The 69805-nt window shown below is 52.6% G+C and overlaps 2 protein-coding genes and 1 long non-coding RNA gene across 11 annotated transcripts in view; 1 reads left to right on the plus strand and 2 right to left on the minus strand.

The window, feature by feature from the left end:
• The first annotated feature begins 428 nt into the window (after nt 1–428).
• Nucleotides 429–49993, plus strand: HCN4 (hyperpolarization activated cyclic nucleotide gated potassium channel 4). Its single transcript, XM_031668500.1, has 8 exons — nt 429–2198; nt 26246–26669; nt 37664–37825; nt 40191–40409; nt 44431–44577; nt 44680–44920; nt 45623–45787; nt 45928–49993. Exons 1-8 carry the CDS (start codon nt 1414–1416, stop codon nt 47394–47396), a joined length of 3612 nt encoding a protein of 1203 aa, XP_031524360.1. The 5' UTR covers nt 429–1413; the 3' UTR covers nt 47397–49993.
• Nucleotides 21991–34681, minus strand: LOC103885926. 2 transcript variants are annotated; one of them, XR_001904456.3, is made up of 5 exons: nt 34544–34681; nt 32068–32127; nt 29170–29281; nt 27563–27663; nt 21991–22796 (listed from the first exon to the last, which is right to left on the minus strand). It is a non-coding gene; the product is annotated as an uncharacterized LOC103885926 (long non-coding RNA). The 2 variants fall into 2 exon arrangements; XR_004185109.1 differs by lacking the exon at nt 29170–29281 and having other exon boundaries at nt 27563–27745.
• A 14824-nt stretch (nt 49994–64817) lies between the features above and the next one.
• The window catches only part of NEO1 (neogenin 1), a 266759-nt gene continuing 261771 nt past the window's right edge, over nt 64818–69805 (minus strand). For 4 of the 8 annotated variants that reach the window (XM_021940692.2, XM_021940691.2, XM_021940696.2 and 1 more), the window contains 2 exons: nt 68586–68722; nt 64818–67407 (listed from right to left, as the gene is read on the minus strand). In XM_021940692.2, the coding sequence (XP_021796384.1) occupies nt 67324–67407; nt 68586–68722 (221 nt within the window). In that variant the 3' untranslated portion in view covers nt 64818–67323. The remainder of the gene's footprint in view (nt 67408–68585; nt 68723–69805) is intronic. The other 4 variants (XM_021940695.2, XM_021940697.2, XM_021940693.2 and 1 more) reach the window with 3 other exon arrangements.

The following is a 69805-nucleotide window of genomic DNA, read 5'->3' on the forward strand; positions in this document are numbered from 1 at the left end:
GCCAGTTCCAGAGTGCCGGGGCATCCGAGGAGCCGGCCCAACCGCTCCCCGCTGCAGCCGGCTTGTCCCTCTCTCGGAACTACCGAGGGAGAGGCGCCTGCGGAGGTCGGCGTTCGATCTCGCATCCGTGACTGTTGCCGGCGCATTTCCTCGAAGTCTTACCTCGAAGGGCTGGGTCCCACCCGCGCGCCCTGTGAGTGTCTCCCTGTTTCCCCACGCCCTCCTTGCCTGGCTGCTGCGAGGCTTTGCAGGGGAAAGACTGGCGCGGGGTTCGCCCCCTGCCCATGTCACAGGAAAACCCTGGGAGCCTCCCCGACGCGGCGCATTTCCGGAAACCCCTCCCCAAGCGGGTTGCGGGAAGGCCGGGACTCTGCATCCAGAAAACCCGGTCGCCTCCCAAAAGGAGAGTCGGAGACCCAGCTGAGGGGCAAACATGCCAGGGAAAGGCGAGCCCAGAGCTTGGTGATGGAGAATTTGGGAAGCTACCCCGCCCCCTTCAATCTTGGGATGGGGAATTCGCAACTGAAGCCGGAGCTCTAGACTTGGGGCGCGCTTCCAGCTTGGCCCAAGAAAGAGATTTAAGGGCGCAGCAGTATGGACACCTCTCACCCCGGCTCCGAAGGTCTAGCGAGGGTCTAACCCCGGCCCCTAGCCAGGCCCGCCCCCCGCCCCCTCCCAGCCCCCGGCCCGTGCGCAGCTGCCCCTTTAAGAAGCCCAGGTAGGCAGGCCCGGCTGCTGGAGCCGCTCCTATGGCAACCCGCGAGCTGCGGCGGCTTCATGAATATTCCGGGGCGCGGGAGCCCGAGCGCGGCCGGAGGGCGCTCCGGGGGAGGCGGCCGCTGATGTAAGCCCGGCGGGTCGCTGGGCTCCGCTTGGCTGCGGCGGGAGCCCCGGGACGGGCCAGAGGGGCCGGGCCAGAGGAGGCGAGACGAGGTCGCGGGTGGCCAGCCACAAAGTCCGGGGCGAGACAGACGGACAGCCAGCCCTCCCGCGGGACGCACGCCCGGGACCCGCGCGGGCCGTGCGCTCTGCGCTCCGGAGCGGTTCCCCGAGCGCCGCGGCCGCAGAGCCTCTCCAGCCGGCGCCCATTGTTCCCCGCGGGGGCGGGGCGCCTGGAGCCCGGCCGCGCGCCGCGCCCCTGAACGCCAGAGGGAGGGAGGGAGGCAAGGAGGGAGCGCGGGGTCCGAGCGCCCAGCCCGGCCCGGGAGGAGGCGCAGCGCGGCGAGCCCGGGGACTCGGAGCGCAACTGGGAGCCTCCCAGCGGCGCGCAGCCTGCCCGAGTATGGGCGCCTGAGGCGGCCCCACGCCGGCGGCGAAGGACGAGTCCCCACGGGCGGACTGACCGGCGGGCGGACCTGGAGCCCGTCCGCGGCGCCGCGCCCCTACTCCCGGCTCGGTCCGGCCCCTGGCGCCATGGACAAGCTGCCACCGTCCATGCGCAAGCGGCTCTACAGCCTCCCGCAGCAGGTGGGGGCCAAGGCGTGGATCATGGACGAGGAAGAGGACGCCGAGGAGGAGGGGGCCGGGGGCCGCCAAGACCCCAGCCGCAGGAGCATCCGGCTGCGGCCACTGCCCTCGCCCTCGCCCTCGGCGGCCGCGGGTGGCACGGAGTCCCGGAGCTCGGCCCTCGGGGCAGCGGACAGCGAAGGGTCGGCCCGCGGCGCGGGCAAGTCCAGCACGAACGGCGACTGCAGGCGCTTCCGCGGGAGCCTGGCCTCGCTGGGCAGCCGGGGCGGCGGCGGCGGCGGCACGGGGAGCGGCAGCAGTCACGGACACCTGCATGACTCCGCGGAGGAGCGGCGGCTCATCGCCGAGGGCGACGCGTCCCCCGGCGAGGACAGGACGCCCCCAGGCCTGGCGGCCGAGCCCGAGCGCCCCGGCGCCTCGGCGCAGCCCGCAGCCTCGCCGCCGCCGCCCCAGCAGCCACCGCAGCCGGCCTCCTCCTCCTGCGAGCAGCCCTCGGCGGACACCGCTATCAAAGTGGAGGGAGGCGCGGCCACCGGTGACCAGATCCTTCCGGAGGCCGAGGTGCGCTTGGGCCAGTCCGGCTTCATGCAGCGCCAGTTCGGGGCCATGCTCCAACCCGGGGTCAACAAATTCTCCCTAAGGATGTTCGGCAGCCAGAAAGCCGTGGAACGCGAGCAGGAGAGGGTCAAGTCGGCCGGATTTTGGATTATCCACCCCTACAGTGACTTCAGGTAAGGGGCCACAGCGATGATCCTGTGGGTGCCCTGCACGGTGCAGGCATGCCTCCTCCTGACCCTGCCTCCCAGCTGGAGTTAACTTTCCTTCCTTGCGCTGGGAGCTCCAAGAGAAGCAGGGCGCCTCTAGGCTCCGAGACACCCCCAGGCCCCCTCCTGCACCGCGCTGAGGGAACTTTCCTGTGTTCTGTCACCGGTCTTCTCGGGTCTGGGCTGCATTGGAGACAGAATAAAAAGGTGTTCTGAGCCTGGCCTACCCCTGCCGGCAGCCAGGATAGGGCTCTGCCACCTTAAGCCACACATTCCTCCTCCCCCTTCAAGGCTGCAGAGTCAGGATGGCCATCCTAGAGGCAGCTCCGGGTCATTCAGCCAGCAGAGCAGGGCCATGAAGAGAGACAGACCTCTTAGCAACGGGCCAGCTCCTCGGGTACTGACAGCAGGCATTATTATCTGCTTTCTGGTGCCCTGCAAGCTGCGGCTGGGTCCCTGGAGGACCGAGGTCACTGGGGCCTCAGGCCGGGATGAAAACCCCCTGCATCCACCGTAACCCTGAGCTCAGCTCCTCATGCTGAGTGGTGGGCCAGGAGCAGGCACCCTGGGCAGCTGGCATCCGGAGCGGCAGGGCAGAATGACCTTGCTCATAGTGATGGATGAAGATGCCTGGTGTTCTGATTGATGAGCCGCTGTCCTGTACCCCATGCTTGTCCAGTGGCCCATCCGTAACCCGGAGTCCCAAGCTCCAGCATCTGCTTGGTCTCTCATGGGCCACTCGTGGGTCCCCAAACAAGAAATGACCGCCAGTCAGGGAGAGGGACCCTGCCCCCTTCCACATCACCTGAGTCAGATGCCATTAAACAGCAGATACCACTGGGAGCTTGTGGACATATTTGTGCAGAAAGAGGGATTGTTGGTTGTCTCTAGGGTTGGGATAAGGGATGCCTTTACCTAAGTCAAGGTCCTGAGGTTCCCTAGTGCCCCTCTGGGCTTTCCTGATACATGAGATTGTGATGAAGGTCTGGGAAACACTTTTCAAGCTGGGTTTAATTCTCTCGTTCTCTTTCTCTGGGCCCTGCCCCCTACTTATCTCCCTTCCTTGCCTACCTTGCTTGCCTGCCTATAAAAATGAGCATTTTGCCAACCCAGAGCCCTCTTTGCAAACTCCAGGGAAGCTGGGTTTGTAATGAGAGCAAAGCCATTTTCCATCCAATGAGAGAGATTTCTCGCACTGGGAATGACCAGTCAGACAACACTCGGTGGCTTAAAATAGGTAGTGAACAGAGCCCCTCCCCCCTTTTTTCCTTTGAGAGACTGCTCTTCCTAACCCTAATATCTCCAGGGTTCCCATTCCCAGAGGACTGGGGAGACCAGAGGGCAGGGTAAACAGACAGCCATAGTCATCAAATTGTATGAGTAAATGTGGGACCCTCCCATCATGAATGGTGGCTAGGTTCCCTGTGCCAGGTTCCTAAAGAGTAGACTTGCCTCTGGCCAGTACTGGACCCTGAGGATCCCGGGCTGAGCTAGAGGAGTGAGCAGGAGCTAAAAAACGGGTGTCCTGCGTTTTTTCTCCTGTCTCTCAACTCTTCAGTGGTGGTGATAGGCAGTTCCAGTACCAACCACTTGAGATTGGTGAGGGGTCCTCCCCTCCCTGGCCCAGGGCCCTGCTGTCTTTGTTGTCAGAAAGCATCTGTTCAGGGTTCTCATCACCAAGCCCTTTGCCTGGGGAGCCTACGAGAGGTCAACCCCAGGCATGCCCATCCTCCCTCAGCAGCAAACATTGGCTGGGGACCTTCTGGATGCTGGGCCTGGTCCTTCCTGTTTCCCTTACCTTGGATGGTGAAGAGTGAGGACTGGGTCGATTTCATCAGATAGGATCCTTTTCCCCTTCCTGGTCTTACCCCATTCTTGTGTGTCTGTCTGTAGTCCCCCTGCTGCAGAGTCTCCCACTAACTGCAGGCTGCCTGGGACATGGCTGCAGGAGAGGGTGTGGGGATAGGGAAGCAGGGATACAGCAGAATTGTTAAATGGGCAACAGGAAAAGGGTCAGAGTGGGCTTTGAATTTGGGTTTGTGCAACAAGCAACAGGGACTGGTAGCTGCAAGTGGCACGACCCCTTTGCACAACCTTGTAGCTATCTGGAGCTGGGTGGGGTGTAAGGAAAGAAATCCAAGAAAGACCATCTGAGTGTGTCTGGAGGAGTGGTGGCCATGCCTTTCCTGCTTCTAGGCCAAAACAGCTAGTCTTATTCTCAGAAGGTCAAAGAGGCAAGAGCCTAGCTAAGTCTTCTAAGCTTAGAAAACCCACCACTCGGCCGGGCGCGGTGGCTCACGCCTGTAATCCCGGCACTTTGGGAGGCCGAGGTGGGCGGATCACGAGGTCAGGAGATCGAGACCACAGTGAAACCCCGTCTCTACTAAAAATACAAAAAATTAGCCGGGCGCGGTGGCGGGCGCCTGTAGTCCCAGCTACTCGGGAGGCTGAGGCAGGAGAATGGCGTGAACCCGGGAGGTGGTGCTTGCAGTGAGCAGAGATCGCGCCACTGCACTCCAGCCTGGGCGACAGAGCGAGACTCCGTCTCAAAAAAAAAAAAAAAGAAAACCCACCACTCAACCCCACCTAACCTACCCTACACTGACCAGCACCCCCAGCCTCAGTCTCTAGAGTTTTAGCCACTGGCCTTGGGCCTCTGTGTAGCCAGTTGCCATTGCCCACCTTAGGCTTCACAAGAGCTTCTGCAAGCATTGCTCAGGCTAGTCAAGGATTTATTCATCATTTTGACGGGCAGGAAGCATTGATCCAGCAGAATTGGTTTAATAAAGAATTGCCAGCAAACCATGATAGATTGAGTTTGCGGTTTGGAGTTCAGGGCTGGCTGTGATGGACTGCTTCCGGCATCTCCCCTTGCTGGGGAAGGAAGGCTGGGTGCCTTTCCCAGGAGAAGGGTGGGCTGTGCTTTGAGGGACCAGCATAACCTGGGCCATGGCTAATAATAGGCTTTTCTGGGCTGCCTCTGCTTCTCATTACTCTACCTGCCCCTGATCCCACCCCCCAATAGAAAAGAGACCATGCCCTGGCTACCCCCATGGCTCCTCCAGGCTCCCTGGGCTTTTCTGGCTTCCCCTCCCCTCCAACTCCCCATCTGCCTTTTGAAACTTGTATTTGTGGTGTGTTAAGAGAAGAGGCCAGGATGCTGCAGACCCTCAGGACATGGCTCCCCGGGCTCCTCCCCCAGGCTGGCTGTGCTCTTAGGTCCTGGATGGGTCCTTCCTTCCACACAAGCTGTGTCCTGGAGAACCTGGAACAACAACAACAACAACAAAAACAGTATCTGGATAATCTTGTTTTTCTAAGAGGAGAGAAAAGAAATGGAACCCCAAGTGCAGATGTAGCTGGTTGTGTTCCCGGAAGCTGGTCAGGCTCAGGGAGTCAGCCTGGGTGTGTGTATCTAGGTGTCTGTCTGAGCGGGTGTCTGGGGGCTGTGTGGGTGGATGTGGAAGCTGGTGGGGAAGTCCCTATGTGGAATGTCAGTTCCGGAATTGCTGCTGCACCCCCAAAGCTGGCTCAGCGTTAATAATGGAGGCAGGCAGAAGCTTGGCCTTTCTCATCCCCCTGTCCCTACCCTCTCCTAGACTGAGCCTCCTGAAGCCATGAGGAAGGGAAGGCGAGGGTGCTTAAAGTGTCCTTTCCTTGGGGCAGAAAGAGCTGGGCTCCGAAATCTTGGAAACTGGGCCAGTGGCCTAGCAGGTCCCAGGGGTGTCCTGAGCTGACTTCCTTCTGCCTGCTGGTCACTGGCACCCCGTCACTGCCATTACTCACCTCCTGTCACCTCCCCAACCCTGACTGCTATAGAGCCCTGCATGGGTTATGAGCCTTCTTTGAGCCCCAGTTTGCCCATTTAGAAAATGGGAATCTTGTTGCCTGTTGCCATGTCAAGCACAAATTGTACAACTATGGTCGCCCTGCCGACAGCTCTGCAGTGAGCTGAGAGAGGAGCAGTGATGCTGTTGTGAACCACACCTCCTCTGCCCTCACAACTTCCTTTCCTTGGCTTTGGGAAGATCACATGGACCTCTGTTCTTGGCTCAAGCAGGGGTTCTGAACCTTCTTGGGGTCAGAGATTTCACTCCATCCAGAAGGATACCCAGGTACCCAGACACATAGAGTGTGGCACTTGATTTCTGGTGTCTGTGGCCTCCTAGGTTGAGGACCATCTGGAGGCTCAAGGTTGTGAACCCCTCTCTAGGCCGTCCCAGAAGAGAGCCTGGGCCTGGTGAGAGGCAGGCACCCACCTTCTCTGGAGCCTGGCAATGGGGGTCTCTTTGCAGTCTGGGGCTTGGGCCTCCCATTGCCAGCAGGATGGAAACAAAAACAGGGCTCAGAGTTGGATGCCTGAGGGAGGAAAGGGGTTCTGCCTGGGCACTGGTTTCTTTTCTGTTTCCTCAGTCTTACCGCCTCCCACCTCTCTCCCTTTGAGTCCTGGGAAGGACTGTTCCGGCAGGAGGTGGAAAGGAGGAAGAGGCAGCAGCCTGATTCTGGGTCTGGGGGTTCTGAGGCCCCTTCTTTCCTGGGCTTTCCTGGGGCCATTTCCCAGGAATGTTGTTAAGACTCTTAGTGTGCAAAGCCAGGCGGAAAGGAGCCGCAGGCTGTGCTAGAGGGGGAAGGGTGCCTAGTTGCAGAGGGGAATTCCAAGGTGAGCTGCCTGGGCTGTGCTTTCAGCTGGCACAGTGGGCAGCATGGCTGTCTCTGGGGATGAGATGTGTCCCACCTGACAAGGCAGGGGCTGCTGGAGCTCAGGACCGAGGTGCTCCTAGGATGCTGGGTGCACAGAAACCCGATAGAGGCAGAGAGCCAGGACCCCCATACTGCCTGGCTAGAGAGACCTTGGCTCCAGGTTCTCCCTGCTGCAAGGCTCAAGCTCCTGGTCTGGTGGCTACATGATAAGGCTGGGGGTTACCTTCGCCCCTGCTTGGCCCTGCCACACCAGTTCCCTTAGCTGCTGTGAGCTTTGAGGCTTTTTGGCTGCCAGGTAGCCGCCTGCCTCACACAGGGAGCTTCCAACTGTGCTGACCTTTCTCACTGTCCATCCACCCTCCTCTCCCATGCTTTAGGGCCCACTGTCCCCAGGGCCTTGTGGGATGCCCTCTCAGGCCACCCTGGCTGCCATCCATCTCTCCCTGGCTGACCACCCTGTGGCATTTGGACGGAGCTCTATGTTTGTTACAATGCAGCTTCTCCTGCTGTAATGTCATCCGACTCACCTGGAGATCTTGTTCAATACAGATTCTGAATCAGTAGGTCTGGATGGGGTCTGAGATGCTGCATTTCTCATAAGCGCCCAAAGAATGCTAATGTGGCTGGTGCCCAGACCAGGACCATGCTTGGAGTATTGAGGTTACTGTTCATGCGCTTGTTCCATGCTTAGTCCAAGCTCCCGAACTGAGCTCCCTGAGGGCAGAGCTCCGTTTTATCTCTTTGGCCTCAGAGCCTGTGGCCTCTGTCCTCAAGCTCAGCGTGGCAGGATAAAGTCTATGAACTGGGCTGAGCCAAGCCACAGAGGTCTGCCTGCCAGTGTGGGGATGTGGGATTCACAGCTTGCTCTTCCTCCTTTCCTGCACTGCTGCTTGGACCCTGCTGGTCCTGCATGCTGGCTTTTGGGATGGGTGTAAACAGGAAGAAGCTGGGTGACCAGAGGACCCTCATTAATCCATCCTGTCCCACCACTTTTGCAGCTTTTCTCCCATCCAAAGGGCCAGAGGGGTGGGCCTGGCTGGGGAGAAGGGGCAGGGAGTACTGTGACTGCTGCGTTGCACTGAGATTTCTGGAAAGGAGCAGATGTCGGTATGAGCACAGAGGTGACTGAGCAGGGGAGCCAGTGACTCTGACAGGGGCCAGCTGAGAGGAGGACAGAGGCATCCAGGCCTTCTTCCCAATCTTATGTCCTCCTTCCCTGCCCCAGGCTATGCCCAGAAGCCTCCCCTGAGGGCTGGGCTTGCCTGTCACTTCTCCGTGCCCCCTCCTACCCTGAAAAGCATTAGCTTCCGTACAAATGGTGGGGCTGAGAAGTGTCATAGCAGCCTGAGTGGCCCTTGTGCCTGCCACAACACTGGCCACCATGGGGGAATTCACTCAGAGCAAAAGGTCCAGCCCCAGTCCCCTGGGGGCTTGTCATAGAACTGAGGAGGCAGCCGGCTCCTGCACACGCTCACTTGGCTCAAGGGCCCTTACAAAGCTGCGACTGCCAGTTGCTAATTAATAGAAGGGCTACCGAGGCTGACCAGACAGTCTTGCTTTCGCCCAGGGGATGCTGAAGAATTCACATTTCCCAGACAGAGGGCCATGGGCCGGCAGGGGCATTGTGTTGGCTTTGGAGAGGATGTTCTCTGCCAGCTAGGCTTCTTTACTGAGGAAGCATTGCCAGGGCCCTAGAAGTCTGCAGTGCCACGGGCTGGGAAGTCACTTGGAGACACTGTACCATCAGCACCCACTCGGGTCTGAGGCGGAAGGCAGCACAGAGAGGTGGTGAGCTCCCCGTCACCGTGGGCGCTCAAGATAAGACTGAGCAGTACTTCGATCAGAGGTTGCCAAGCAGCATCCCTTGCACCAAATACAGCACCCAGATGTGCTCTGTTTGGCCAGCATAGTGTGTCATAACAAATCTGAGCCAATGTTTTTAAATGGAAAGATATAACCTGAAAATATGGCTCTTGGGCTTCTCTTGAAAAACTGGAAACTCTGGCAGCCCTGGCCGCACATTCCCACTCCATAGCAGGGAGCTGAAGGAGACACTAGAGGCTGCCTCCTTTACATCGGCTTTTGCTCTGCAGTTGCACAGGTCCCCAGCTGTCGCTAAGGCCACTGTCTTACACCCAGCCACGTCATTCATGCCATTTAGCTGCCTGACCCCTGTAGGCTTCAGAGTTTACAGCCCTAGACTCAAATCAACAGAGACTAAAAGCCAGGTGGGTTCACAGATCAGTAACCACCATTTACAAAGCATCTACCATGTGCCAGGCTGTGCTGGGAGCTCTATATCTCCCGTTTCATTTATTCTTCACGATGGCCCCCAAATAGTTTTATATCCCCAGTTTACAGATAAGGCTCTGACGAGGAAAGGAAAGAGAGAGAGAGAGAGAGAGATCCCCCAATCATGCAGTCATGAATATCAGAACTGGAATTTGACACTCCTCCTTCTTTTATGTTAGTGTTTAAAAAATTTAATTACACGAGTAGTTCAAGAAAACATTCTCCTGAGAATTAAAACATTGAGGAGGGGCTCAGAAAGGGATAGTCAGCAGGCACAGGAAATTGATCAGGTGTCGGAATATCAGATCTGGAGAGGCCTTAGCAAGCCCCTGGCCTGGAGCCTTTGTTTCATAGATGGGGAGCAGAGGAGCCAAGAAGGGGAGCACCTGGCTCAAGGTCACAGAGTATGCCAGAAGCGAAACCAGAGACCAAGTGGGTGGTGTCATGTCTGTCTGCAAAGGTCTTCAAGCTTAAGTCCACCCCCAGCTTCCCAGCCAGAGGGTCCGCAGAGAAGGCTTTCCTGAATGGTCCTGTCAGTTGGAGCTTTTTCTTGTCACTCTAGCTTCATACGTGTCTTTCTGGGATGATAGGTATTCTCAGGATCCCATCATAATTTAGGCTGCTCCCATGAGAAGGTAGTCTTCCCCTTTCTGAAGGTGCAGAGTCTGGTGACTGAGACATGCTGTCCTGACCCCAGATCTGGGGTTGCTGTTTCTGAGGATGCTGGGCTGGGAGGCTGGCTCACCTCCTCTTCCTGGGAAGGTCCTGACTGCTAGAGACCTTTGGGGTTTGGGGACCATGTCCGGGTGCCATTAATGCCCCTGTTCCTGGATGGGGGTGATTGGGGTTCAGAGGAGAAGGGGTAAGTGGCCAGTGGTATCTTTCTCTGATCCACTAGAGAAATGGCCACGTGATCTATTCATTATATACTTCAGAAAAGTCAGGATTTGGAGTTGATCTGTGGTTTAGGATTCAGTATGTGACCAGAATCAGGGCTCATTCTGTGACCATGGCTAGAACTCAGTCTCTGACAAAGGTTGGGGCTCAGTGTGTAACCAGGATTGGGGTTCAGTCCATGGCTGGGTTCAAGGCTAAGTCTGTGGCCAAGGGAAGGGTTTGGTCTAGGGTCGGGAACTGGCATCCTTGTGCAAAACCTTTGAGCCAATTTCGGTGCCCTTCCTGAGGTACCAAGGTTTGGGGCTCTACCTTTGTGCCCTGCCCCTCTTTAGGAAGCTTTCCCTAAGTTTCCTGAGCTCCTACACCTCTTAGTATCTGAGCCAGCTGCCTCTGGTCCTCTCTGGGAGGTAAAGTACAAATTATAAATAAACAACCGTGCCACTGCTGCCGATGCCAGAGTCATCACATCTCACACGTGACAGCTCCCCACCCAACTCTGCTCTCTCATTGTTTGGGGCTGGTGTTTGGTGTTCTCAGCCAGGCAGCAAGCTCAGGCACCCTCAGGGTCAGGGCTGGACCTAGAGCCGTGCCAGCTGGATAGAGGGACTCCCTCCACCCACTGCACCCCCAGCTCTGGGCTACCACAAATTGCAGAGCGAGCAGCGGGGCCTCCAGGTCTGATCACGGCAGCTGCGGGGGCCTGATAATTGGCTGCTGATGATTTTGTGTCTGTCTAAGCATTTATCTGTGTGGGTGGATGTGTTATGTCTGCGTGAACGAGGCTTTCAGAAATTAATACATAATGGGGGCTGGCTAATACATTATCCTCTGGGCTTGGGGAGAGGCAAGCTAAGGGAGTCATGCCCTCCAGAATACCGTATCACCCATTCCAAGGCTGTTTTCACCATTAAGGGGGCTGGAGGTGGCAAAGTGGAGAGTCGGGTTCCACTTCTGGTTTATGGGAGGGCCGATGAGCAATAGATCAATGTGGGTTGATGGTCAGGGAAGGCATCCTGGAGGAAGTGACTGAGCTGGAGCTGAAGGAAAGAGAGAACCATTCTGTGCATTTTCTTGGAAACTTGAGCTGAGGGCCGCCTGGCTGGGGTGGGTGTTGGCAGATGCTGGGGGCTGCTTATTCAGAACCTGCCTCTTTTAACCTGCACTCCTTAGTCCCTGCCCTTCACCCTCCAGGACTCTAAGCAGGCTGCCTGTGCTGCCATCTGAGTATGTGTGGTGTGTTTGCCTGTGTGTGTGTGTGCATCCTCGTCCTAGCTGTGCAGCCTTTGAGAAGACTCGCTTCTCCTGCCGTACTAGGCCCAGAAGGCAGATGTTGCCTGCAATAATGTCACTGAGCGTGTGGCCTGGAGCCCAGAAGTAATTACCCTGCAGTTCCCCGTTGGAGGCTAGAGCAGCCCCTGTTAATGATTAATGTGAGTCCCCAGCCACTGTATGCCAAAGCCAGCCACGGGCTTCTCCCACCTCCAGTATCCTCAGAGGATGTGAGGGCACTTGTTTCCTTCCCCAAAGACAGGAAAGACCCTCAGGTCCACAGGTCCCATCCATGCCATTAACACCTTTTAGAAGAAACTTGGTCCAGCAGGCGAGACTGCCTCTGGGGCCTGGCTTCCTGCAGTGTGGGGGCTGGCCCGCCCCAGATCTCTGGGTCCTGCATCTTGAGCCAGCCTGGCCCAGAACTCCCCACCCTCCCACCCTCAGTTTCCCCTCCTGAGTCTCATCCTGTTCTGCTGGGTGACCTCAGCAAGCTCTTCTCCTCTCTCAGTGTCCAGGGTTGGGGCTCAGTCTGAGGCTGAGAAGAGAGCAGAGCTAATTGACCAAATAGGTATTGAGCCCTGAATCCTGACCCCATTAGCACAAATTGAGCTAGCAGGGCAGGGACAGCGCTGCTGGCCAGTAGAGCTTTTGAGAATCTCCCTCCCTCTTTCTGGCTCTGTCACCGAGGTCCAGCCAGTCATGATCCTAGAGTTCTGCAGCCCCTGGGGGCCAGGCACACGTGGAAGATCTCTTACCTAGGGGCCAAGTTTTGTGGAGGCTTTGCCGGCCCTTGTCCTGGGGAGCGGGGCTGGGGGTCTTCCTGGCATGTTGTGTCCTATTGGTGAGGCCTCTTGAAGGACCCCCTCCATTAGGTCATGGCCTCCGTGGAGGGAATGCCAGGCTTTCTTTCCTTTGTTTCCGGGGCATCCTTCCCAGGAAGTGATGCAGCAGGAGCTTAATGAAAATGAACTGAAATGCCATTCTGGAAAGGGCCTCAACCATGCTCTCCTCCCAGCCGCCCCTCCTAGGGAGCAGTCCCCTCCTGGAAGCTCAGACCTGGCCTCAGAAGAGCTCAGGGTGTGAGGACTCATGCAGATTGCAGGGCGCACTGGATGACTGTGGGTGGAGGGGCCCTGTGGGATGGGCCAGCAGGATCATGTACTCTGGGACTGGCAGAAGAAGGAAACAGGAAAAGCTGTTCAACGTGTCCCAGAGGTTCTGGGGCATCATCATCCCATTGGGTTGCTCTGCAGCTCCTGGGGACAGAGTGTAGGGGACAAGCCTGTGAATCCAACCAGTAGAACACTTGGCTCTGTGCCGCCCAGCTGTATGGACTTAACTGAGGCCTCACCTCTCTGGGTCTTGCTTTCCTCCTCTGAAAATGGGACCAGAGAGGGGTTGGGTGTTAGCGAGATCCCAAAGCCTAAATTGGCAGCTGCTGAAGAGTCACCTGGGTGCTTATGTGATCACAGATGCTCGGGCTCCCTGGGTGAGGCCGGGCAGGTACAGTTTTAGGAAGTACTCAGGTGATTCTGCTTCCATCACTTTGGGAGCCAATGAGCTGGACATCCCTAAGGCCCCATCTGTGTTAACAGCCTGCAGTTCTCTGATTGCACTGCATTTGCCTTAGCCCTACAGTGGCTCCCCAGAGCTTGGGGTAAAATCCTGCCTTCTTAGCCCAACATCTAACCCCATTGGTAATAGGCCTCCCTCTCCAGGGAACTTTTACACCCTTTTTTTCCTTGTGGGTTGTGAGGAGTCAAAATCATAACATTCTGAGGCCAGGAGGGACCTCAGAGAACATGGCCCCACTCACCTTCCTTGTTAGACTGTGTTTTCCTGGATAGAAGGCAGCACAGCACGTTCCCTCTAGCTCTGTGTCCCCAGATGCCCCAGAGAATCCTTGTTATTTGCTCCCAGGCTCCATCCCATCAAAAAGGGACGGTGTAGACCCTCCCAGAGTCAGTATTTAGCTACTCTTTATAGGGAAGCCTTCCTGTGGCCTCCTTGTTAGCCCCTTCCATGACCAATGCTGCCTACCTTAAGAAGTTCTGCCCCAGGCCAGGCACTGTGGCTGACTCCTGTAATCCCAGCATTTTTGGAGGCTGAGACAGGAGGATCACTTGAGCCCAGGAGTTAAAGATCAGCCTGGGCAACATAGTGAGACCCTATCTCTACCATAAGAAAAAAAGAAAGAAAAATTAGTTGGGCATGGTAGTGTGTGCCTGTAGTCCCAGCTACTCCAGAGGCTGAAGTAGGAGGGTGACTTGAGCCCAGGGAGGTTGAGGCTGCAGTGAGCCAAGATTGCACCACCACACTCCAGCCTGGGCTACAGAGTGAGACCAAAAAAAAAAAAAAAAAAAAAAAAAAAAAAAAGCCAAAAACAAAGGAGTTCTGCTCCAAATCCATTTCCAGTGCTTCATGTTGCCCCTCAAGCCTGTGTCCTCCCGCCGCTGACAGTGCCTTCCTGCGTGAGCAGGTGAGCTCTCCCACCTAATTTCCCCAGAGGGCGTGCTCCCATGCTACTCCACAACAATATTCTATTTTGGTTCCAATCTCCTGAGTGGGAGGACAGAAGGTTCCTGGGGGAGTGGTGTTGGAGCCTTCTTTGATTCTTGTAAGCTGGACTGAGAAGTTCAGTTCTCCAACTGCTTGTTCCCTCCCCCATCTTCCCCGGTGGTCTTGTCCGCTGGGTGAAGCACAGAGAGGTTAGGCCCTGGCCTCAGGGAGCATACATCCGGGCAACTTGGAGCACTGTGGAGCAGATGTCCCCTGCTGTGCAGTTTGGGGGTATGTGTGTGTGTGTGTGCGCACGTGCATGTACATGTTCACTTATGGTATGTTTCTGCATGTACAAACATAGGGTCTCCCGAGGAGGAATTAGCCCATCAGATAAACAGTGGGTTTTCATCTCAAAGTATTTCTTTTGCCCAGGCCTGTCCTCACTGTGCTGTTGAGAAGGTACGGTTGCAGTCCCTTTCTCAAGGAATTCTCTTCCTTTATAACCTTCCCAGCCCCTCGTGTACCCTGGAAGAGCTCTGAGTTCTCAAGCTGGCATTCAGGATGTCTCCCACATTCTCTTCAGAGCTGGGAGCTGAGGTGTCAGGGTTCCCTGAGATGCGCGTTCTTCTGTGAGTGAGCTGTCGATCTGGCCAGCTGCCCTTGGCTGACCTCTTTAGCCTCTGCACTGCAGAGATTCATGAAACTCAGCATATCTTTGGAGATGTCTAGCTTGCTTTGTGCCAATGGGGAAACTGAGGAAAAGTCAGTGAAGGGAAGGGACTTACTCAAGGTCACACAGCAAGTTAGAGACAGGGATGGGACTAGAACTTGAGAATCTCAGGCCCCTGACCTGGACACCTTCCATCGCATACCATGGGCCTCCTTCCTGTAACCCCTGGGCTCTAACCACAGTGCTGTCTCCTGACCAGTGGACCTACTTGGGTGCCTGCCTTCTCTTTGACACTTTAGTACCCAACAGGGCATGCTGCCCCCTGCTCCTTTCTGAAGCAAGCCTGGCTGAATTTCTCCTCCCCCCTGGCTATCCCCAGCCTATGGGATACAGAGTCAGAGATTCTGCATCAACCCTCTTATTCCCTTCCCTTGGCTCATGGCCCCATCTGCCCATGGAGCTGGCCTGGATTTTCAGCTCCCCTGTGGGGTGTGTCTGTCCATCCTCTATACTGAGGGCTTCTTGAGGTGGGACCATTTTGTGTTCCTCAGGATCCTCCTACCTCTCAGGCCAGGACCTGCATCTTAATGGACATAGAATAATGATGAGGAGGAGGAGGATGATGATGATGATGATGATGATGGGGATGATGGCCCACTTGAATTGAGTATTTATGCCATAGAGCATATTGTAAATATTAACTCATTGGATCTTCCTAGACTCCTGTGAAGTGAGGATTAACGTTCTCATCCTGCACATTAGAAAACAGGCTCAGAGAGGTTAAGTGATTTGCCCAAGGCCTCACAGCAGAGCACCTAGCCACCATACATCTACAATAGCCTGGCCACACAGAAATGTGGTCCCTGCACCAGCAGTCTCAGCATCACCTGGGGGCTTGTTAACAGTGCAGATGTTGGCCCCACCCCACAGCCGACTGAAGTCCACCAAGTCTGCAGCTCAGAAAGTCCCCAGGTGATGTGTGTGCACATTGCAGTGTGAGGGGCGCTGTGCTGTATGGCTGAAGGATCACAGGCCAAGAAGAGAAGACTGGGTCAGCTGTCACCCTCACATAGCTCACCTTCTCCTTGGGGAGAGGCTGAGGCCAGCTCTCACTGCATCATGACAGGCAGGACCTCAGCCCAGGATGAGGAGGTACCTTAGAAGAGGCAGGGGTAAAGGGTCATAATTGGGTTTTAAGAAAAACAAAATGAAACAAACTTTGTTCCTTAAATATTGATAAACATAGAAAAATTGGAAAATAAAGGTACACCCAAATCCAAACAACCCGCCTATAAACCAAGCCCCAGATGCCCTTGGCTCTAAATCGGACTGTGTCTGAGGCAGCCCTAGGCAGCCAAGGGAGCAGCTACCTGGGAGCCCTGTGATTCTGAGTCAGAGATTTTGAGGTGGGTTAAAAATAGAGCCCTAGTGGCCAGGCGGGGGTGGGAGGAAGACAGCAATTTATCTATTGTGGTGGGGAGACCCTGGGGTCAGGGAAGAATAGCAAGGGGAGGATGGGCAGGAAGGAGGCAGTGGGTGGGGGGTGTGTTTCCCTCCAGAGACCTGAACTGAGCACCCAGCCTGGCTCAAGAAGGCTGTGGGAGGTGATTTCAACCCTGAGGGTACAGGGGGAGGCTAAGATGCCAGTCCCAGGACACAGGCAGGGAGGACTCCAGCTCACTCCGGGACAAAACACTCCCCCCACCACCAGAGAGGCAGCTCCTTCTAGGGTATGGGATGGTGAAAGGGGCGAGAGTGGCTCTGCCTCAGAGAATGGCAAAGAGGAGCTAGACAGGTACGGGATGCGGAGGGGGAGTAATAGGTGCTTTCAAACAGTTATCAAGGTGTGGGGAGGGGAGGCAGGAAAGGCATCCTCATGCGTGTCACATGTGTGTGTCATGGGCTGGCATGCATGTGATGTTAAGCTATCCTCCCTTGCCTATTACACCTGCTCTTCAGACGACTGCCCTCTCTCCAGCTTCATCATTGATTTCCAAAACATCTTCTCATCCTGACCTCCTGGTCATGGCAGTGGCTTTGCCACGTATTTCTGCTGACCACTTAGGAGCTGGGGACCACTTAGGTCTGACCGCTTAGGAGCTGACCATTTAGGACCACTTAGGTCTGGGGACCAGGGTCATGCTCTCCCCAACACATGTTAGAGGACCCCTCACAGCACAGGCCATTGTTTAAAGGTAGATGAATGTTTCTGATTATAAAGGTAATATCTGCCTGTTATGGGGAAGGTGGAAAAGGTAGAAAGGTGAAATGGAGAAACTCAGAGTCACGATATTCCCACCCTTAGAAATCATCAATGTTAATGATTTAGTGAATTCTGTCTTTGTTTTATTTTTGGCAGTCTTTTCTTCTTCTGGCAACAGTCTTCCATCCGTCTGTCCATCTGTCCATCCATCCATCCATCCATCCGTCCATCCGTCCATCCATCCATCCATCCATCCATCCATCCATCCATCCATCCATCCGTCCATCCATCCATTTAACAATAAGATAACGTTACTGAGACTCCTCCCCACCCGTTGCCCAACTGTGTGTTCCCATCTTGGAAAAGGAATAGAAATCATTTCTGCCCTTGGGGAGCTCACAGTAGCGGGGAGCCCTAAGATTCCTCCTAGGTCTGTCTGGTTGGGGAATGGAGGGGATTCTGGGAAAGCAGTGGAGTTGCCTCCTTCATCCCCTCCCCAGGGCTCCTGAGTCTCGGTACTAGGCCTATTTGGGACGAAGGGAGAACCTCTAAAATCCCCTGCGGTAGAGGTGGGGTGGAGGGGCCGAGGAGGTACACCCATAATGAGGGGGCTTATTATGGGTGGTTGGTTCTGCCCCCACTGCCTGCACAGCTCAGGCTGGAAACGCAGTCAGGGCCTTGGTTGCAGTCTTTAGCCACAAGGTCCCCCCACCAGTTCTTTCTCATCCCATCCTGTCAGAGACCCCAGGCCCCCTGTTTCTTCTGGCCCATGTCTGTCCACCTGCCTTCTCTCCCACTTTCAATGCCTCCGCTCTTTCTCTGCCACTTTTCCACCATGATCCTCAGCACCTGGTGGGGCCACCTGCCGAGGGCTGCTGCTGTGAGTCTTGGGGGTTTGGATATACTAAGTTCTTCTCTGATCGTCAGAGGCTTGTGGAAGCCTGGTGGGAAGGAGTCTGTTTCTGAGGGCTGCCCGCGTCATGTGGCTTCTGCTGGGCTCCCTGCCACTCAGCCTTTGGCACACACTCCTGAGGCATGCATGGCATGCACGCATCTGTTCACCCATCCCCCATCCACTCATTTGTATGTTTCCACCCATTCACGTATTTATCAGGAGCTACCGTATAAAAGGTACTGTGCTGACTTCAGAGAGTCAGTGATGGCAAGTTAGACAGTCACACACACAGTTTCATTATAACATGATAAATACCATGGCAGGGCAGTGCCTGTGAGGGGCAGTTAACTGGATTTCATAAGATACAAAGAAAGCTTCCCAGGAGAAGTGATACCTCTTGTGAACCAAGGGGGATAGGTGGGTACAAGTGGGAGAAGAGTTCCAGGCAGAGATGACAGCATGTAGGAAAGCCCAGAGGCAAAGAAAGTGCCATGCGTTGGGGACACTGAAGGCTGCTGAATCTATCTGCAGCAGAATGTGCAAGGAGAGGAATGGGGAGCATGAAGGCAGGAGAAGGAGGCAGAGTCCAGGCCAGGAAAGGCCTTGGGGATGACAGTGAGGAATCTGAATTTCACTTGGGAGGTGGTGGGAAGCGCAGAAGGATTTGGGGCTTGGCAAAGTGTGGAGAGTGGATTGGAGGAGGGTGCTGGCCCCAGCCCTGACCCTGAGGCATGTGAGGTCCTCGACCGGCCGGGAGCTCCCCTGGGAAGCTGTTGGAGTAGTCCCCATGGTGGGTTGATGGCACACATTGGATCCAACGTGATGAAGTGTTGGAAGGCAAGGGAGATAGAAGAGTTGAGGATAACTCTGAGGTTTCTAGGATATACTTATGGATGCCTGGTGGTACCATTTTCTGGAAGCACAAGAGTGTGGAGGAAGCTGTGAAGCTCTGTCTGAATATGGCAAGGGTGAGGTTCCCGTGGGACATCCAGTTGTAGACACGTAGTCAGCAAGTGGACGCATGGGTGTAGAGTTCAAGAGAGGGGTATGGTTTACAAGGCAGCAGAATAACAAGGCCATGGGAGTCGGTGAAGTCACCTGGAAAGAGTGCGTAGAGCGGGAAGAGATGAGGGCCCCAAGGAGCAAAAACATGGAAAGGTCATGCTGAGGGAAAGGGGGCTGTTCAAGGGAAGGGAAAGGAGAGGCAGTGAGAAGAGAGAAAAGCCAGTGGAGTGGGTTTTCTCCTTGGAAGCCAAGGAGGAGACTGTCTGCAGGGCAGAATGGTCTACAGGGCCAGACAATGCTAAAGGCCGGGGAGGAAATGGACTGGAAAGTGACCGTTGGATTTAGCAGCAGGGTACATATTGGTGACGTGCTGAGGAGTGGAGAGCAGCATCGCTTCTTGGCCTTTGGCTAAAATCAAGTGGAGTGGAGAGGAGCGCTGGGTGAGGCGCATGAAAGCGGGAGTGTGGGGACAGTGACACCTCCTTCAAGGAGCCTGGGAAGAGATAAGACAGCAGGGGTTCAGGGAGGGATTTTTTTTTAAGTTTAGAGAGCTTAGAAGGAAAAGCTGATGGGAAAGGATCAGTGGAGAGGGAGAGATGGAAGAGATAGATGAGAGGGAACCTTCTGTAGATTAAGGTCCCTGGGGAGGAAAATAGGGATGGTATCAAGAGGGCAGGTAGAAGAGCCGCTGATTCCCTTGTGGCTGGGAGGAGGAGATGGGATGGGGGAGATGCTGCAAGGTGGCAGAAAGAGGAAAGGGGCACTCTGGCGGCTTTTCTTTTCTCTGTGTGACGTAGAAAGTGGTATTATCTGCTGACTCTGAGAGAAAAAGTGGTGGTTTCAGAGCTTTGAGGAGACAGGAAATAATTTGAAATAGCAGCTGTGGGGAATGGGCAGGAAAGTTTACTAGGTTCTCCTGTAAGGATCAGGGGAGGGAGGTGAGGGCTGTGAATGAGGCTATGATGAGGGCATTGAGGCACGAGGAGCTAAGAAACTTGGCTGTTTAGTAGGACTGGTCTGAGGTTGCGGGATTCTTTACACAGCCCCCATGTGAACATGAAAAGGGTTGATGCTGATCCTTGCCTGGGGCTGGGATTTCATGACGGTGTCAGGAAGAGGGGCATGGGAGTTAAAGGCATTGGTTTTAGAGAGGCGAATGAGCTGGATCATTGTGTCTGGGGTGGATGGTGGTTGGGAGGACGTGCGAGGGTTCTGATGGGAGGATCAGAGGAGTCAGCAGACTGGATATTCCCAGTACTCTGAAAAACAGGTGCAGCGCAACTGAATAGAAGAGCTGGCAGGAAAGGAGGGCAGGTCGTACAAGAGGACTGCAGAGATGCAGTACCTGGAGGTGGTGACGTGGTCAAGGGTGCGCTTTGGAATAGACCATTGAGGTGGGATTGTTAGTCAGGGCGGCAAGCTACCAAGAGGCCAGGGTGTTGACTGGGTCAATGATACGAAGTAGAAGTCACCCAGGACAATGGCAGGATTTGGAGTGGAACGGAAGGTTGTGAACCAGGTGCCAGCATTGCCAAAGTCCTTGAGGATGGCAGATGGATGCTGGAAGGATGGCCAGCAAGTGACAAGGATACCCAAAAGATCTTGTAGACATTTCTACCATAGGCAGTAGGGAGAGGGGAGGGTGCTGACTCACCCCTGACCCTGAGGTATGAGGGATTTGGGGGAGTGGTATCCTGAGGACACAACTAGGGTTCACTTAAGCGGGGAGGCAGTGGGGTCTGGGAGTGAAGAAGTTAAGGATGCAGGTGTCATGGAAGAGAGCACAGGAGAGAGAGCTGGGAGGGAGACAAGGAGCTTGAGGAGGCGCAGAGTTTGGGAGTAATAATATACCACCAGCCAGATTGATATTTCTGTGGAGTGGTTAGAAAGTAGGCCTCTGGAGTCAGACTCTTTGGGTTTGAACACTTGGCCCACAATATATACCAAATCTCTCAACTCCTTGTACCTCAGTCTCTTCATCTGTAAAATGGGCATAATTATAGTATCTACCTTACAGGGCTTTTTATTAATGAGAATTAAATAAAGTAATCCAGATAAGGTTAGATTAGTGATTAGTGCCTGGCAAATGGTAAGTGCCCAAAAAGTATTGACTGCCCTCATCCTCCATTCTCACTGTGTTCAGTATCAGGATCTTTGCTGGGTCTGGAAAACCAAGGGAACGGGAAAGATAACCCAGAGGGCATATGAGTTGGAGACAAAGAGAATGGAGGCTGGAGACCAGGAAGGAGGTGGGGGCAAGGGTCCAGGTGAGAGACAGATGCAGAAGCCATCATGGAAGCAGCTTGACTAGACATGGTAACTGCTGGGGGTGTTGCTGTAGGGGTGGGTGGGAGGTAAGAGGCAGCAGTAAGGGATGGCTGGGAAGTTTTGGGCCTGGATTATTGAAATGCAGACTGTCATTCAGCTTTGAGGAGGAGGATGCTGAGTTCAGCTCTGGAGTCGTTGGCTGTAGGAGACAGCAGGCCCTCTGGGTGGATGCATTTTGCAGGCAGGTGGGAATGCAGGTCTGGTGCTGGGAGTGGCGCTGAGTGGGAGCTGTCTGTAAAGTTGGAGAGGGTAAGAGATATGGCACTGAGTGTGCTGTTCACCTGGGAGAAAGCATGGAGACCCATGGGCTATAGTCAGCACTGCAGGGACATGGGTGTCTGAGACAAGGCCCCTGTCCTCCAGGAGCCCATGGTGTTTTAGGAGAGCTAAAACCAAGACTCAGGCTGTGCAGAGGCTTCAGTGGTCAGAGTTGAAGAGCTAGCTTGAAAGGTGGAAAATATTTTAATGACAAAACAGTGACATTCTTCTTCCAGCTGACAGGATTCCCAATGGATATCATTTGTGCCAAAATGTATGCAAGAAAGTATGCATGTGTAAAAATGGATGCATGTAGGAGGGCAAAAGACAAGAGTGTGTTTACAAAAAAATGTATTCATGGTATTGCATGTCGGTGTGCATGTGTGTATACATGTTCATGTCTGTGCATGTGCACATGTGCATGCATGTATATATGTGCATATGGCCTCAAAGGCAAGCATGGGTGTGTGTGGACAAGAAGAGGTTGAAGGAGGTCATCCCCAGCTGGGACCTCCACTTTTCCTACTTTCATTCTGTCACCCTTCCCATCCTTTTTGGCCTCCAGGGAAGGACAGGGCCCTTAGTCTAGTCCTTGAGGTCCCGAGTTCAGGGTCAGTCACCTCCTCGTGTCTTCCTCAGCTCCCTTAGGCTATGAACTTCCTCTCACACCAAAACATGAAATTTCCAGGTATCGGTGTAATGGGCTGCTTGACTTTTTGCTATCCCCCATTCTTTCTGCATATGGGACCTGCCCCTCCAGTGTCAGCCTATAGGCTGCCTGCCTGGGTGGACCCATTGGTCCAGGTAGGAAGTAAGGAGATAAGACAGGTCTGGGAGCCTGGGGCTGCTGGGGCTTCCAGAGCCCAGTTGGTGTCTTGCTGGCCAGGACTCCTGTCAACTTAAAGGGCACTGGGCTGGAGGAGGGTCCTCTGGATTTGGAGAGACTAGGGCCCCTAATTCAGGCATGTGCCAACTCCAGGATATCTGAGCCTGACTGCCCCGTGCTTCCTTGTCAGGGCGTGACACCGACCACCATGGATTCACACCCTAGATTGTGAGATTTATTCATGAGTGATTCTAGGGGTGGCCAGGTGATAAGGGAGCATTGGGCATCCAGCTTGAGGCTTTGGAAATGTTACTCTTCCTTCCTTTGTGAGCCTTCGTTTTCCCTTCTGTAGGACATGTGCAACCATGACTGAGTGACTGCTGATGGCCAAGGTGCCTTTAGCACTTGAGAGGCGTGCTACTTCCTCTACTTCAGACAGCCCTAGCATCAGGAGCATGGGCCCCCCAAATCCTCTTTGCAGTCTTCTCTTCTGTTTTGTCTCGGGGGCAGGGGCCGCACTGCTGTGGTAGGCTGCCTTTCCACTGTGATGCAAAAGTGTCAGAAAGGCGTGTCTGCCTCCCACATCCCTCTAGGGTACCCACAACCCCAAGAACTCAAACTCTGCAGTCCCAGAGACTTCTCTTAATCTTGCGTCTGTCTCTCACGAGCTGTGTAGTCTAGGGCAGACACTTCTCTCTGAGCCTCCAGATCATCATCTGTAAAATAACAGCAGCCACAGTGCTAGTGTGAGGGATAAATGAAGTAATGCATGGAAAACCAAAGTAAGTGCTCTATACATGTGAAGTGTTTTGGAGTCTTTATGAATAAAGACTTTTCAGTCACCAAGGAGCCCCCAATAAAAATGCCCAGAGATATTAAGGAGTCACTTGCGATGCTTCTGACCAGCAGGATTGGAAATGAAGAGGGGCCAGCAAGCTGAGGATGCAGTACAGAAGCTGTTGCCAGGTTACCCTGGCTAAGCCCACTGAACGGGGGCTGGCAGGTGTGCTGGGCGCTGTCCGTGGTGCTGAATGTCATATCTGGTTCTGTCAGGGCCTGGCTTTCGGAGATCTGTGCAAGCATCTGGCAAGGAGTAAGGAAAGGTAGTCCAGGAAGCCAAGGGCAGCTCCCAAAGCCCAACCCCTCTTGCCTCCTCCAGAAGCACTTTCCTGGCCTCACCCTTCTAGGCCACCGGGATACCATTTTTATGGATACCTGGGCTCATTTGGGTGGTTTCTTACACCATTGCCCAACTGCCTTCTATCCAAGCCTTGTGCTCTGACCAGACCATGAGTCTCTGGAGGTGAGGGCATCTGTGTGCTGAGGCAAATAGGTCTGTCATCTGATTGCTGGGGGCACATGTGCATGCATGTATATATGTGCATATGGCCTCAAAGGCAAGCCCTTGCCTCTTGCTACTGACTCTCCTGGGTCTATTACAGGCTCCTCTGTGATCCCACTCCTAGCAGATGTTTTGCTCTGGCTCTTCTCTGGGAGATTTGATCTTCCTACCTCTTACCTCTTTCCTGCAAATTTATTGATTTGAATGATTTATGTACTCGTTTCATAACATAGCTGGGCATAGGTCAGAGCATTTGACAGAAATCAGTTGATTTCCTCCTTATGACAGTGCTACTAGTCAGGTACTGTGGTTATCCTCATTGAGCAGATAAGAAAACGGAGGTGTGGCATGGTAAGGTGACTTGCTAGTAAACCATGGAGCAGGAATCGAACCCAGGTTGGCTGACTCCAGGGCCCATCCCTCCTCCCACCATATTATACTGTCCAGCAGCTCTCTGATGTTCCAGGGTAGTGGTTTGTGGGAAAGAATGATCCAGGATCCCGACCCCAGCCCAGATCGAGTGCTGGAAATATCCCTGAGCATCTGGAAGCTCAAGATTGAAACCATTAGTCAGAGTGCGAGGAAATGGGTGTTTTTGCCTTATGCAATTTGGTTTTATGAAGACCACTAAATGCAAACATTCTCCTGTTAATTACTGTCTCAAATTTGGACTGTAATTGAGGGAACTAGAGCTGGGGAGAGTGTAGAAACCCGTTGGAGTGGCAGGCCCGCCCGAGTCAGCATTCCCAGCCGCCTTGCATCCGCTCTGTTAATTTTAGAAACTCCTGTAGCCTGGGTGTATTATTAGCTTTATGTACGGAGGGCCACATGGCCCTCAGTGGCCTTTCTATGCACAGTTAAAAAAATTTGTTTTCTTTTGTTTTTCCCAAGAGATTAAATGAAGAGGGATGACAGCAGAGTGTATAGAGGGGTGTTTGTGCGCTGTGCATGTGAATGGGGATACCTGCATGTGGCATCTAATGAGTGTACACAGCTGTCTTTGAGTGAGCTCCATGTGGCTGGGTAGAGCATGCATGGCTCTAGGGCACCCCGTAGGTGCTGAAACCATTCTCCTGGGGCCCATGACTCATTAGCAGATGTGCTGTATTCTTTGTAGTGAAGTGTGAAGCTGAGGGTGGGTCCTCAGGCCTTAGTTGGGTTCTCTCAGCTGGCATACGGGTACTGGGGCCACAGGAGGGAGTGGTGGGTCATGGGATAGGGAGAAGCTGAAGTTGGCCTCTTGGCATCCAGCCTTATCCCCCATAAGGCCCTGTCTTGAGGCTGTGGAGAGCTTGGCTTTCAAAGGAGCTGCAGAAAGCTGACTCTCTGGAAACTGCCCTTCGCCACGCAGCGTGATGTAGGACAGCCATCTCACCCACCTTCAGCGAAACAGGTCCTACCCTCTCCTTGACTCACAGCCCCATTTTGAGTCTGGCAAACAAACGAACAATTTGCTCTGAAGTAATTTCTTTGCAACCTGGAACTCTGCAGGCAGGGGCACTTTGGTTTACAGTGAGACCCTCTGAAGACTCCAGGAAAGCTTATCGCTTTCTTTCCCACTTCCTTCCTCCCGGCTTCCCTGCAGTAAAGAATCAAAGATGGTAGGAAAGTTATTTCTCCTGGGAGAAGACATGCTTATTTCTGCGTGACTTAATACCTTTATCTGTTATTGTGTAAACGTCTAAATTAATAGCAGAGGGAGACAGCTCTGCAGTGCAAGTTTTTGGTCTTGGGGCCAGCCCTGGTATGGCTGGTACTTGGGCAGGGTCCCTGGGAACAATTGGCCATGCCTTCTGGATTGGGGTCTTGGCCACCTGTGTTGTTTCACACTCCAGAAGGCCCCCTGCTTGATGAGTTGGGAGAAACCCAGCGCAGACCTGTGAGTTGGCATTGTGCCTCCTCCTCATGCTGCTCAACTTCTCTGAGGCTTTGCCCTGAGGCTCCCTCTACGAATGACTTGAAGGTGCCTGAGGCCTTAGGAGAAATGATTCTGGAGGCCCTGGGCTGGTCTCTTTCTATCACATTGAGTGGTACCTCACTAGTGCCTGAAATCCCCCCATTAATTCTTGTTTTGAAGCTATCTCTCCCCCTCCACACCCCCACGTTAGGATGCAAACCTCTGAGGGAAGGAGATGGTCAGACATTTTCTGATTATAGGGGAGTGGACTAAAGGGAGATGCCAGAGAACCAGTGTGGGAGAGGGCCAGATCAGAATGATAGGATTCATTACACAGTGAGGAAACTGAGGCCCAGAGTAGGGAGGCCCTATTGGATGTCACACAACATGTTGATGACAAAGCTGGGGCTGGAGCCTGGGCCTCCTGCCTCCCAGGTGCCTGAGTTGTGTCTGCACCTCCCCTGCTCTTTGGTCATGGTCTGTGGAATGTCTCCCTGACAGCCCCTCTCAAGCCACAGCTGACCCTCAGGGAGGATGGGGCAGCCTCGCCTGAGCCTGGGGTGGTGTGGGGTGAGCTGCTCCTTTTGCTGAAACAGCCTCTTGCTTCTCTCTGAGTGTCACTGATTTGCATTTCAGCCTGACTCTCACTATGGGGTGGGGATAGGAGGAGGAAGCTTGTTGTTGGGGGTTGTGGGAACTCACAGGAGGGCAGCACGGAGGGTATCCTTAGTGAATGAAGAGCCTCTTGCTGTGTCATTCCCTGTGCCAGTCTTCACATCTTGCCCTGGTACCCATGTGCCTATCTTCCTGTCTCGGAACCTGCCAAGACTTCTCTCTCCCAGATGCTGTCCCTCAGATCTTCCTCCCTTAGTCTGTAACTTGTCCTCTCTATCCTCCTGGCGACTGACCCCTGTGTCTCTGGGCAGATTTTACTGGGACCTGACCATGCTGCTGCTGATGGTGGGAAACCTGATCATCATTCCTGTGGGCATCACCTTCTTCAAGGATGAGAACACCACACCCTGGATTGTCTTCAATGTGGTGTCAGACACATTCTTCCTCATCGACTTGGTCCTCAACTTCCGCACAGGGATCGTGGTGGAGGACAACACAGAGATCATCCTGGACCCACAGCGGATTAAAATGAAGTACCTGAAAAGCTGGTTCATGGTAGATTTCATTTCCTCCATCCCCGTGGACTACATCTTCCTCATTGTGGAGACACGCATCGACTCGGAGGTCTACAAGACTGCCCGGGCCCTGCGCATCGTCCGCTTCACGAAGATCCTCAGCCTCTTACGCTTGTTACGCCTCTCCCGCCTCATTCGATATATTCACCAGTGGGAAGAGGTGAGTGGTCAGTGCAAACCTCTTGGGGGAAAGGCCACTCCCCACAGAGGGAGTGAGGAACTGGCAGGGAACCTCAGATAATTGAACATGGGCTGTCAGATTGTGGCAGGCACACCTGCTCTAAGAGGACAAATACTAGTAATTTCTTGACTTCTTATGTGCTGGATACTTTACATGCAGTATCTCAGTGAAGTCTGTAACAGCTATAGAGGGAACCATATAGGTACATGTATATACTCATTTTTCACATGAAGAAACAGAGAGACAGAAAGATTAAGTGACTTATACAAGGTTGCATGATTAGTAATTTGTGAACCTGGAATGTGAACTTAAGCCGATCACCTCCAGAGCCCACATTATTAACCACTGCGTTATGTTGTAGGGTTTGTAAATCCATAAGCTTGTTGGGGACAGGCAGGGAAAAGGGATGGGGTGAAAAGGGCCAGTTGGGGAACAGTAGACAGTGTGGTGGATGAGAAGAACTAGAGAACATCTCCGTCTATATTGGATGGCCTCTATGCAGCTCCAGCTAAATTTTGTTTAAGTGGGAATGGGCCCAGGGTTGCTAGTTCTACAGCATTATGAGAAACGGAAATCTGGATTTTTGTACAAATTTTGTTGGCAACTATCTTAGTTTGGGTTCTTCCTGAGCAGACCCTGAGACAAAGATTTGCATGAAAGTGATGTTTTTGGGATGCATTCCCAGGAAAATCTGGTAAGGGGGTGGGGGAGAGGGACAGGGAAAGGCAGAAAGCCAAGCAGTAGTTGGACATTGGAGGGTGTTCTGTGGAGGGCTGTTTGCCTCAGCCCTGTGGGATCCGAGGATAGTGTGCGCCACACCTTGGAGCTGTCCCAGTCAGGGCAAGGGAGTTGGAATGTTTATATCCCCTTACCTGTCAGTCACTGGTTCAAGGCACTGCTAGCCCTCAGCACTTGCAGCCAAAGCAGTTTCCAGCAGCCCGGGCAGGCCTCTGACAAAAGGTGCGGCCACTGGCTGTAGAGAGTGAAATCACGCAGGCAGGCTAGAGTCTTGTGTTCAGATACTGTAAAGGGATCCTAGGGGCTGTGAACACTGGCTACAGGAGGAAAATAAAACATTGAAAAAGAACTGGGCGGGCCAGCTCCGTTCTGAACAAACTTCACTCATCCATGGGCTGAAGCAGTCGTCTGCAGCAGAGGAGCTAAGGGCTTTGCTGGGAGGAAGAGCAGCTGACCTTGCCAAGTGCTTCGGTCTGTGTCTGCCACCCACCCAGGTTACATGACTTGGCAGCAGTGGCAGGCAGGCCAGCCTGGAGGGCTCACTCTCTGTGAGATAGCCCACCTTGGGGCTGGGCAGTCTGTGGGTGGAACAGGCTTCCATGGAGGGCCATTTCCCACTCCATCCCTGTGCCGTGTGGCTGACTTCCCAGCCTCCAGGACCCCTGCTTGCCTGGGCAGAAGTTCCCATGCTCAGGACATGAAGCCCCCCACCCTCACCCCCAACAGCAGCCTGGGCCTCGGCTGGCAGCCCCTGTGGCTGATGGTAGAGGCACGGGCAGATTCAGGTCAGAGGCGTCGTGAACACATGTGCCACGGGAGAAGTGTGTGCACCAGTTTGGCAGCATCGCTCCATGGCAGAAATTCTCTTTGGCTTGGCAAATTTGCATTACTGATGCTAACAGATAGGGGCCGTGACTCTCCCAACGTCATGCAGTTAGACCTCTGGTAGAACTGGGGCAGAATCCAGCTAACTTTCTTGGCCCTCAGCACATAGTGTGGGCTGTCCCACCCCGGTGTAGTGGAATGGCACTTTTAAGACCCAAGTTAAAATCTGGCTCCACGCTGCCTAGCATGTAGCTTTGGGTCCACTTTGCCTCTCTGTGCCTCAGTCTCTTTATCTGCAAAATGGGTGTAAGTTGTACCTGATGTTTATAAAGCCTTAGCATGAAGCCTGCTGCAGAAGAACTGTTTAATATGTGTCCCTCCTGGCCAGGCGTGGTGGCTCACGCCTATAATCCTAGCACTTTTGGAGGCCAAGATGGGTAGATTACTTGAGGCCAGGAGTTCAAAACCAACCTGGCCGACATGGTGAAACTGTGTCTCTACTAAAAATACAAAAAAATTAGCTGGGTGTGGTGGTGGGCGCCTGTATATTTATGATATATATACACACACACACACACACACACACACACACACACACATATACACACACACCTCCCTCCCCACCAAGTTGTCTTAGTAACATTTCTTTGGTTCCTCACACCTAGCTGGCAAGAGAAACAGGGCAAGATTTATGATCCTCATATGTCAAGTGAGGAAACTGAAGATCCGAAAGGCCAGCCGCCCCAGTGGTAGGGCTTTTGGCCTAGGCCTCCTGTCTCCCGGTTCCATGCACTTCCCGCTTTCTCAGATGGAAAGAGAATGACTTTGATTCTATGATTGTTTCCTTTCATGGCTGGGGTGCCTCCATGGGGGACTGGACTTCATTCAGTCCTGCAAGTGCTTGCCGGGCACCCACCTGTGCTGTCCTGGGTGGGGGCTGGGATCAAAGGACTAGGATGACCACTAGCAGAGAGTGGGAGGGCAGCGGCAGGGGAGGAGATCTGTGCGACAGGTCGAGTTGGAGGTGCCTGTGGGACAGAGATGTGCAGAGATGTGGCAGATGGTCTGAGCTGAGGGCTAAGAGGGGACAGTGACTCTGGAGGGTGGCGGCTGGGTCCACGCTGAGGGACTGTGAAGGAAGGATGGAGGCGTGTTTCCCCTTATGCCCTGACACACTTGTCTCCTGGTTTCCGTCCCAGGTGGAAATGTAGGACAGGTTGGCTCCCTCAGACCCTGAGAAACCCCCAACCTTCTGCATGTCTTGGACCCACAGCTAGACTGCCAGGAAAAGCAGAGACATGCCAGCTCCTTCCCTCCACTGGCATCCATTTGTGTCTCCAGGCCTCAGCCTCCCAGGGGCCAACCTTACTCCTCCAGGGCCTGGGGGCTGTGGTCTTTTGTAGGAGTTGGCAGAGATGCCAGAGGCTGGACAGGGTGAGTCCTGGGTTGGAGCTAAGCTTGTCTTTCACGTCCCCACATTACGCATCCTGGGAGGTCAGGCCCAGGGCTCCTGTCCCCACTGCCACCCTGGCCTAGCCACCCTCTTGGGCAGCCAGAACTGGTCAGGTGTGGTCCTGGCCTTTCTCTGGGGGAGGCAGAGGCCCCAGGACACCTTGGGTCAGGCCTCTGAACTAGACATGCCGCCCCATCTCATGTGCAGGAAGGAGATCCCAGGAGGCCAGATGGATGACTCTCAACCTTCCACACGCAAACCTTTCTCTCTCCTACCAGCTGGGGAGAAAATTGCTTTGAGCTAGTTTCTGCCGGGCACACCGCCCAGCCTAGGGCTCTCACTGGACCCCTGAGATTGGACTGGAGTTTCCCAGCTGGCCCCAGAAACCCTGTCTCCAGGACCATAGCCGGCCACTCCAGCCCAGGGGCATCTCCCACCTCCGCTTGGCCCAGAGGCAGCAGCAGAAAGACCATTTGAAGCCCTAGGTCCGTGTGAGAGCTGAGGAGAGGCGTATTTAGCACAGAAAACCCTGGCCTAATCTTTTTCAAGTCCGTCTATGAATCTCTTTCCTCCTTTGGGCCTCAGTTTCCCCACTTGTCAGGTACATGCTGATGTTCTCTGAAGCTGTGGCTCCCTGGGGCCCAGTCCCCAGCTCCATCTGCCTTGGCAAGATTCATGTTAGCTGATCCTGAAGACCTTGTTGTAGCTCACAGGATGCGAAGGAGGATCCCTGCGGTGGGGCTGGGGAGCTTGCCTCCCACAGACTGGGGAAAGCTTGCCCCAGGCTGCCTGGTGAAGCTGCAAGAAGCTAGACCTCTGACCCCAGGCTTCAACTGCCTCCCCCAGCCGGGCCCAGAACAGGTGCCCAGGAGATCTCCTAAGTGTTGGTGGCAGTCAGGCAGTCTTGTGAGTCAGCGTGAGTGGAGTGGTCTAGGGCAGGTATGGACCACCATCTTGGAGGACGTCAGCCTCTTGCCTCCATCCTGGGTGATCTGGGTCAGCAGACTCCCTCCTGAGCCTCTCCAGCCACGCCTCTTCCCTCCCTCCCTCCGAGGTGTGAGCTTATTCCAGGCATGGAGGCTATTGTTAGAAACCACGGTTACCCCTCTTTGGATGTTACCCTGCAAGGCCCAGCACTCCAGTGACCCATCCCAGAAGCCTCTCCTCTTCCTCAGCAACCTGAAGTGGCCAAAGAGGGGCTGGAGGCAGGAGGCCAGCTGGGGCTGCTGTGTGGCCTCTGATGAGTCCCCTTGTCCTGTGGGCCTTGGTTGCCTCATCTCAGAATCAGGTGCTTGGCATCTGCGAGAAGTGATGACATGAGGAGAGGTCCTGGGGCGTGGGTACTGGCCCTGTCTCCTGCACCCAGGAAGGGACCTGGCATGACCCTCAGTGCAGCTGCCTTCAGGCTGCACCCGGGATGCATATGCAGCAGCCTGTTCTGCCAGGCCTGGGGTTGTTGTCTTCAATGCAGACGCTTGTTCTTGAGACACAGGTGGAAGCTCTTCTTCCATGAGGAGAAAGTGAATCCAGAGGAGGGGATTCAATCGGGCCCCAGGAAGAGGCCTTGGTGGAAACAGAGCAGCCTGACCTCTCATTTCTGGTCTCCCCTCGGAACTGAGAAATCAGCTCTTTGTTTGGAGGGCTGGGAAAGAGAGGGAAGGAAAGGAACCAACGTATCCTGAGTGCCTACCATGTGCCAGTGGTGGCTATGATCTCACCTGACCCCTGTGATAGCCCTGAGAGCTGGCAATTACTGACCCATTCCACAGATGAGGAAACTGAGGCTCGGGGTGGAAAAGGCAGTTTCCACCCAAGGTGAAAGATGTGTGGCTCTGTCCTTGCACTGCAGGTGAGAAACTGCAGAAAGTGTGAGAGCAGGGCTTCCCCAAGTTCCATGTGTGGCAGAGTGAGCTGCCTGGACCACCTGACTGGCAAGGCTTGCAGTGGCCTGGAAATGAAGGTGCTCAACCCCTGCAGTCAGAACTAACATCGTAAGAGGGAGTTCTAATGAAATATAAAGAGCAAGGCAAATATTTGCCTGGTGCAACTGACTCTCAGGTGGCCTGTGGCCCCAGCCAACAGTGGGGACACACCAGTGTTTAGCAGCCTCTCCCAGCAACGTCCAGCCTTGTTCTCAGCAACCACGTCCTGGGTGCTGGAGAGTGGTACAGGTGAGGTGAGTGTCCTCAAATCTAGGCTACCCCCTAACCTGAATGGATTTGCCCCCACCAGCTCTTCCCAGGCGGCTCAGACTGTGCATTGTTGGTGCTTCAGCTTTGTGGTGTCTAAAAACCATCTGAAACAAGCCTCTCCAGCCCTCCCACCTGCACCCACCACCCCAGTGCCCACACTGCTCCTCACCGCAGTCCCAGGCTTCACCACCACCATGCTCTCAGTAGGACGTGGAAGTCTGTGTCCCCCCTGCAGGAGAAGGCACCTTGGTTATTCCCACAGGGACAAGGGCAGGTTCCCTGTGGGCTGCATCTGCCCACAGCGGGTACCTTTTTGTTCTTCCACTGTCTACACTAGCAGGAGCCCTGCTGACCACCATCATTCTCGTCACTGTCACCATCGCCTTCACCTTCATCGCGAAGCCCTTCTCAGTTCCTGAAACCTTACCACATGCTCTGTGCCATGTTCATTGCTGAGATCACAATAAAGGCAAAATTAGACAAGGACCTGATCTTAGAAGAAAAGGAGTAATGAAAAGAAAAAGGTAATACAGAAGGAAAGGAAGTCATTGAAGGAAAACGTGCCACCCTCGATGCTCTGTCTTTAAGGCCCAGCATGATCTGTCCAAAGGAGCAGTTACTGTGGCCTGTGACAGTCTGGGACTCTTTCTAGCCATGCCTGGAGACTTCCCTGAGCTCCCATATGGTACCCACTCATTCATTTAGATGTACCCACATTTATTCAGGCAATCAGCAGACATGTTTGATGCCTGTTTGTGCTAAGCATGGAGGAACACAGAAGTGAGAAATAGAGCAGAGCCCTGCCTCACGCAGCAGCATGCAAGTCAGTGACTGTCATTTCAGATGGTGAGAACTCCGGGAAGAAGAAAATATATCAGGGTGAAGAGTCACGGTGAGAAAGGGAAGGGAGGGCCCTTGGCTGTGTCACACACAGAGATCCGGTGTCCTTCCTTTCCATGGAAGTGGCTTTTGAGCCAAGACAGGATGACAAGAAGGAGCTGGAGGCAGCACGCAGGCAGATGGAAGAGCAAGCCCAGTACTGAGGGCCTGGGGCAAGCGTGAACTGGCCTGGGGCGTTCAAGGACACCTCTGTGGCCAGAGATGGCCTTGGGCAGAGTCGAGGAGGCTGGTAGTTGGGAGCCAGGATGCTGAGGGCCACAGTCGGCAGTTGGAGTGTATTCACGGGTGCAGTGGGAAGTCATTGGAAGGTTTATGGTAAGAGGGTGACATGTTCTGATTTATGTCTCCAAGAGGTCTTTCTAGCTGCTTGGTGGAGAATGGCTTGGAGGGGTGGGGAGCTTCATCAAGAGATGGGGCCGTCATCTTGGGGGTGTTTAGATTGGGGTCATATTGGGATTGGAGGGAAGTAAATGGCTTTGAGATGTCCACTTTGGCAGTAGAGCCAAAACCACCTGGATTGCTGGTGGATGGGATGTGGGGAGGGGTGAGACACTCACAGCTGGCTGGTGGGTTTTTGTTGCTCAGCCTCACCAACAGCGGCACCAGTTGTGAGATGGAAACAGGTTTTGGATGTATCATGTAGAGATAGACCGAGACAGCTGGACATATGAGCCAATTTGTGTTACTCTTAGTGTCCACCTGTGTGTCTCAGGCATGACAGAAGCAAGGAACTGGGGTATCCCAGGGCTTGAAAGAGGAGCACAGGGAAGGTTGCCTCCAGCAGAGGAGGAGCATTGCCGACCTCCACAGCCCCTTGTGATGGGGGCAACACAGTTGCATCCTGGGGAGCCCTTTAGCCAGGGAGACCCCACTCAGGGTGCTTCCAGAGATGCCCTAGACTTTGATACCCTCCACAACTAAAGAGACTTTCAGCAGAATTCCTGCTGCCCTGACAAGCCAGGGGTGGGAGGAGAACGGCATGCTTGTGGCTGTGGGCTCTGCTACCAGCTGTGCTGTCCAGCCCCACAGCAACATCTGGGCTGCTCAGAGCCTGAACCAGCCTCTCTACTGACCTCCCCATTGTGCCCTGCTTGCCTTGCTCTGTTGCTGGGTTTCTATATACATGTTCCCAAGTCCCTTTCCTGGGTGTGGCTTCCTTCCCCAGCCAGACTGTGAGCTCTGGGCAAGCAAGGGCAAGACTTTCCTCCCTGCCCCATAGGGAGGGGGCTTTCTTGGGTACTGACACAGGCTGATTTCCAGGGGACATGGCATAGACATTTGGGTCTCCCTGAGGGTACTGCCAGGAAAGAAGGGAAGAAAGGCCCCACTGGCCCACACTCCGGAGGGCTCCTCTTCTCACAGTGAGGAGTCTGGGGGCTCTTTGCAGCTCTTTTTTGACCACACTTGAGTACCCAGCCTTCCTGGCACAGACACCTCTAAGCTTGCTGCCAGGGCCTGTGCAGGGCCCTTCCCAGGCTGTGTCCTGAGGGGACCATCCTGCCTCTATGCCCACCCCTTGACCCACTTACAAGTGACTGTTCACAGGAGTGGCATGGATGTGGCTTGGCTGTGGGCCAGGGTCCCCTGCTGGGGGGCACAGTCAGGGAAGAGAAGGGAGGTGGGCTGTGCTCTGGAGTGGTTTTCTAAGAGCTCTCATTTCAAGCCTGACCCTCCAGGGCGTTATGATGGTGCCTTCTGTCAAGGTAGGAGAACAGAATATATTTTCCTTTGTTGGCTTGACTTACGACTTTATCCAAATCTGTGGCTTGTGGAACTTGATTTGCACCTTGTCCTGGACTCTCCAACCCTGGGGCAGGCCTGCCTCATTACCCCAGCTCAGCACTAGGCCATGTGCCTCGGGGAGGCTGCCGTTCTGCCCCCATGGGCCCCCGTCTCTGCCTTCTGCGCCCTTGGCCTCCTGCACAGCTTTCCTGTCTGTGGCAGAGGGCTGGGTTCTGAAGGCTGGTGTCTCAGTCAGCTCAGGCTGTGACAACATAAACACCAGAGGCTGGGGGACTGAAATAACAAACACTGCTTCCCACAGCTCTGGAGGCTGGAAGTCTGGGTTGAGAGTGCCAGCACGGGGGCTTCTGGTGAGGCCTTCTTTTTTTCTTTTTCTTTTTTTTGACTTGTAGATGGCTGCCTTCTCCCTGTGCCCTCACAGGACAAAGAGAGGTCATCTCTGGTCTCTTTTTATAAGGGCACTCATCCCACTCATGAGGGTGCTAACTTATGACCTGATGACCCTCCGAAGACCTCATCTCCAAATGCCATCACATCCAGGGCTAGGAATTCAACATAGGAATGTGGGAGGGACACAAAAGTGCAGTCCTTAGCAACTGGGAAGTGAAGGAGCTTAATCATAATGACCCCACCCTTGCATCTGTGATGGGTGTGCAGAGAGCACTTTGTTAGCTAGTTTAATTCACAAGCAGCCTTGCAAAGCAGGGGGCAGATGTCTAGCTTGTTTGCGGGGGAAGCTGAGTTGTGGTGGTGGGGAGGCAGGTGTGGAGGATGGCCGGCTCTGAGACTGTGAATGGTGCTGTGCCACTCGCCCTCCCCAAGCCCCTGGTGTCTTAGCTCAGACACCAGGGAGTTGGGCGAGCTGGGGAGCTAGTGGCATCCTGGACAACCAAGACTTAGAAAGGTTAGGATTTGCCCAAGGTCATAGACATGTCACATTCACCTAAGTGTTAAGGAGGCAAAAGTGGGATCTTCCCCCCAGCTGGTGCTGGGGGCTCTGGTGCTCAGGGACCTGCAGGGGAGAGCCTCACTGTCTCAGGATACAGGTGCCTGAGCACGACCAGCCGCAGAGAATGGACCAGAGACACTAGCTTCATAATCAGATCTGGTCTGCGTCACAGACCCAGGCTCTAGCCCAGCCACAGACCGGCCTGCTCTCTAGGGCCCACCATTCCTTCCAGGCCATGGCAGATGCTGAACAGTGTCAGCTTAGCCAGGAGCTCAAATGCTGACAACCCCAGAGCTGGTCTGTGCCCCAGTGGTGCTGGGCTGCAGGGCACACAGCACCGTCTACACCATTGCACTGTTTGCAGGGCCTGGGGAGGCGAGAAGCTGGGAAGTCCCGCTTGGCCTCAGACCCAGCTTGCTGTGTGAATCTGGGCACGTCATTCAGCCACTTTGGGTTTGAGTTGTTTTATCCACAAAATGGAACTACTGAGAGTTACCCTTTCCTCACTAGGTCAATCTAACAATCTAATATGGTGGCTGCAGGCCTCAGAATCGGGCAGACCTGGCTACATGTGGTCTTTTCACTGCCACTGTGATCTCCGGCAAGTTCCTTTACTTCTCTGAGCCTTGGTATAAAACAGATGAACAATATCTTCAGCAAAGGATTTTTGTGAGTTTGAATAGAGGGTGGCTGTGGAATTTCATGTCTATGGTCAGGTGTGGCACTGTTGTCCTCTCTGTCACCAGGGCCATGGGGAAATGGTGGGGCAAGCTTAAGCTACCAGATCCCAGAAGCTTTTGCTGTCCACTTCATCCTGGAAACACTCCCAGCTTTGCAGCTGGAACCTTCAGGGTCGTGCCCTTGATGGGGGCCACAGGTGGGGGTGACTGCAGGTGATGAGCTGTGGACAAAAAGTATTCATCTTTGGTCACTAGCATCAGAACATCCTGCCACTAGCTACAGGGCCGTAGCTGGAAGACCAGTAGACAGGGGCTGACATATCTAGGCTCTGTCTCTTTGGGCCTAGTTTCTGCATCTGAAATGGGCTTAAACTAGGTCTCTGTGACATTTGACCCAAGCCCCCCTCCACGAGGGATGTCTTTGCCTGGGAACAGTACGGAGGGATGAGAATGGGGGCTGGGTGGCTAGACCCACTCCAAAGTCTCCCAAGCCACAGAAGCAAGGCCAGAGCTTCCAGAGACTTTCCTCTAGACTTGCCTCCACCTCTCCATCCCCCACTGCCCTGTCACCAAGGGGACCCCAGCATGGTAGCTTTGGGGGGGGGGGGCAGGATATGCCCACCTTGGCCCTGTCCAGCTACACTGCAGCCGCCCACTCGGAGCTGCAGGAGTGGAGAGGGGCTGGTGGCAGTGGGCTGGGGTCAAGGGTGCTGTAAAGGAGAGCATTACCCCAAATACATATTAGCCAATCAGGAAGATTAATTATTAATAACAACTTATCAATTAATAATGGTTTGTAATTTATTGAACACTCCTCTACCCATTACTAAGCACTTTATATGTATAATTTAGTCCTTTTGACAACCCACTCAGATAAGAATTTTTATCACCATTTTCCAGATGAGAAAACATGATCAGAGAGGTTCAAGGTTACACAGTAGGAACTGGGTAGGACCTGGGCTTGGGATCAAGGTCTGCCTGAACTTGGGGCCTGTGAGCCTGTGCCGCTTCCTCTGCACTTCCGTGGCTGCCCTGTGTGGGTCTTGAGAATTTAGTGATAGGTTTAGGGAAACACACGCCTGCCATGTCTATAGACCTTCGTTCCCTGAGGAGCCTCAGGCTGGCAAGCTTTTCTCCCTGGTGTCCTCACACCCCAGGCAAGCTGAGAAAGCGGCTTCTCTGCCCACTTCCAGGCTGCAGGGGGCTCCAGGTGTCCTTCCACATGTCCCGATGTCTAGACCTTTCAGGAGGAGCCCCCATCTGTACAGATGCCAGGAGATGTCCCTCTGGGACCCTGCAGCCTGCAGTCTTCCTCTTCCGAGGCCTGGACCGATGCCTTCCCACCCCACCCCCAGCCTGGACTTGGACCGAGCGGGCGCCCTGCAGAGTCCATGCAGAGCAGTGCCCACCACCTGCTCCAGGGCAGAGAAAGGGGCCGCTGGTCCTCCTGGCTGCTCACCTATCCCAGGCAATTTCTCCTCCTCTGCTGGCAGATCTTCCACATGACCTACGACCTGGCCAGTGCCGTGGTGCGCATCGTGAACCTCATCGGCATGATGCTCCTGCTCTGCCACTGGGATGGCTGCCTGCAGTTCCTGGTACCCATGCTGCAGGACTTTCCTGATGACTGCTGGGTGTCCATCAACAACATGGTGGTGAGTGCACCCAGCCCGGTTCTCTCTCTAAGCCATAGGCGGGCTCTCCAGAGGTAGGGAGGCGAGATGTGGACTTCCAGCGTGTAGGACCCTGAGTACCGCCCAGAGCTGAGGGGCATGTAGCTCTACCCAGTACAGGCCCAATGGCTTGCTTCCAGTCCAGGAATCCATTCACAGCTCTGGGTTGGGAGCTGGTACCTCCACCTTCTCACAGCCTCCATTGCAACTGCGAGCCTCAGTATTTCATCTTAGTTTTACCAGGGACACTAAGACCTGGGCGGCCTCGGGTTGTATCAGGTGTGGCAATGCTGGGCTGGCAGCTCCTGGCCTCCTGTCTCTGCCCCTTAGAAGCCAAGTCCTTAAAAGCTGAGCCTGAGGCTGGGTGCAGTGGCTCATACCAGTAATCCCAGTGCTTTAGGAAGCCGAGGCAGGAGGGTCGCTTCAGCCCAGGAATTGTAAACCAGCCCGAGCAACATAGGGAGACCCCTGACTACAAAAAATAAATAAAATTTATTTTTAAAAGATTAGTCGGGTGTGGTGGCAAGCACATGTGTCCCGGCTATACAGGAGGATCCCTTGAGCTCACTTGCACTTCAGCCTGGGTAACAGAGCAAGATCTTGTCTCAAAATGAATAAATTAATAAAAATAAAAAAACAAAAAGCCGAGCCCAAGAAAACAGACGCCTTTGAGGGTACTATTTGCAGCTCATGCACACTCCCAGATCATGCGTGGTCACTTTCTACTCCAACAGCAGAGCTGGGCTGCCCCCACCCCCAACATATCCTGGTCCGAGGTGGGGTCCCGATGGGGAGGACAGGCAGGATGGAGGCTGACACCACCCTATCCCTCCAACCTTGCGAGTGGGTCAGTGTGGGTGGGAGAAGTTGAACTTGGGGCCTTGGAAGCCATAGGGCAGAGTCTTCAGTCCCCTTGTGGATAAGGTGGGCTCCAGGCAGGACAGAAGACACCCTGGATCTATGAGCCCTTCTGGTCTCTGGTAAACCCCTTCCTCTCCCAGGCTCCCTCCCAGTCAGTTTGGTTTGGTCTGAAGGCAAATTCCCAGGGCCCCAGGGGAGGAAAAATCGGCTTTGAAAGAGGTGAAAGAGACCCTGAGGCATCTTTCAGCATCAAACAGGCCTTTACAAAACAGCCTTTTGATGAGCTAAGTGTAAATGAATCGGCCATATGGATTGAATTCCCTGTTCCCAGAGGCTCAGCAGTAAAGGCCGGAAACCCTGACTGGAGGCCACTGGGGGCCTGCCCCTGTTCCCCAAGGCTGGGAACCCAGGCCCCTTCCACTCCTGGGGATCAGCCCTGCTGGTCCCCACTCCAGTCTAGACTGAGCCACCAGACCCAAGGAGCCAGCTCAGCTCTGTTCGGGGCGGTCTGGCAGATCTTGAATATGGCTCGAGGCTCACGGCTCCCACGCCTTCTCATGGGGGCTGCGCCTCCGGCAGGTGCTCTGCGGGCCTGGGTAGGTTTCTACACTGTGGCTCATGCCTCTGCCCTGTGAGCAGAAAGACACCAGGGAGGTGGCCGATGCTGGCATTCATGTGGTTCAGCTGGCCCTCATCTGGGGCAGTGTCCTCTCTCTGTGAGGGTGGCAGGCCCACACATGCACTAAATTCAAGAGATGGCCCTTCCGATCCCAATGTTCCCACGCTGAGCCTTCCTTGAGACACCGACTGGCTTTGTAGACAAAAATAGCCAAGAGCTTCCCTCCTCCTGTCCCCACGCCTTGTGTGTTCCGGAGAATCTGCCTTGGGGGTAGTGGGAGGAGAACTGGTGGCCGCAGCCCTGGCAGAGGCGGGCAGGGTTCATGCAGGAGGCCAGTTAGCTCACAGCTTTAACTTTTGCTCACCCAAAATGAGGGCAGTGTTTTTCGGCTCAGTCTGCCAGAGCTTGTACCCCCAGGGGAAGCATATCTGGTTTTATAATTGAGGTCAGTGGGGAAACGGGCTTCACTTGGCAGCTGTTTAGGGGGTAGGGGGTGGAGCTGTTTTAGCAAGGGAAGGACAGCAGGGTGGCTCAGCCCGGGCCCTTTGCCACCCAGCCAGGAGGCTCCAAGCTGCCCCATGGGGGCTGGGCCATGCTGGCTCCCGTACCTTTACTGGCGCTTCCAGGTCCGATCCCTGCCTCCATTGCAAGAGGAAGGCGCAAGAGGGGGACTCGCTGGCAGCACAGGCTGCCTCTGTGGGCCTCCTGCCCCTCACCCAAGGCTTTCGGCCAACAGCAAGGTTGGGGAGCCCTGGGCCCAGCCACTGAGAAAGTTAGGTTGAGGTGAGGAGGTGGCAGGGACTTTTCTTGCTAGTGAGAAGGGCCTTCCCTCTCATCCATTGCCCCCACCCATCCGTCTGTCCACAGAACAACTCCTGGGGGAAGCAGTACTCCTACGCGCTCTTCAAGGCCATGAGCCACATGCTGTGCATCGGCTACGGACGGCAGGCGCCCGTGGGCATGTCCGACGTCTGGCTCACCATGCTCAGCATGATCGTGGGCGCCACCTGCTACGCCATGTTCATTGGCCACGCCACTGCCCTCATCCAGTCCCTGGACTCCTCCCGGCGCCAGTACCAGGAAAAGGTAGGTCCACGCAGGGAGGACCTGCACGTTGGTCCCTCCCAAGAGGGAGCACAGGCCACCAGCCAGTGGGGCCCCAGCAGGAACCGCCCTGTTCCCACCCCCTGGGATCGGGACTCCCAGTGTGAGGGAAGAGCAGGAGGAGGGGGACACCTCTGAGATGTGAAGAGTTTCAGCTCCCTGGCCTGGCACCTCCACATGTCTTTTTATCTGTGCCCACCTTCCCCATCTCCGGTGTCACTGGGGCCTGTGGCTCCTGGCTGAGGCCTTGTGCCCTCCGTGCTGCTCCGGTAGGCATTTGACAGTCACCACGCCCTTCCTGGCCACTCAGTCGTTCTGCAGGACCACACTCTCGCGGTGTTCCTCCTGCCCCTCTGGCCACTCCCCCGTCCCCCTTTGCTGGCTTCTCTTCCCAGTCACTGCCACTGGAGTCCCCAGCGGCTCAGGCCTCGCCCCTGACCCTCCCTGTGTCTGGGGCCCCGGTGCTGCGGTTTCACCACCCAGGCCCGCAGGCTCTGCGCCCATCCTCGCGCAGTGGGGCCTGTACAGCATCAGCAGCCCCAGCTCATCTCTCAGCTCCAGGTGGTTTATTTCATTCCTCTCTGGACACGTCACGCCCCTCTTGTCTGTAATGAGAAGTCCGCCCTGTCCTCTCTACTCCACCCTCTGCTCTTCCCAGACCCCAGGCCAGAGACTAGGAGCCATCCCTGACCTCTCTCTGTCATCAGTGCCTACCTCAAAGCCACAGCTCCTTCTCTGCATCCCAGCCACCCTCCCCCGTCACCAGCTTCATCTCTCCCTGGGGTCTCAACAGCAGCCCCCTCACCGTGGAGAATGAGTCCTGTGGCTTGGAGTCAGGCCCCCTGGGTCCTGCCCCAGCTTCTCTGCTGCCGAGCTCTGTTGGAGTGTGGGCCTGCGCCTCCGCGGTGTGGGGCCTCGTTTCCTCATCTGCAGGGCGGGGGTGGTACTGGGCATCAGCCCGTGGGGGTTGCAAGTAAGCTCCCCTGTGTTTATCAGCTAAGGAAGTTCTGCCCTGGCTGCTTCCGCTGCACGCCTCACACAGCGGTTGGAGCGGCATCTAAAACGCATCAGCCCGATCCTCTCCTTAAAACTCTTCAGGGACTTCACATTGCTCTGAAGACATATATTCACTCCTAAGCATGTTTTCCCAGCCCGGCATTTGAGGGGCAAAACCAGGTCTCTGCCCTCGTGCTGAGCTCCTGCCCTGGGCCCTGCACCCTTTATTTCAGCCTGGCCAGATGTCTCTCCCCATGCCCGCTCCTGCCGTGGGGCCCAGACACAGGCTTTCACCCTCAACTGTCCTCCCCGCTCTCCACCTGACACCCTCTCCGCATCCAACCTCACCTCTTGGAGAAGCCTTCTGTGACCCGGCCAGCTCCTCACCCGTCATGTGACCCCATGGCACCCTCTCCTCCTTCACCACACTCGGCACTCCGGTGATGATGTTATTAACTATAGGCAGCCATCTGTTTAACGTCCACCTTCCCTCTCCAGGCCACGGCTCCATGAGGGGAGGACCCAGTATGTCGTTCTCCATTTTATGCCCCATGCCTGGCATATAGTAGGGTCAGCATTTGTGGATTCATTGCCTACCTGCCTGCCCCAGGCACTGTCCTTTGGTGGGATGACTGACAGGCGGTGTGGAGGTCCAGGTCCCATGATGCCAAGAAGAGAGCTCAGGAGAGCCTGCAGAGCCGGGAGGGAAGGAGAGCTCACCCTGAGGAGGCAGAGGAAGGAGAAGGTGGAAGAGAATTCTAGGCCAGGCATCAGAATGAGCACGAGCATAGGTGTGGTGGCAGAGAAATTAGCCTGGCTAGAACGCAGGGCCCTGGGTTAGAAGGGAGCAGACGGGAAGGGAGGTAAAAAAGGCATCGAGCTAAAAAGATCAGGGCTTAGCCCAGGCCCAGGAGGGATCGTTCTGGAGCCAGCACCAGGGCCCAGCCTGTGACTGGGGTGGGGCTCAGCATGTGAGTGGGGTCAGGGCTCAGTGTGTGACCAAGGCTAGGGTTTAGTCTGGGGTCAGGATCAGGGATTAGTATAGAAAAAGCGTTTGGGGCCAGGTGTGGTGGCTCACACCTATAATCACAGCACTTTGGGAGGCCAAGGCAGGCAGATCACCTGAGGTCAAGAGTCCATGACCAGCCTGGCCAACATGGTGAAACTTCATCTCTACTAAAAGTAAAAAAAAAAAATAGCTAGGCGTGGCAGTACACACCTGTAGTCCCAGCTATTTAGGGAGGCTGAGGCAGGAGAATCACTTGAACCCAGGAGGCAGAGGTTGCAGTGAGCCAAGATTGCGCCACTGCACTCCAGCCTGGGTGACAGAGGGAGACTCCGTCGCAAAAAAAAGAAAAAGAAAAGAAAAAGATAAAGCATCTGGGAGGCTGGGCATGATGGCTCATGCCTGTAATCCCAGCACTTTGAGAGGCTGAGGCAAGCTGATTTCTTGAGCCCAGGAGTTCAAGACCAGCCTGGGCAACATGGCAAAACCCTGTCTATACTAAAAATACAAAAATTAGCCAGGCTTGGTGGCGCGTGCCTATAGTGCCAGCTACTTAGGAGGCTGAGGTGAGAGAATCACTTGAGCCCAGGAGGTTGAGGCTGCAGTGAGCTGTGTTCACATCACTGCACTCCAGTCTAGGTGACACAGCAAGACCCTGTCTTAACAACAAAAAAACAATAAATAAATAAATAAATAAATAAATAAAAATAAAAGAAAATGCATTAGAGTTTATTTTAGGGCCAGAGTCAAGGTGTCTGTGGCTTTTGACTTGAGACTTTTATTAAAATGGTTTTCCTTTGGCTCATATCTAAGTCTGCCTGATAAATTTCTCTTAGATGTCTTCCCTCCCCTCCATCCCCATGTCTGTCTCTCACCTGGACCACTTCAGCCTTTTAACTCCTGCCCCATGTCTAGACCCTGCCTCCCCACCCCTACCTGTTCTCTGGGGATCAGGGTAGGGATTCTCTAAAACACAGCTCCAAGTCTTCCAGCTGCCTCCGCCCCTATAACCAGCCGGGAAGTCACTGTCCCCTGGGACTTTGCATCACTTGGAGCAATCAGAGGCCAGGGTGGCTGGACAAAGTTTAGGAAATGTCATTTCTCAGCCCTCATTTGCCTGTGGGTATTTCTGTGCAGCAGTTCTGTGTCCCCACCTCTTGGGAGCACGCATAGATGCAAACAGGCTGCCCCATTTCTGATTGCTGCTGGGGTTACAGGGACTTCCTCTGCTTCCCATCCGGGAGGAGTCTGTGTTGTTGCCTAATCAATACCTCCCATCCCTCGTTCTGCTCTTGAGAGTCCCACTGTCCACCCACAATCTACGATGGTGGGAGCAACGTCCACTGCTCTCAGCAAGGGTGGGCAGGATCATTTCTTATTTGAGCCCCAGGGTCTGAGGCTCACAAATCTTTTGTACCCGAGCCTCTATTTGCAGGTTGCCTCAAATTAGTCTACCCTGCTTTTCCCTTGCCTGGAGTTGCTCTCAATGAAATGACCCGGGGTCTCAGCTGAGGCCGCGTTTGGATTCATAGTATAGAGCAGCCAGGCATCCTTGCTTCTGCCTCTGAGCGTTCTGAGCCATTGCAGCCTCGCCTCCTGACTGTGCCAGTTGTCACTGCTGGGAGGAAACAGCTTCTTTCCCCACAGTCGGTGAGGCTTCCCTGTCCCCAGTGTAAACATTCCAAGGAAACGTGATGGACCTCCCTGGCGATACAGTTGGTGTCCTGTCACTGGGCTTTGGACATTCCCTGCTGCCCCCACCCACCTCCTTAGTATTAAACACAGGACCAGATGCTGGTGGGGCCGCCTCCTCCATGCCAAGCAGCTAGGAGCCCGGGCAGTTGTTGGGAGCACAGTGAGGTCATTTCAACACTGTAGAGCTCAGATCTCAAGGAACCAAGTTTAGCCAAGAATTCCCCCAGAGTGGGTGCCCGGATGTGGTGCCTGCTGAGGCGGTGGGGCTGGCTGCACGGAGATGACGCCCCCTTCTCCCGGCCTCAGTATAAGCAGGTGGAGCAGTACATGTCCTTCCACAAGCTCCCGCCCGACACCCGGCAGCGCATCCACGACTACTACGAGCACCGCTACCAGGGCAAGATGTTCGACGAGGAGAGCATCCTGGGCGAGCTGAGCGAGCCCCTGCGGGAGGTGAGCTGTGCAGCGGCCCGGCGGGGAGGGGAGCCAGGCCTTCCTGGCAGCCAGCTCCCCTCACCTCCTCCTTCCTGTGTCCCAATCCACCCTGTCCGGCAGGAGATCATCAACTTTAACTGCCGGAAGCTGGTGGCCTCCATGCCACTGTTTGCCAACGCGGACCCCAACTTCGTGACGTCCATGCTGACCAAGCTGCGTTTCGAGGTCTTCCAGCCCGGGGACTACATCATCCGGGAAGGCACCATTGGCAAGAAGATGTACTTCATCCAGCACGGCGTGGTCAGCGTGCTCACCAAGGGCAACAAGGAGACCAAGCTGGCCGACGGCTCCTACTTTGGAGGTGAGGCAGCCCCGGGCCCTGGGGGACAGGACAGCTGCTCCCAGGGGATGGGCTGGGGAGACACTAAGGGGACACAGGCAGTGAGCACCCTTCGTGGCCACAGCCTGGAGGGAAGTGTTTGTGAGCCCGGGTTAGGGGTGTCTTAGTCAGTCTGGGCCTCTTGTAACAAAAGTGCCACAGACTGGGTGGCTTGTAAACCACAGGAATGTATGTCTCATGGTTCTGGAGGCTGACCATCTGAGCTGAGGGGGCCAGCATGGTTGGGGCTAGTGAGGGCTCTCTTCTGGGCTGCACTGCTGACTTCACGCCATGTCCTCACGTGGCAGAAGGAGGATGAGCTAGCTCCCTGGCCGCCTCCTAAAAGGGCACTAATTCCATCCACGAGGGCTCCAGCCTCATGATCTAATTAGCTCCCTAGGCCCCACCTCCAAATACCATCATGCTGGAATTAGGGGTTCAACATATAAATTTGGTGGGAGGACATTCAGTCCAGAGCAGAGGGTATGTCCCAAAGATGGGAAAGACTGTCCAGCCCCCATTTGGTGGGGAAGAGGCATCCAGTGTGGCCACAGTCTGGGGACAGGGCCTTGTGAGCCTACCAAGGTTTCTGTGCCAGGTAGTCAGGGCCAAGGTCAGGGTGGGCAGTCCCCGTGGCTTGGGCAGGCTGTGCATGCCTCACCCTGAGTCCTGATGCTCTGGCAGAGATCTGCCTGCTGACACGGGGCCGGCGCACAGCTAGCGTGAGGGCCGACACCTACTGCCGCCTCTACTCGCTGAGCGTGGACAACTTCAATGAGGTGCTGGAGGAGTACCCCATGATGCGAAGGGCCTTTGAGACTGTGGCGCTGGACCGCCTGGACCGCATCGGTGAGGGGGATGGGCCACAGGCGGGGCAGGCGGGGGGCGGGAGGGGCAGGAGGGCAGGGCTTCTCTATGCCTAAGCTGGGTCTGCACCTGATCTCCTTCCCCGCTCTGCCCTGAGTGCTTGCTCTTGTTCCGTGGCCCAGGCAAGAAGAACTCCATCCTCCTCCACAAAGTCCAGCACGACCTCAACTCGGGCGTCTTCAACTACCAGGAGAACGAGATCATCCAGCAGATTGTGCAGCATGACCGGGAGATGGCGCACTGCGCACACCGCGTCCAGGCCGCCGCCTCTGCCACCCCGACCCCCACGCCTGTCATCTGGACCCCGCTGATCCAGGCACCACTGCAGGCTGCTGCGGCCACCACTTCTGTGGCCATAGCCCTCACCCACCACCCTCGCCTGCCTGCTGCCATCTTCCGCCCTCCCCCAGGATCTGGGCTGGGCAACCTCGGCGCCGGGCAGACGCCAAGGCACCTGAAACGGCTGCAGTCCCTGATCCCTTCTGCGCTGGGCTCCGCCTCGCCCGCCAGCAGCCCATCCCAGGTAGACACGCCGTCTTCATCCTCCTTCCACATCCAACAGCTGGCTGGATTCTCTGCCCCCGCCGGACTGAGCCCACTCCTGCCCTCATCCAGCTCCTCCCCACCCCCCGGGGCCTGCGGCTCCCCCTCGGCTCCCATACCATCAGCTGGCACAGCCGCCACCACCACAGCCGGGTTTGGCCACTTCCACAAGGCACTGGGCGGCTCCCTGTCCTCCTCCGACTCTCCCCTGCTCACCCCGCTGCAGCCAGGCGCCCGCTCCCCGCAGGCTGCCCAGCCACCTCCGGCACCACCCGGGGCCCGGGGAAGCCTGGGACTCCCGGAGCACTTCTTGCCACCCCCACCCTCATCCAGATCCCCATCATCTAGCCCTGGGCAGCTGGGCCAGCCTCCCGGGGAGTTGTCCCTAGGTCTGGCTGCTGGCCCACCGAGCACGCCAGAGACACCCCCACGGCAGCCTGAGCCGCCATCCCTTGTGGCAGGGGCCTCTGGGGGGGCTTCCCCTGTAGGCTTTACTCCCCGAGGAGGTCTCAGCCCCCCTGGCCACAGCCCAGGCCCCCCAAGAACCTTCCCAAGTGCCCCACCCCGGGCCTCTGGCTCCCACGGATCCTTGCTTCTGCCACCTGCATCCAGCCCCCCACCACCCCAGGTCCCCCAGCGCCGGGGCACGCCCCCCCTCACCCCCGGCCGCCTCACCCAGGACCTCAAGCTCATCTCTGCATCTCAGCCAGCCCTGCCTCAGGACGGGGCACAGACTCTCCGCAGAGCCTCCCCGCACTCCTCAGGGGAGTCCATGGCTGCCTTCCCGCTCTTCCCCAGGGCTGGGGGTGGCAGCGGGGGCAGTGGGAGCAGCGGGGGCCTTGGTCCCCCTGGGAGGCCCTATGGTGCCATCCCCGGCCAGCACGTCACTCTGCCTCGGAAGACATCCTCAGGTTCTTTGCCACCCCCTCTGTCTTTGTTTGGGGCAAGAGCCACCTCTTCTGGGGGGCCCCCTCTGACTGCTGGACCCCAGAGGGAACCTGGGGCCAGGCCTGAGCCAGTGCGCTCCAAACTGCCGTCCAATCTATGAGCTGGGCCCTTCCCTCTTCTTTCTTCTTTTCTCTCCGTTCCTTCTTCCTTCAGGTTTAACTGTGATTAGGAGATATACCAATAACAGTAATAATTATTTAAAAAACCACACACACCAGAAAATCAAAAGACAGCAGAAAATAACCAGGTATCTTAGAGCTATAGATTTTTGGTCACTTGCTTTTATAGACTATTTTAATACTCAGCACTAGAGGGAGGGAGGGGGAGGGAGGAGGGAGCAGGCAGGTCCCAAATGCAAAAGCCAGAGAAAGGCAGATGGGGTCTCGGGGCTGGGCAGGGGTCGAGGTGGCCAGTGTTGGGGGTTCTTAGAGCAGATGTGTCATTGTGTTCATTTAGAGAAACAGCTGCCATCAGCCCCTTAGCTGTAAGTTGGAGCTCCACTCTGCCCCCAGGAAGGGGCTGCCCCGGGGCGTGCCCTGGGGGGCCTCAGATGCCTGCGACCTTGGGAGAAAAGGGCCAGGGCCCTGAGGGCCTAGCATTTTTTTCTACTGTAAACGTAGCAAGATCTGTATATGAATATATGTATATGTATGTAAGATGTGTATATGTATAGCTATGTAGCGCTCTGTAGAGCCATGTAGATAGCCACTCGTGCGCACACGTGTGCGGTCTAGTTTATTCCCATGTTGCCAGGATGCCCAGGTCACCTTACACCCAGCAACCCACCTTGGCCCGCAGGCTGTGCACTGCATGGTCTAGGGATGTTCTCTCTCCAGTCCTCAGGGAAGAGGACCCCAGGACTTCGCAGCAGGCCCCCTCTCTCGTCTCAGATCCAGTCCCAGCCTGACCTCTCACCACACGGAAGTGGAAGACTCTCCTTTCCTAGGGCCTCAGGCACACCCCGCCACCTCTGGGGCCATCAGTTTGCCCATCTGTACAGCGGGAGGTGAGGGGAACTTCTGTGTATTGAGTCTGCTCTGTGGCAAGCACTGGTTTCGCACTTTACACACGTTCACTCCTTCAGTTTCACAAAGACCATGGGGTGGCCACTTTCATTCTCCCCATTTAGCAGATGAAGAAACAGTTCTGGGTAATTTCTCCACCATCATGTAACTCGGAATGGCAGAGTGGGGACTGATTTGAGGTTCAAATTCACGCCTGCTTGAGGCCCAAGTCTGTGTTCCTTCCATCAGAAAACTGTTGAGGGGGGCTGAGGTAGATGGTCCCCAAGCGTGGTGCAGAAGGAAGACACCAGATTTTGGCAGCAGTCAGGCCTGGGTTTGAATCCCAGCCCTGCCACTTCTTAGCTGTATGATCTTGGGCAAGTTATCTGACTTTTCTGTCACCTCATTTGTAAAATGGGAATCATTATGGTACCGCCTCACAAGGACCTATGAGGACCAGATGAGAAAAATCTATATGTGAAATGCCCAGCCCAGCGCCTGGCACATACCATGGTAGGTGCTCAATAAATCACATTTCTTCTGCCCCTCATATGCCCAGCCTATTGCTCCAGCAAACTATGTGAGAGCCCAGGGAGCTTTGGCTGAGGGCTCCAAGACTTAAAATCTCAGGACTCAGGAGGTGGCTGGGCCTCCCTAAGGGCCCAAGGAAGGTGTGTGGCCAGAGGTGGGTGGGAGCCAGACCTTGAGATGTGGGAAGACTTCAACAGGGAGAGAGGGAGGGAATGGTGGGTGGGATGGAGTATATAGCGGGGAGATTCCTGAGGTGGATGTGGAGTGGTGGATTAGGGCTTTGGGAGGGAATCCGCAGGCTGAGGGGTCAGAGGGATGGCCTTGGGTGATAGGCTAAGGGCTTGACTGGGCTTGGTCCTGGCAACTAGGAGCCATAAGCAAGTTCCAGATTGCAGGAACGAGAAAGCAGCTCAGATGCCTTCGGAGGCACCATCCTCCCTCCTCCCAGATGGGATCCTGCCAGAGGCAAAGTCAGGGGTCTGCCCCTGCCTATAGGGCCAGAGCAGGTATAGCTGCAATCCCCAAATAATGAGATGGGCTGGCCCCACATTATCCATCCAGAACATTCCATGCTTCAAGCCAGAATGTTGGCAAGATTAGGTTTTGCCTTGAGCTATCCTGGGATGTGGGAAAAACCGATTTCTCCATAGATGGGCTGCAGGGAGTGGGAGGCAGTATTCCAGGAGAGAAGTGGGTGAAGGTTCCTGGGATCTTAGGTAAAGACTAGATGCCGCCTGGTGCTGGTCTGTACTGTGCTGGCTCAGGAGTTCTGAGAACTGGAAAGACTTAGCCTCAACCTGAGTTCTGCACGCACCCCTTCCCCTTAAGGAAGGCAGCTCTGAGAGGCAGCAGGACTTGATCCAAACCCACAGTCTTGTCCTGGAGGCAGCAGGGGTGAAGGTGGAGGGTCCAGGGCCATGAGGAGGCTGCTTGCCATCAGAGCCTGGCCTGACCACCCTCTTCTCTACTTACACACACATGTATTTTATAACAGCCCTGACCCAACCTGGCCACTCTGCAGAGACTGGGACAGCCAGGTGCAGGCAGGGGGCCCTCCCACACCCAGTCACCTACAAGGAATTTTCAAATCTTCCACTTTTAAAACAGAAACCGGTAAATGCGCCGTATTGTATATTTTATTTAAATAAAAAAAATTCCAGCAGATGCTGCCTTCTTCTAGGGGCCAGGGATGGGGTTGGGGGTGAGGTCATTGGGGAATCCTGGAGTCCTGGGAACTGGGGTGTGGAAGGCAGGGGACATGGCCCAGAGGGCACATGTGGGCCCTTGTGTATGTGCAAACCTATCCCTGCAAGAGCATGGAGCTGTGTTCTGTGCATAGAGGTGTGCACGGGGGATGTGCAAGGCCTGGCTATGGACACAGGTGTGCACGCGATTATGGACTGGTGAGAATCATTAAGGAGGAGGGTGAGAGTGAGTGGGCATGTGTCCTTTGCTAGTGGAGGGGAGAAACGCAGGAGTTGGGGAGGTGTGAGACCCTTGCCACTCCCTACTGCCAGGGCTGGCTGAGGAGGAGGAGGGTGGTGAATGTGCACCTGGGCTCCATCCAGTTAGATGCTGAAGAGGGGGATGCCAGCTTAGTGTGATCAGGTAAGCTCTCAGAAGTGGGAGGATGGCTGGAGACAGAAGGTGACTGGGCAAGGGGGAGGGCATCAGAGGGGTGACCGAGGGGTGGGGGCACAGCGCTGGGCTTCTCTGTGGGTTGGTGGGGGCTTGAGGGCAGAAGCAGCATCTGGGGCCTCTGGAAGGAGGCAGGGCACGGACTCCCCACTGCTGTGCCTGCTCGAGGGGCTAGGCCTGGTCCCCGGGTGGCCCCTTTCCCCACCCCTGTCTCTAGAGGGTTCCTCCAGGCCTTGGGACTTCGCGGGGTCAGGCAGAGGCCCCCTCCCGGGCCGGCGACGTGCCACTGGAAAACCAAGTCCCCGCGGCTCCCGCCGGCATAGGGAGTGCGGTGTCTCCCGCCCCAGGAGGGGAAAGTCCTCGGAAAAGGGCAGGAAACCCGGCAGCCGTTCCCCATCACCGCTTGCCAGGGGATGCTGTTTCCATGGCAACTGGCCGGGGAGTCCCGTTGCTAAGGAGGCGGCTCAGCGGGCCCCGGCGTCCCCATGACAACTGCCCCGTGCGGCCAGGCGGCGGTGCTTCCTTGGGGACCCCGGGGGCGGCAGAGGCAGGGCGCGGCCCTGGGCTGCGATCACCTCCCTGGAGTCTGAATGGCTCAGGCCTGGCCTCTGGGGCTGTGGGGAAGCAGTGGGGACAGGTCCCGCTGAGAGGAAGCCTGCGCGGGTGGGGCATTCGCTGCGGGGCCCTCAGTCACTATCTCCTCTGTTCCCTGATGCGGGAAGGACACCTAGTAAGTACCTCCTGGGCGCTAGGCCCTGGGTCTTTCCTCTGCTGTCATCCGCCCAACCACCCCAGAGGTCAGAATTTCCCTCAGTTACAGTGAGCTAAAGGGAAAGGGGCTCAGAGAGGTAGGAATTCGCCAGCCCTGTCAGCTAGAAGGAAGGAGCAGGGCTGCACACCCAGGTGCCGGGGACTCAATCTGTCTCTTCCCACTAGAGCCCTGGTACAGGCAACAAAGGGTGCGCTGACTGTAGAGAATTTTTAAAAAGACGGTAAAAGTGACTAAATGTCAGTTTGCTTCCTCTGATCACCATGTACCAGCAATTCAGACAGTGTCAGTGAGAGAATGCTCCCCGCACAGGGGCAGACGGCTCCTCCACCCCCACCGCGAGCACCCGATGCGTCAGCCCCAAGGGACACCTGCTGTGCTCTTGCTGCTGGCGCTGTGGGAAGGCCTGAAGGCACCTTTTCTCCCTAGTGGGACTAAACCAGACTGGGGTTTTAAAGAGACAATTGAAGACAGGGCGCGGTGGCTCACGCTTGTCATCCCAGCACTTTGGGAGGCCGAGGCGGGCAGATCACGAGGTTAGGAGATCGAGACCATCCTGGCTAACACGTCTCTACTAAAAATACAAAAAAATTAGCCGGGCGTGGTGGTGGGCGCCTGGAGTCCCAGCTACTCGAGAGGCTGAGGCGGGAGAATGGCGTAAACCCGGGAGGCGGAGCTTGCAGTGAGTCGAGATCGCACCATCGCACTCCAAAAAAAAAAAAAAAAAGACAATTGAAAGAGATGCATAAGAGCCCTGCCTGGACTCCATGTCTCTTCCCAGCCGCTACTCCTCACTCTTCCCACCGGAGAGCTGTGTCCCCTCCCTGTCCTCATTTCCTCCTCCACCACATCCCTCTGACAATTTCTGATGAATTCACCTGCTCACATTGTGAAATCCAGGGCCTCCTTCCCAGCCCGTGTCCTGCTCTCCTCTTAGCAGGGTGTGACCTCCTCCACCAGGCGCTCCTCAGTGCATGGTGCCCCATCCTCTGCTCACTGCTTCACTTTTCTCAAGCTCAGCCTCAGCTTGAAGGGCTCTTCTTTCTCCCAAAACGTTGGTGCTCCCTGGGCCTCTGGCCTTGGCCCCCGTCTACTCACTCCAGATTCACTTCCTGGGATTAACCTCACCTAGGCCTGAGGCTTCCCCAGCCTGGAGGCAAAAGCTTCCCAGAGTTCCCCTACACCAGTTCAGGCCCCCGCATGCCCTGAGCCTCAGCCTGGGCTGCCGCTCCAGGGTCCCTCATTCTCTTCCGACCGACCACGGCCATTTTATTCTTTCTTGGGTTTGCAGCTTCCAGTGCACTACAAAGCATGCCTTCTCCTCCATCTGCCCCCCTTATTGATTTTCCTGCTTTAATTTTCTTTCTCTTGAGGATGGAATATTTCATACATACTGAAGAGATATATTATGTAAATCAGATATAAAAAATAATATCAACAGCCATGTCTCAATCACTCAGTTTAAGGAATGGAACATAAGGAATGGAGCATAAGGAATACTTTGAAGGCATCTGTGCTGTTGCCCAAGTGTGTCCCTCTCCCTCCCTCCAAGGAAAACCTCTCACCTGAATTTTGTCATTACTTTTCATGATACTCTTTCTATAGAAATAAATAAGAATGTATTCAGTTGCACACCAAGGTGGGGAATGGAGATTGGAAGTAGCTGACTTTGTGGCAAGAATTTTTATCAATAATATTGTCCAGAATTGATGATGTATGGTGACAATAAAAATCAGATTTTGGTCAGTTTTATTATTACTTTCTTTACAAGCAATGGGCCTTTTTATTACCTGCATTAGGGGTGGGCCATACTCACCATCTTCATACACCACTGAATATATTTGTAATTTGAAGACTTTGCGTAAATGGTATACTGCATGCATCTTTTTAATAATTTGGGTTTTCTTCATTCAGTACTGTAATTTTGAGATCCCACTGAAGAATGGATAATTCATTTTCATTGCTGTATAGCATTCCAGTATATGAATAGCCCACCATTTACATACGTGTTCTTCTGAAGACAGACATTTCAGTCAATTCTAATTCTTGTGATTAACAGCCTGCTGCTACAAATGTTCTTGTTTGTGGCTCCTGAAAAAGATGGGTAAGAGGATCTCTAGGCTCTATATCTAGGAGTGGAATAACTGACTCACAGAGTAAATTAATCTTCACTTTACAAGATAATGCCAAGCTGTTTTAAGTAGTTCTAACAATTTCCACTCCCACCTGCAGAGTATGAGAACTGCTCTTGCTTCACATTCCTGCCAATAATTGGAATCATCAGGCCTTCTTATTTTTCCCAATCTAGTCATATCTGATTGTGTTTTAATGTGCAAATCCCCAATTAACAGTAAGATTGGATGCTTGTTCGTATATTCATTTGCTGTGTTTCCTCTTCTGAGAAATATTTATTCACATATTTTGACCAATTTTCTGTTGCCTTTTTATTGATTTGTAGGAATTTCACACATCTTTTTGAAAAACTAAATCCTTTGTCCACTATATTTATTGCAAATATCTGTTTATGGTTTGTATTTTCGCTTAGTTTGGAGGGGTGTTTTTGATAAACAGAAGCTTTACACTTTAATGAGGTCAATTTTGGCTATATATATATATATATACACACACACACATACACACACACATATATATATTTGTCTAGTACTTCCTTAGTGCCTTTTTTGCTTAAGAAACCTATCTTACCCTGATGTTATAAAGATATGTTCTATATTCTTTCTAGAACTGTGAAGTTTTGCCTTTCACAGTTAAGTCCTTACTCTACTTGACTTTGGTGTGGTGTGAAGGTGTAGTTCAATTTTTTTTTTGTCCTATGTGGATAACCAATTGTTCTTACATTGTTTCTTGAATGAGGCTTGATTAATATGCAATGCCATGTTACACCTCTATCACATCTGGGTCTGTGTCGAGGCTCTCTATTCTGTACTATTAGCTTATTTGTCTATCCTCATTAAAACAGTCAATTGTCTTAGTTACACTAGGGTTATAAAGTGTGTTGATATTGAGTAGAGTAAGTCCCTTCCTTTTTTTTGTTTTTGAGACGGGATCTTGCTCTTGTCACCCAGGCTGGAGTGCAATGGCATGATCGCGGCTCACTGCAACCTCCACCTCCCAGGTTTAAGCGATTCTCCTACCTCAGCCTCCCGAGTAGCTGGGATTACAGGTACCCACCACCATGCCTGGCTACTTTTTTTGTATTTTTAGTAGAGAAGGGGTTTCACCATGTTGACCAGGCTGGTCTTGAGCTCCTGATCTCAGGTGATCCACCTGCCTCGGCCTCCAAAAGTACAGAGATTACAGGCATGAACCACCACGCCCGGCCCCCCAGCTTCTTCTTAAGGAATATCTTGGCTACTCCAGTCTCTGCGCTACGACAGATATTTTAGAATCTGTCGAGGCACATGAAGAATCCAGTGGGCTTCTGATTGAAATTACATTGACATTGTTGTGGAAATGTGTATTCCCATGGATGAACAGGGTATAACTGTTGCCACATTTAGGTCTTCTTTAATGTCTTTGTATTAATGAGCACAAACAGCCCCAACAGAAAAAGCCACAAATTTCAAGGTTTAAGACAATAAAGGTTTGTTCCAGCTCAGGTAAAGTCCTGTGCAGCCCAGGCAGCATTTTCCTCGCTGATACCAACTTGAGCTGAATCCGCATCTCCAAGATCATTGTGGGAGGAGAAGAGACAACTAGATGAGATTCCTGAGTCTGACCGACGTCTCTCAGCAGTGAACATCACTTGCTCTTATATTCCATTGTCACAAGGCCACAGCGTCACTGCAGAGGAGGCTGTGCTATGTGGGAGATCATTTGCAATCTTTGCTGGGCATTAACTGTCCCTGCCAATTCTTTCAACACAGTCTTATCATTTTCTTCATGAAGGTTTTTGCATTTCATTACATTAATTCCTAGTACCTTATATTTTTGTTGTTAGTGCTAATTCTATTTTCTTTTCTTTCTTTCTTTTTTTTTTTTTAGATGGAGTCTTACTCTGTTGCCCAGGCTGGAGGGGGCAGTGGTGTGATCTCAGCTCACCGCAACCTCTGCCTCCTGGGTTCCAGCGATTCTCCTGTCTCAGCCTCCCAAGTAGCTGGGACTACAGGTGTGTGCCACCATTCCCAGCTAATTTTTGCATTTTTTAGTAGAGATGGGGTTTCACCATATTGGTCAGGCTGGTCTCGAACTCCTGACCTCGTGATCCACCTGCCTCAGCCTCCCAAAGTGCTGGGATTACAGGCGTGAGCCACTGAGCCCAGCCTCTATTTTCTTTATTGAGGTATAACTTATATGTATCAAATTCACCAATTTTAAGCGCACAGCTCAATGATTTTGACAGACGGTACTACAACCACCTAAACAGGCAAGTTATAGACTCTTTCCATCACTCCCTAGATTCCTGCATGACTCTTTGCGGTCAATCCCCTCCTCCCACTCCTGAATCCTGCCAGTCTGCCTTCTGTCACTAAAGTTTTGACTTTTCTAGAATTTCATATAAGTATCATCATAAAGCATATGGTCTGTGTCTGATTTCTCTCCTTTAGCCTAATGTTTCTGATGGCTATGCCACAGTTGGTTTATTACTCACCCATTCATGAACATGGAATTGTTTCCAGTTTTGGGCTATTAAGAATAAAGCTCCTATGAACATTTATGGTCAATTCTTTATCTGGGCGTGGATTTTCTTTTTAAGTAATTATTTAAATTGACAAAGAAAAATCGTGTGAATTTATCATGTACCACATGTTTTGAAATATGTACACATTGTGGAACGACTACGTTGAAATAATTAACCTGACATACTTATCACATTACCTCACATACTTTTCATTTTTTGTGGTGAAGACACTTAAAATCTACTTCTCTCATTTTCAAGATGGATGTACATTTTTGTTTATCTTAACACTCAAGGAATGGCAGGAATGGCATTGCTGGGCTATTATATATATATATATATATATATATATATTTTTTTTTTTTTCCTTTTTTGTGTGTTTCTTTGAGATGGAGTCTCACTCTGTTGCTCAGGCTGGAGTGCAGTGCCTTGATCTCGGCTCACTGGAGCCTCTGCTTTTAGTAGAGACAGGGTTTTGCTATGTTGGCCAGGCTGGTCTCGAACTCTTGACCTCAAGTGATCCACTTGCCTCAGCCTCCCAAAGTGCTGAAATTACAGGGGTGAGCCACCATGCCCGGCCCGATAAATATATTTTTAACTTTCTAAGAAACTTCACAAGATTCTTTTCCAAAGTTGGAATACTCTTTTGCATTTCTCCCCGCAATCATATGAGAGTGTCAGTTATTTCACATTCACGCAAGACTTGATGTTGTCAGTCTTGATTTTTACCATTCAAGAGAGTGTATAATATTAACTACTGGATTTAACTTGCATTTCCATGATGACTAAAGATACCGAGCATCTTTTCAGGTATTTACTTGCCAACTGTATATGTTCTTTGGTAAAGTGACTGTTCCAATATTTACTCATTTGTTTTTGCTGAGTCATTTGTTTTCTTATTATTGAATTGTAAGTAATATATTTAGGATATAAGTCCTTTATAAGATATATGTTTTGCGATTATTTTCTCCTAGTTTTTGGTTTGCCTTTTCAATTTTTAACCATGACTTTCAGAGACTAAACATTTTTAATTTTGATGATATCCAACTTACCAAATTTTTCTTTCATGATTCATGCTTTTTGACAAGGGAATTAAAATGGTACACTAGAAAATATCTACTTAACAAAAAGAAAGCAGTAATAGAGTAATAGAGTGACAAAACAGACATAAGACATGGTCAGTGCAGTGGCTCATGCCTGTAATCCCAGCTTTTCGGGAGGCGGGAGGATCACCTGAGGTCAGGAGTTCATGACCAGCCTGGCCTACGTGGTGAAACCCCATCTCTACTAAAAATACAAAAATTAGCTGGGCGTGGTGGCAGGTGCCTGTAATTCCAGATATTCAGGAGTCTGAGGCAGGAGAATCGGTTGAATCCAGGAGGTGAAGGTTACTGAGATCGCGCCACTGCACTCCAGCCTGGGAGACAGAGGGAGACTGCATCTCAAAAAAAAAAAAAAAAAAAAAGGCACAAAACATATAGAAAACAAATAGGTAAATGGCAGATGTAAATCCTACCTTATCAGCAATTACATTAAATGTAAGCGGATTAAACACTCAGATTAGAGGCAGAAATCGGCAGAATGGATATAAAACCATGAACCAACTATATACTGTCTACAACAGACAGTTTTGTATTCAACGACGCATATAGATTGAGAGTAAAAGGGTGCAAAAAGACATACCAAGGAAACATTAGCTGAAGAAAAGCTGGAGTGGCTATACTATTTAATAATATCAAAGTAGACTTTAAGACAAAAATTATTACTAAAGACAAGGAACATTTTATAATGAAGAAAAGGTCAATCCATCAAAAGATTGAACAATTATATGTATATACCTAACAACAGAGCCCCCAAACTCCTAAGCCACCCTGGCGGTGCATGCTTATAGTTCCAGCTACTCAGGAGCGTGAGGTGGCAGGATCACTCAAGCCCAGGAGTTTGAGTCCAGCCTGGACAATACAGCCAGATCCTCTCTCTCTCTCTCTCTCTAGAAAAAAATTTTATACATATATATATACACACACACACACACACATATATATATATATAGTTAGGAAGAGTTTGTGAAGGATTGTTATTAATTTTTTCTAAAGCTTTGGTCGAATTCACCAGTGAAGTCATTGGGTCTTGGGCCTTTCTTTGTGGGAAGTGTTCTTTATTACTAATGTAATCTGTCACCTATGGATCTATTTGGATTATACACACACACACACACACACACACACGCACGCACATACACACACACATATACTCATGAAGTAAACCTGACATAATGGAAGGGAGGATAAACAATTCAACAGTTATAATTGCAGACTTCAATACTCCACTTTCAGTAACTGATAGAACAACTAGACGAAAGATCAGCCAGGAAATAGAAGATTTGAACAATATAAACCAAAGAGAGCTAAGAGGGATCTCTGGAACACTCCATCCAACAACAGGAGAATATGCATTCTTCTCAAGGGCACGTGGAACATTCTACAGGACAGACTATCTGTTAGACCACAAACCAAGTCTCAATAAATTTAAGAGGATTGAAATCATATGAAATATATTCTCTGACCATAATAGAACATTTAGAAATTAGTAACAGATATTTGAAAAATTCACAAATATATACAAATTAAACACATATGTAAATAATCATTGAATCAAAGCAGAAATCACAAAGGATATTAGAAAATAAGTTGAGGCTGGGTGCAGTGGCTCACGCCTGTAATTCCAGCACTTTGGGAGGCCAAAGCAGGTGGATCCCTTGAGGTCAGGAGTTTGAGACCAGCCTGGCCAACATGGCGAAAACCCGTCTCTACTAAAAATACAAAAGATTAGCCAGGCCTAGTGGTGGGTGCCTGTAGTCCCAGCTACACAGAAGGCTGAGGCAGGAGAATCATTTGAACGCAGGAGGCAGAGGTTGCAGTGAGCTGAGATCACACCACTGCACTCCAGCCTGTGCGACAGAGCGAGACTCCATCTCAAAAACAAATAAACAACAACAACAACAGCAAAAATCCTGAAAAAAACAAGTTGAGATGAATGAAAACAAAAAGATAACATACCTTTCCAAAAACACAGGATGCAGCAGAAACAGTGCTTACAGGGAAACATAGAGTAGTATGCTCTGATACCTAAAAAAAAATCCAATCAATAACCTAAACATTCACCTGAAGAAACTAGGAAAAGAAGCAAACTCAAAGCAAACAGAGGAAAGGAAATAATAAAGATGAAAGCAGAAAAAAATGGAATAGAGAACAGAAAACCAATACAAAAAATCAGCAAAACCAAAAGTTAGTTCTTTGAAAAGACCAACAAAATGGACAGCCTTTAGCCAGTCTGACAGAGAGAGAGAGAGAGAGAGAGAGAGAAGAGAGACTTGCTAACATCAGGAGTCAAATAAAATATATTACCACCAGTCTTAAAGAAATAAAAAGGATTATAAGAGAACACTATAAAAGTTGTATGCCAACAAATTAGATAACCCAGATAAAATGGACAAATTAGAAACAAATTACCAAAAGTGACTCAAGAATAAATACAGAATCCGAATAGATCTATAACAAGTAGACAGATTACATTAGTAATAAAGAATGCTTCCCACAAAGAAAGGCCCAGGCCCCAATGACTTTATTGGTGAATTCGACCAAAGCTTTAGAGAACTATCAATAGCAATCCTTTACAAACTCTTCCAAAAAATAGACAAGGAGGGAACACTTCCCTTATTCTATGAGGCTAGAATTTAACTGATACCAAAGCCAGATCCCTCCACCCAAAATACAACCCTGGCCACCCTGGCAAAAACAAACAAACAAACAAACAAAACTACAGACCAATATCCCTTATGAATATAGACACAAAATTCTCAACAAGTTCTCAGGGAAGATGATGATCACTCATTTACTTATGTTTTGAACATACAGTGCCAGTCAGGCTTCCCTCTGGCTCTTAGTATTAGGCTTTTCCCTGAGGAAATCTCAACCTCTTTTTTCATCTACCACTTGGGTTACGGACATCCCTTACTGTCTTTGGAGCAAATCACTGAAAAGCGCTTTTGGTTGTAATTTACCCACTATTGGAATTTTTCCTGCTTTTCAGATTAGTTCAAGCAATGCTGGAAGAAACTCCTTTCTTTGGTGAATTCGTCATCATTCTCAGTGTCACCTTCTTCGTGACACGCAACTCTCCAGTGAGGGTTGGAAATTCCTTCTTTACTTTACCAGATCACTTTGTTTGGGTCTCTTAGCACTTTTCATGGTAATTTCTTTCTGTTGAATATCTGTGAACACATCAGCAATGGAGACTGTCATACTCATTTTGCATCCTCGGTGCCTGGCATATAGTGGGCCTTCGGAAGTATCTTTGGAAACAATTGAAGATTTCCAGCTTTTTGGGTGAGGAAGACCCTTTTCTGACTGGCCCCAAATATTCCTTCTCTCATCCCACCAGCCCACACTGAGATCCCTCTGGCTTTAGTTACAGTCAATTTCTCTTCTGTGTGTTAGTCTAGAATGTTCATTGGCTGGTTCTCCTTACATATTCTGGGCAACTTTGTCTGCAGGAGCCTGATCCATAATTTTGCCTTCAAAAGTAAACCCCAGCTCTTTCCAGAAAGCCATGAGCTGCCCAGAATTCTCGGCAAGACCTGGGTTTTGAGTTTACAAAAGGAACCACTTTATTCTTGTCTCACTAGAACTGACCCCAAGCTGTGGTATCTGGCCAGCCAGACTTAGCTTGACTGGGCCCAGTATTGCCCTTGCAGTGTTCCAGGAATCTGGGGGACCAGCTCCCTCTCTCCACTGATGGCCAGCTAGCCAGACCTGTGCACCCTTCATAGACTTTGCACTGGCCCGCTGGGGCCTCTGCACTGAATCCAGTGACAGGAAGCTGAGCACAGGAGTGACCCGGGATGGCTGGGATCTGTACTGGTGGCAACATGAAGCAGGCAGCTCCCCAGCTCTGCAGTGGCCTCCTCCTTCCTCCAGATAGATAAGCCTCACATTATACCCTAGACTCAGCTCAAGCTTAGTTCCTCTGCAAAACCTTAAGTATATGCTCCTAGGAAGAATTAGGGCTTTGTTAAATTCCCTCAGCACGGGGCCACGATGTATTAGTTACCTGATTTCAAGTCCATCTGCCTCATGAGGCAAGTTCATTTAGTGAAGACCTATGGTGTGTTGGGTGCTCAGGTGGAGAATCCAAGCACAACTGCTTTCCTTAACGAGGTCATAGTGTATTGGTGGAGACAGAAACATGAACAGGAATGATCAGGGGACTGGATGGTTAGCCTGGACCTTTAAAGATGAATAGACATGACCAGACAGAGAAAGCCAATGGTCAGCGTAGGGGATAGGGAGAAAATGAGGCAGAGGAAACAGTAGAGGCCAGACATCATGGCTTATTCTGCAAGTGTAAATTGCTCTCTGTGGTTAGGGCCAAATTCGGGTGAAGGGGCAGCTTAGTGAGAAATAAAAGGGATGAGGCAGACAGGGTCACACTGGAGTCTTTACTGTAGGGCAGGTGCTGGAGCTCTCATCGCACGGTGCTGAGCAGCAGGGAGGCATTAGATTTGCGTTAGAAGCAGCACCTGAACACTTGTGTAGGGGATCACTACCTGATTGCTGGTGAGACTCAGGCAGGGGGCTTAATTAGTAGTTTGCCTACCAGACAGCAAAGAGCTGCTCTGGGGGACATCTGAGAGGTAGAGCTGGCAGAATTTGCTGAGCAATGTGCTGTGGTGTTGAGGGAAGAATTTAGAATGGCTCCCAGATTTCTCCTTTGTGTGACCGGGTCCATAGAAGGCAGACCCCATTAGCAAGGGGCTGACACCTAGTAACAGGGTGATGAGGCTTTGCTCCAGGACCCTGAGAGGGAGAAATTGTAAACAGATGGCAACCCAGACACAAGCTGAGGTCGGTCTGCCTCTTAAAATCTGGATTAGGCTGATTGGAACCCACTTTTCTTGACCTGTGTCCCCCTCTGCCCCCTGGACTTCTGAGAGTTCTCAGGTTTAGATTCTTATGGTCACTTCTGGCTCTCAGCTCCTGCTTCTAGCAAACCAGTTCCACTCATGGGTCACCCTTGCCGTGCCAGACTCATGGCCTGCCCACCGCCATGTTGGCCCAGATGCTGTTTTCTTCACTGGGGGAGTATCCAGTAACTCATTCAAGGCCATGTGCACACAGCAGATGTTACATGAGATTTGGGGAGCTGGAAGGGGTTCACTCCATAGAAGTGCAAATAGCATGAAATTGCCTCTAAGATCTTCTCATTTGGCCAGGTGCGGTGGCCCACACTTGTAATCCCAGCACTTTGGGAGGCTGAGACAGGTGGATCATGAGGTCAGGAATTCGAGACCAGCCTGTACAATATGGTGAAACCCTGTCTCTACTAAAAAATACAAAAATTAGCTGGGCGTGGTGGCGGGTGCCTGTTGTCCCAGCTACTCGGGAGGCCGAGGCAGGAGAATCGCTTGAACCCAGGAGGTGGAGGTTGCAGTGAGCTGACATCATGCCATTGCACTCCAGCCTGGGTGTTAAGAGTGAGACTCTGACTCAAAACGAAACGAAACGAAACGAAACGAAACCAAACCAAACCAAACCAAACCAAACAAAAAGATCTTCCCGTTTAAGAAAGGTCTTTGAACACCTTGAGGCCAGCCAGTTTCCACTGGGGTGCTTTCCCACAGAGCCCCTCAATCTTGCACCTGATCTTGTTGATTATACTGGTTGCCAGTGTCCCCTCCACCCCTAATTATTTCAGGAAATCCCGAATTGTTCTTGCGCTACAGTGCAGCAAGTGTTCCCGCCAACCTTTTGTGAGTTCAGCTCTAGGTCCCTTTCATTTTTCAAGCCAAGTTCCTAATTGAGGAAAAGGACGTCTTGAGATGAATATCATCCACCATGCTTAGAGGGTAGTTGTAGTTTTAAGTAGCACTTTTCCAACATTATGTACATTAAAAAGATTATTAAAAACTTAAGTATTATTTTCTTGCAACTACTGTCTCCTACCTCTTCCTCCTGTGCCCCTGGTAAACTCCCTCCTTTGGTAGCTGGGAACCCTAGATTAGGAGTTGGGTACCTGCTACCTGGGGTTCTTCTGTCTGTGGTTAGGGGTGGTTCCTCTTGGCTCCCTGGTTCTCCAATCCCTGCCCATGGTCCTGTCATCATCAATTTGATGGCTTATTGCTGGTCTCCAGTCTCTCCTGATGGTTCTCCCCACTTCTGGCAGGAAGGTGGTTGCAACTGGGAGGGGTTGATGGATGGGGCAGGAATAGGGTGGGGGAAGAGGTATTTCTTCTTCGTATAGAGGCTTGTTCATAATGCTCATCTTAGAACAAATCTGCAAGACATTCTTGTCTTAGTTCCCAGCTTGAAGTTGGTCATGAGGTCATGAGACATCAGCATTGTTTCTTATCGTTCTTTTTTTTTTGAGATGGAGCTGCACTCTTGTTCCCCAGGCTGGAGTGCAATGGCATGGTCTCTGCTCACTGCAACCTCCGTCTCCCAGGTTCAAACTATTCTCCTGCCTCAGCCTCCCAAGTAGCTAGGATTACAGGCACCCGCCACCATGCCTGGCTAATTTTTGTATTTTTAGTAGAGACAGGGTTTCACTACGTTGGCCAGGCTGGTCACAAACTCCTGACCTCAGGCGACCCACCTGCCTCTGCCTCCCAAAGTGCTGGGATTCCAGGCATGAGCCATTGGGCCTAGCTCAGCATCGTTTATAACTGTCATCTTTCATCTTTCACGTTTACCCCAGGAGGCCAAAGGGCCATGGCTACTGAAATGGGGGCGTCCTAGCACCAGAACACTGCGGACTTACCAGGATCCCTGCCAGGACGGGGCTTCTTGTGTGTGCCTGAGTGTGAAGCCTTTCAACACGCTCCAGGGCATAAGTCCTCGTGACTGTTTGTCTATCCATCCAAGAGACAAGCATCTGCTATTGTCAGAAACTGTCCCTGGCATTAGACATTCCGAAAGGAGTGAGAAATAATCTTGTCCCCACTGAGCCCACAGGGCCCAGGAAAAGACTCAAACAAGTCACAGCAAAACGTGCCAAGAGCTCCACCTAGGGACGCACTGGAGGGATAGCAGCAGCAGATGCCCGGCACTTAGAACAGAATGGCAGTAAAGAGGACACTCCACGCAGACTGAGAACGGCCTCACTGGTAGCTTTCTGTGGCCATAGCCCCAGTGCACAAGGCGACATGAGTCTGGACCTGGAGGCTGTGGCAGACCAACCTCCAGCTATGGGAGTATAGAGTTCATCCTGAGCCCAGTGGAGAGTGGCTAATGAGGAGGACGGGATTGGGGCTTCCTAAAGTACACTCCGGCCGCAGAGTGAGGGAGCAGTGAGGACACTGTGCTCTGTGTTCAGCCCTCACTCTATTATTGCAAGCTCAGGCCTCTGGCTGCTGAGGTTACTTATTCCCTGGCCCAGACTCTGAGACACCACGAGGCATCTTATATAGTGAACACAGTGAGATGAGGCAGCCTGGGGCAAGCAGGCCTCCCAGGAGACATCTGCTCTGGCTTTAGGTCCCTGTGAGTGGTGGGGCTGGGAGTGGGGAGGCCGGGCCCCGCGTGGGCACTCAGTCTGCCCTAACAGAATGTGCTGCCGCAGCAGGGACATGGCCTGCACTCCATTCAGGGATGGCTGCCAGGGGCCCCCTGATTCCTCAGGCTGCTCAGTCCCTGCAGGGCAGCAACAGGGGGATGAGAACAGGGACAAGACTCATTTTTGGTGCTGGTGGACGGTCCAAACACCTCCTGCAGCCTCCTGGCTCACCTGCCACCCTTCCCTGAGTCTCCTCGTAGACTACTGGCTTTACAGTTGTGAAGGCAACAGCAAAGTCAATTAGAGAGGCTGGGAAGCAGGGGCCCCGAAGGTTTTTGTTTTTGTTTTTTTTTAAGGACAAGGGAAAATAACTCTTTGACCAGACCAGAGTTTGATTGGATTAAAAAAGTGTATTGGATTTCCAATACTAAATAAAAACATGAAATCGTTTTTAAAAAGCCATAGAGTTTACAGCATCAACTACAGAAAAGGCCAAACAAGTGTGTACAGACGCCAGTCCCAGCAGCCCTCTGCGCCCCTCCCGCAGGCAGTGCGGCGACAGACACAGGCGTTCCACATCCCCCGAGGAAGCCGCTGAGCAGCAGCTCAACTAGGACACTACAGACACGCAATGGTTTAGTTTCAAAAATCACAGGAAAACGTAAGAAAATGTATTAAATTGTGAAAAGGTGCAATACAGAATAGCTTTCCTTTTTCTTAATTTTTAAAAAAACCCTCAACTTTGAACAGTTATTTTATTTAAAAATAGGCCCCTCCCCCACCCGCCCCAATTCTGTGGCAGTATCCAGGTACCAAGGCCCTGAGGTAACAGAAGGTCAGGGTTCGTGGGACGAAATGCCCCAAATACTGAGCATGTTCTTTGGGCACAAGGTAGTTTCTGGGGAACCTGGCCCTCCTGGTGGCCAGAGTGCTTGGACAGCTCTCTTCAAGATCAGTTTAAGTGCACTGGTTTTCCAGAGTCCCGCCTGGCACCCCCACGTGATCAGCTAGCTCGGCAGCAGGAGCCCCCGCATTGCACCTTTCACTGCCCTCCAAATCATAAATACAAAGAATTCATCTTGTGAAAAAGCAAATATGTGGTAAGATCCAAAAGTGGGAAATCCCCAAGTTCAAAGGCAGGTGACCTGGGGTACCCACTGGTGGTTTCAGCAGCTGATCTCTTCTTGGCTATAGAACTGAAGCCCGATTTACCGTCTACACTGCCTTCCACACTGTCTTCTGGAGATCTGTTGGGGAGTAGAGGAAGATGCCTGAGCATCAGTCCTGTGTTTTCCATGATATATTCTTAATATTAAAAAACCACACACCTCAGCTCCTTACCTCTTTAGGAAAAAGAACCCAAGAACTATGTGCAAAGGCAACGGCTTCCAAGTGTGGCTGAGCCGTTGGGTTCACCTCAGGAAACTCCTGTGGCTTCATTCTCATCAGGGCTTAGCTGAGCTGCTGGGACAGGGGAGCGGGCAGCTGCTTCCGCTGTCTCTGTCCCTTGTTACTTGAAAAATAATATTCAGAAAGATGTGTGGAAGCCTCAGGGGGCACTGCAGCTCTGCCTTGTCTCATTCCTCCTGCTAATGCTTTCTCTGAAGGGGTCTGAAGTGTGGAAGAGAGCGCTGGACTGGTTGAAGACTGGAACTAGAGAGGAGGAGGAGTCTTATGTGGAAACAAAGTTCCTTCCTTAACCTCCAACTTCCTCAAAGAGAGCCAATAATAGCAGCAGGAAAGGTCTCCATCCTTGCTTTCTGATTTACAGAATAGGGTCAGGCTCTTACCCTATTCTGTGTGACTCAGGCAATTAGAAATACAACACCTGTCTCCTCAGCATGGACATTCTTACCAGGCTATGACCAAGACATCAGGGCTGCTAAATCCTCAAACCCATCTATTGCACAGAAGAATTTTAAAACCAGATCCAAATCAAACTCCAGTTGCAATGTAGTGACAATAAGGATGGACATGCCAGGAAACGACAATAAAGAAGATGCTTCCATTCTCTGCAGGCTTCTGGAAGAAAGTACAATGACGGAAACATTCACAGGACCTCAGCAGCCCCTCCATTTCCTATTACCAACCCTCAGCCCCCCACCCCGCCCCAATACTGAAACTGCACAGAAAGCAACAAACAAGTCTTTTCAATGTTACATTTCATTCAATTCAAATAGATCTGTAATCTCACAGTGATGAGAGGAAAAGAGTCAGGCCTTTAATAATTATAATAAAAAAATAATAAAAAAGCTTACAAACAGCAATGCAACATTTCCTCCCCCTCAGAGTGATGGATTAACAGCTGGTAGAGGATGCAATGACTCAGAATTAAAAAATAAAAACAAAACCAAAAAACAAGCCAACCCCAGGAACAACCCACACTGTCAATGACTTTCCATACATAATTGGAACAAGCAGTCAAATGTCAACCACTTGTGGAGAACACCACGGACTTCCTCGGTTTTGGATGGCGTTTTTGTTTTTGAAGGTAAAATAAAATAAGACACAAATAAAATTGTACATAAATGCCAATGTCTACACTCCATAAAGGTGATGCAGTTGCAGCACGAAGACACAGCCTGACCACAAAGTGAAATGCAGGTTGCACTTCTTGCTTCTTCCCTGGACACAAAATTTTGGCCCATGGTGCCCAGTCCTGCAGAATATCAGCAGGCAAAGGGAAGCTGCCTCAACACAGGCTTCTTCCAGGCTGACCAGGGGAAGGCAGGTGGCCATGCCTGGAGCCAGCCCTACACAGAGGCGCTGGCCAGTCTGCTGGCTCATTCTGTGTTCTCAAGTGCTGTCCTCTCGTACTCTGTACAATTCCTTGTTTTCAAGGGTAAGTTCCAAGACTTCCAGACTCAGGTTTGAAGTCATGTCCTGGTGAAGGTCGTCATGCTGTCGTGATAGCGTTTAGGTCCTTCATTAGTCCTTCCAGGTGGGCCATCTCTTTGGTCAGCTCATCTGGTTCATAGCTCTATGGAAAAGAAAACACTGTTACTGGGCCAGATCCAGGGAGCAACCCAGAAAGGAGAGCCCAGAGAGAGGCCAAAGCATCATGTGGTCAGTAGTCACATGGTCCCAGAAAATGGGCTACTAATACGCAGGGTGGCTCAAAAGAGTGGAAAGTAGCAGGAGAGACCCAAGGTCACTGGGATCCCGTTTCCTGATAATGCACAATGCCTTTCTCCCAACACACACTCCCCAGGGTCACAATGACCTCACAAGCCAGAAGGCCTGCTGCTTGCCCCTTCTAGGTCTCTGCCCCAGTCAGCACAGTCAGTATGTCCCTGGATCTCTGGGCCCCAAGCTTTCCGCTTAGAGAATCCTATACCTGGAAATTCAGAGGCAAAACATTTTTACTGGAGTTTGAGAGTGAAAGATCAAAGAGAGACCCTGGTGATTTTTGTTTTGACAGCAACCACTCAAGCACCTTCTCCTCCAGTATCTTGCTCAGGAAAGGTCACAGAGTAGAACTGAGGGAACGTATGAATGGTTCAAACTAAGAAAAGAAGAACAATGAGAGAAGGGACAGAACTAAAAGGCAGGCAGGAAGTGGGGGGAGGGGCCATTAGCTGGGCTGTGTGAAAAGCTAATTTAAGACGTTCAAGAGTGGATATGGGGGCCGGGTGCGGTGGCTCATGCCTGTCACCGCAGCACTCTGGGAGGCCAAGGCAGATGGATCACCTGAGGTCGGGAATTTAAGACCAGCCTGGCCGACATAGTGAAACGCCGTCTGTACTAAAAATACAAAAAAAAAGCCGGGCGTGGTGGCGGGCGCCTGTAGTTCCAGCTACTCAGGAGGCTGAGGCAGGAGAATCCCTTGAACCCGGGAGACAGAGGTTGCAGTGAGCCGAGATCGTGCCACTGTATTCCAGCCCAGGCGACAGAGCAAGACCCTCTCTCAAAAACAAAAAAACAAAAAAACCAAAAAAACAACAGTGGTTATGGGAAAGAAAGTAGACCAAATCCTCAGCATAGTTCCTGGCTCAGAAAAGATGCTCAACACTGTTTCTACTGAATGAATGAGTGCATCTGCTTCATAGTTCTGGGTGGCGAGCCTGGTATGTACAGAATATCAGCTTGACCAGCAGTCTCAGGCCCTGGGGCATGTTCCCAGACAATCTGGCTGGACTGATGGCCCCACGAACTTACACTCTCGGAGTCTTCCAACATCCTTGTGGTCTCCTGCACTTCAGGGGCACTGGGAACAACCACTGGCATAGGAGGCCGGCTCCTTCCTAGAGTCCCGATGGAGGCTGTCTTCACTGAGTGAATGTGATGGTTCAGAGCTGAGGGGAAAGGGCACCGTCAGGTATGTGGCCAAGCCTGCCTCCCCTAGACCTCATGAAGGCCCTAAGGTCCAAGTGCTGCTTCAGGGTGAGAGAGACACACAGACCCACTGCGCGGGTATTGCTCTGAAAAGTTACCGGAACAAGAGGGAAGAAGGGAGATAGCAGGGCATTCATGAGGCCAGAGAAAATATTCCATTGGCTCTAGAAAACCAATATCCTAGTCCAGTGGTTCTCTAAGTGTGGTGGTCCACGAACCCTTGCAGGATATCTGGGAGGCCAAAGCTCTCCGCATAATAAGACATTATTTGCCTTTCCACTCTGTTTGCCTTTGCACTGAGGATACAAAGGCAATAGTGGGTGAGCTGCTGGAGGCTTAGTACAAATTAAGGCAGTGGTGCCAAACTGTAAAGCCATTCACTGACATGCACTTGCAGTTTAAAAAAGCCAGTTTCACTAAGAACCATTGTTAATAAAGGAGTAAATATATATTTTTTTACTACATCTTGACCTTACTGTATGTGACAAAATGGAAAGTATGCATGAAGTACTTTAGCTGTGTACAAAGTATGACAGCTATCTTTTTTTTTTGAGACGCAGTATCTCCTTATTGCCCAGGCTGGAGGGCAGTGGAGCGACCTTGGCTCACTGCAACCTCCGCCTCCTGGGTTCAAGTGATTCTCCTGCCTCAGCCTCCCGAGCAGCTGGGTCTGCTACCATGCCCGCTAATTTTTTGTATTTTTAGTAGAGAAGAGGTTTCACCATGGTGGCCATGCTGGTCTTGAACTCCTGACCTCAGGTGATCCACCTGCCTCGGCCTCCCGAAGTGCTGGGATTACAAGCGTGAGCCACCACGCCCGGCCAACAGCTGTCTTAAATAAAGGCACTTGTGATAGTTTGAGTTTTGAGTTGAATGTTTTTATCATGGAATATCACTGTTAGTTCAAAGACAGACAAACTGGTTCTTGAGACATCTTTTAGAAAATGAACAAAGTGAGCCCGTCAATTCAAGGCACACAATGGATAGTGTTTCCTGCCAATGATAAAATTTAAGTTTTAAGTAAAAATGAACATTTTGGAAAA

This window comes from Papio anubis, chromosome 7 (genome assembly GCF_008728515.1).
Source record: "Papio anubis isolate 15944 chromosome 7, Panubis1.0, whole genome shotgun sequence".
NCBI lineage: Eukaryota > Metazoa > Chordata > Mammalia > Primates > Cercopithecidae > Papio > Papio anubis.

Bases quoted from the DNA above. Each gene is read 5' to 3' on its own strand.
- HCN4 (XM_031668500.1), top strand. From the start codon at position 1,414: ATGGACAAGCTGCCACCGTCCATGCGCAAGCGGCTCTACAGCCTCCCG. The intron at 26,670-37,663 runs GTGAGTGGTCAG...CTCTGCTGGCAG, and splicing joins ATATTCACCAGTGGGAAGAG to ATCTTCCACATGACCTACGA. The intron at 44,578-44,679 runs GTGAGCTGTGCA...CCTGTCCGGCAG, and splicing joins TGAGCGAGCCCCTGCGGGAG to GAGATCATCAACTTTAACTG.